The 69,679-nt window shown below is 46.0% G+C and overlaps 1 protein-coding gene across 1 annotated transcript; it reads left to right on the top strand.

Annotated features, from left to right (window-relative positions):
- Positions 1 to 22,866: 22,866 nt before the first annotated feature.
- Positions 22,867 to 49,323, top strand: LOC122564975 (inactive phospholipid phosphatase 7-like). Its single transcript, XM_043720552.1, has 2 exons — positions 22,867 to 23,501; positions 48,072 to 49,323. Exons 1-2 carry the CDS (start codon positions 23,033 to 23,035, stop codon positions 48,440 to 48,442), a joined length of 840 nt encoding a protein of 279 aa, XP_043576487.1. The 5' UTR covers positions 22,867 to 23,032; the 3' UTR covers positions 48,443 to 49,323.
- The last annotated feature ends 20,356 nt before the right edge of the window (positions 49,324 to 69,679 follow it).

Here is a 69,679-nt window from a genome sequence, read left to right as displayed (position 1 = left end):
TAGAGGTCAGTGCACCAAATTACCACTGCACCCCCTTTATCCGCTGGATAAAGGAAGACATAAAGTATGGAAAGCCTGGTTTCTCTAGGAACTGTGCCGTGGCAGCTGGGACCTTGCAAGCAGGTGAACTGACTCCAAACTCACGTGAGCAGCTGAAGACCTCCCAAACTTACTTAGTGAGAGCTGCCAGGGCCTTGCCCGAATCACGAGGAAATCCCTCGAGGGACAAGAGTTTTCCAGACTTACTGTTACAATTCAGCTCCCCGTCCCAATTATATTTGAACCAAATGAAAGATTCTTAAATTAGTTTGAATTCCCTGGGACAAGAGCTAGATATAAAATATATAAACCTGGATCCCAGAGATAATAAGTTGGAAACCTATTGCACTCGGCATGAAAAAGACTCGCCAGGTTTATTTTTATTCCTAGTTCTCACCTTTAAAGAAACAGAGATTTATTAAAATGACAAAGATTCATTCTTAAGTAACAAGCCTGTTAATTATTGAGATGGATAGACACATAGAGAATAGAGACATGAGAAGGTCATTCAGCCCTTCAAGTCTGCCCCACCATTCAATACAATCATTAAGACAGAAGGAGATAGGGAATTATAGAATTGTTATGATGCAGAAGGAAGCCATTCAGCCCATTGTGCCTGTACCAGTTCTATCTCCTCGTGCCAAACTCCTGCCTTATCCCCATCTCCCTTTTCTATCCAAGTAACCATCCAATGTCTCTCTTGAATGCCTCAATTGAACCTGCTCCCCCTACATTTCCAAATAGTGCGGATCCCAACTACATGATGAGTGAGAAGGTTTGTCCTATCTTTACCCTTGACAGATCATTCAAATCTATGCCCTCTCTCATTCTTGTTCTTTTTATGAGTAAAGTTAAAAATCACACAACACCAGGTTTCCAGCAGGTTTATTTGGAAGCACTAGCTTTTTACACACTGCTCCTTCATCAGGTGATTGATGATGATGAACCACCTGATGAAGGAGCAGCGCTTCAAAAACTAGTGCTTCCCAAGAAACCTGTTGGACTATAACCTGGTGTTGTGTGATTTTTAACTTTGTTGTCCCCATGAATAGGAACAGTTTCTCACTATCCCCTCTGTTCAGTCCACTCATGACTTTGAAAAACTCCATCAGATTTCCTCTCAGCCTTCTTCTCTCCAAGGAGAACAGAGCCAACTTCTTCAGTCTGTCCTCATTACTGAAGTGAACAGGTTAATCAGGGAAACTGGGGCAGCAGAAAGGTGGGGCAGAGTGGTGGTGGAGATATAGTGTTGGGAAAAGTTGGAGAACCATTTGAATGGGACAGCAAAGAAATGCAGAGATAATGGTGAAGGAAAGAAGTGAAGAGGAATCCGGTTAGGATAAGCAGAAACACTGTGAATGTGCAATCCTCAATCAGCTCAAAGAGGAACAGGAGCTTTGGAATGCAAGAATGTTTGATTAGATTTGATTAGATTAGATTACTTACAGTGTGGAAACAGGCCCTTCGGCCCAACAAGTNNNNAGGCGGGAATTGAACCCGGGTCTCTGGCGCTGTGAGGCAGCAGTGCTAACCACTGTGCCACTGTGCCGCCCACAATGTTTGTCTGTGCCAGAGAAATCACCCATGAAGACAGTATTCACAGAGTAATAGGGATGTACAACATGGAAGCAGACTCTTCAGCCCAACCCGTCCATGCCGATCAGATATCCTAAATTAATCCAGTCCCATTTGCCAGCATTTGGCCCATATCCCTCTAAGCCCTTCCTATGCATATACTCATTCAGATGCCTTTTAAATGTTGTAATTATACCAGCCTCCATCACTTCCTTTGGCAGCTCATTCCATACATGCACCACCTTCTGCGTGAAAAGTTGCCTCTCAGGTTCCTTTTCAATCTTTCCCCTCTCACCTTCAACCTATGCCCTTTAGTTTTCGACTCCCCCCACCCTGAGGAAAAGACCTTGACTGTTCACTCTATCCACGCTCCTCATGATTTTCTAAACCTCTAAGATCTGGGCACCACACCTGCAGATGTCTCAGTGACAAGTGGAGAAAATAATCATGAAATCTAATGGAATGCTGGCCTTTGTATCTAGAGGACTGGTGTAGAAGGATGCAAGAATTATGCTGCAACTATACAAACCCCTGGTTAGACCCCACTGGGAGAACTGCGTGCAGATCTGGGCACTACACCTCAGGAAGGAGAGATTGGCCTCGGAGGGAATACAGTGTAGGTTTACAAGAATGGTACCTGGATTTCAGGGGTTAAATTATGAGGAGAGATTAAACAAATTAGGCCTGCTTTCTCTAGAATTTATCAGGTTAAGAGGTGATCTGATTGGCGTCTTCAAGATATTAACAGGAAAAGACAGGATAGATAAACTATTTCCATTGGTTGGGCATTCTAGAACTAGGGGCATAGTCTGAGAATTAGGGCCAGACCATTCAAGATAGATGTTAGGAAGTATTTCTACACACAAAGGGTGGGAGAGATTTGGAACTCTCTCCCACAGAGGACAATGGATGCTGGATCAGTTATTAGTTTTAAATCTGAGATAGTTACATTTTTGTTAAATCAATGTGTTAAGGGGTATGGGCCAAAGGCAGGTATATGGCGTAAGGCCACAGATTAGCCATTGAATGATGGAACAGGCTCAAAGGGCTGAATGGCCTACTCCTGTTCCTGTGTCCTTGTGTTCCTATAGCGGGGCGGCATAGAGAAAGCTCAGTATCCACTGCTGCCCTGTGTGTAAGGGAGTCACTCTCTTGACCCAGTAGAGTAAAGAGAGAGAGAGAAAGCTCAGAGACAACCAGACTGATACCGAAAGGCTCAGGACAGAGTAGGGTGACACAGTTAATATCCCTATCCGGCCGCTCACCTGACCTTGCTGTATTCCATTATTCCTTCCTCACTGCCTCATTCCTCATGTAACCTCGTACATTCAGCAAATTGACACTCATTTGAGTCATTAATGGACATTACAAAAACAGCGGTACCCAGCTAGTTACAGTCTGCCAACCTGAAGGGAGTCCACTTATTCCTAACTCTCTGCTTTCTGTCCATGAACCAAGCCTTGATCCATGATAATATGTTAACCCACAGTCTCTGGTCCTAATTGTGTGTAGTTACCTCTTTGTGCAGCACCTCAATGAACACTTGTTGGAAAATCCAAACTGTTTCCCCTTTATCCATCTTACTATTCATGTTCGCAAAACAACCTTTAGGTTTGACAGATCCTGTTTCCCCTTCCCTCGCAGTGAAGGACTTCAGGAAGTTAAAGATGCCACTGGGTCACAGTTGTTATTGTGAAACCTGACTTAGCACGAACGTCCTGTTGTCACCAGTATAATGTCCCTGCAGAGACCAAGTGCTGGCTGACAAGGAATGTAGTTATTAACTTTTCATTTGATGGTGAACATGGAGCAGATCAAATCCGTAAGGAACCAGGCAACTTCACATAGTGCTCTTTAACAGGTTGGCAAAGACAGCAACTGAGAGAGACCAGCTCTGTCAAAGTCCCACAAATAATGTATTTATTCTTTTGTGAGATGTGGACAATATTCATTGCCCAACCTAAATTGCCCGAGAACTGATTGGCTTGCTGAGAGTAGGCCATGGTCTCGTGGTGTGATACCGCCTCAACTCCAAAGGAGTAGCCAAGTTCTGGGGACCTGGGTTCAATACTGACCATGGCCAATGGTGGAATTTGAATTCAATAAAAGTCTGGAGTTAGGAGTCTAATGATGATCAATTATCATAAAACCCAGTTGGTTCATAATTGTGCCTTAGGGAAAGAAATCTTCTCGTCTGGTCTATATAAATAAATATTGCCTGGCCAGTGACAATTGATTTTTAAAAATTTCATTTCAGAAGATGATAAAAAGTTATCCTCTAGTTTTCCCATGCCCATGGCCTCTATCTACCCTCATTTTCCAAAGACACAGCTTCCTGCACATCGGAGTTCTGAGGAACAGGTGTTTTCCCCTCCCAACAGTGCCACCTGCTGCTGGAGGACCTTCTACAAAAGCTTGGCAGTTGACTGTCAGTCTGACTGGTGCATCCTCCATGCCAACACCTCAACCAATCAACATTCTGCTCTCATGCAAAGTACATTTAATATTATTCAAAGACATGTTCCAACGACTGCGATCGCTTCCTGCTCTCTCTGGAATGGTTTAGTGGCTCTGAAAAGAGCCGTTGTGTTTTTCTCTCACATAAAGGTTCTTTTCCAAATATATCTAACGTCCTGACAAATCCAAGACAAAAAAAACTTCAGTGTCTTTGTTCAGTAATATTCAAAATAATTAATGTTTCAGCCTCTTTTCAAGCTAGATCCAACAGATTACTAAGCAGAATAAAAATCGAAAGAACTACGGATGCTGTAAATTGTTGCTGGAGAAGCTCAGCAGGTCTGGCAGCATCTGTGGTGAGAAATCAAAGTTAACGTTTCGGGTATGCTAACCCTTCCTCAGAGCTCATTATTAAGCAGACTAACCTTAAATCCAAACCTTACAAGGTTTTTCCAACAATTGATTCATGGTCACTATTGTGGATCTGGAGTCAGATGTAGGTGTCAGACAGGGTAAAAACAGCAGATTTCCTTCCCTAAAGGCAATGCTTAATGACCAAATGAGGTTTTACAACAGTTAATGGCACTTTCACTGAGAATAAATTTCAATTCCAGATTGGTTTAAAGTTCACCAGTAGGTAAAAACCATGACTGCAGATGCTGGAAACCAGATTCTGGATTAGTGGTGCTGGAAGAGCACAGCAGTTCAGGCAGCATCCGAGGAGCAGTAAAATTTTACTGGATTTTGCTAATCCAGAATTAAAATTCACCAGTAACTACCACAAGATTTGAACCTGTGTTACTCAGAGAATTAGTCTTATCCTCACCAACCTGGTAACATTCTCACTGAGCCACCATCACTACCATCTGAAGAGATTGTCAGGTAGTTGTTTGAAATGAGTGCCTGTTAATAGCCACTAGTCACCATGGTGACTTTCAGGTGATGTTCATGTCTCCAGGGGTGTGTCAGTTGAAGTTCATGTCACGTGTGTAAACATCCTTGAAGCAGGATATTGGATCAAGATTAGCCCCATTTGTAAAGGGGAACAGTATACCAAACTTACTCTGCACATTGTACAATGGAAGAATTCTTTTTCATCCCTGTTTAATTATTTAAACACACAGGCTTGCACTCTGAACGCTGTCTTCTTTGATATGTGATGCACAGACAGATTAGATTCTCAATTGTCTGTAGTTTTAACCCTGAAACCTGGAAAAGAAAGGCAGTCTGTTACATTTTCATATCCTCCGGGCATCTCAATACAGCCTTGTAATCAACGGTTCTGTTTGAAGTCTAGTCGCAGATATAAAGCAGCAACTAATTTATGTGCAGTTAGTTCCCACAAATGGCAATGTGATGATGAATGGATCATCTGTTTGGAGCCATAAACATCATTCTGGCAGAGATGGAAGCTGGTTGGCCCATCCGATCTATGCTAGCTCTCTGGACAGCGATCCATTCAGTCCCCTTCCCCTAAACCTCAGCAAGTTTATTTCCCGACATCTTTTATTATCTCCACTTCCACCACGTTCATGTGCAGTGAGTTCGAGGGAGAGAATCAGGGAGGGAAGGCCAGAGGTTTGGGCCCTGGCAGCTCTAGGCACAGTCATCAGTGACAGTGATTCATTCACAGGCTGTGGGCGTCCCTGGCTAGGCCAACATTTATTGCCATCCATAACTGTTCAGAGGGCAGTTAAGAGTCAACCACATTGCTGTGGGTCTGGAGTCACATATAAGCCAGACCAGATAAGGACAGCAGGACATTAGTGAACCAAATGGAAATTTCCAGCAATGGATTTACGATCACCATTTGACTCCTAATTCGAGATCCTTATTGAATTTAAATTCCAACCATGGTAGGATTTGAACCCAGGTCACAAGGACATTATTTTGGATTTTGCCCGAAACATCGATTTTGCTGCTCCTCGGATGCTGCCTGAACTGCTGTGCTCTTCCAGCATCACTAATCCAAAATCTGGTTTCCACCATCTGCAGTCATTGTTCTTACCTCACAAGGACATTACCTGGGTCTCTGGGCTAACAGATAGTAGCACTAGGTCATCACTTCCCATTGTGTGTTATAAAATCCACAGTATACCAGTGATCTAGAGGAGCTCTAACCTCACAGAGACAGGGAGCGATATGGTCAGGGAGAGATTTGAACACGAGATTTTAAACATAAACATATGAACAAAGAACAAGAGGAGGCCATTCGGCCCTTCGAGCCTGCTCGCTCATTCGTGGCTGATCTGATTGCTACCCTCAACTCTACATTCCTACACATTCCTGACAATCTTCCGTTCCCCTTGGTCATCAAGAGTCTGTCTACCTCTGCCTTAAAAGTATTTAAAGATTCTGCATCCACTTCCTTTTGAGGAAGGGAATTCCAAAATCTCACCACCCTCTGAGAGGAAAAGTGTTCCTCATCTCTGTTTTAAATGGGTGCCAACTTATCTTTAGACAATGGACCCTTTGTTCTAGATCATTCCACAGGAGGAAGCAACCTCTTACATCCACCCAGTCAGGATCCTATCGGTTTCAATAACATCACCTCTGACTCTTCTAAACTCCAGAGGATCCAAACCTGGCCTGTCCAGCCTTCCTTCAAAAAGCAATCCGCTCAAACCAGGGATTAGGCTAATGACCAAATAAGACACTGAGGTATCGTCTCATCCTCAATTCTCCAGCTTGGGAGCTCCAGGGTGGCTCAGTTGCTGTTGGAAATGTTGCTTTTGCATTCCTCGACACTGCTGTGGAGTCAACAAAGACTCACAGGGAAGCTACATCACAAAAACAGGCCCTTCAGCACATTAAGTCTGTGCTGGGGGCTGCTGTGAGGCACAGAGCCCAAAATACTCACCTCAACTCACTTTGATCTTTTTACTTTGAGGCCAGAGGAACTGTTGGAACTGGATCAGTCAGCCCTGACTAGAGTCAATATGTAGGCCGTGGATGGGGATCCCTGCTCAGGCACAGAGCCCAAAATACTCACCTCAACTCACTTTGATCTTTTTTACTTTGAGGCCAGAGGAACTGTTGGAACTGGATCAGTCAGCCCTGACTAGAGGCAATGTGCAGGCCGAGGATGGGGATCCCTGCTCCGGAGGAAGTTTAATCAAAGCCAGGCCCTTTCTAAGGGGCTTGGCAGCTGCTCAGAAAACATTCCATCCCAGCCCCGTCAGGAAAGTCTCTTCAGAGAGACCATCCTGGTCATTCTCTCTGGGATTAGTCTTCTGCTGCTTTACCCTTCATCATTCAAGAGCTAGTCATTAAAATAGGTTTCTGGAATGATCTCTATTTTATATGTACTCTCTCACACTCACATGTTCTCACTGTTACACACACATTCACAAATTTACAATCACCCTCATTCTTACTCTCCCACTCAATCACATACATACACAAACTCTGAAACCCATACTGACACTCACCCACTCATTCACACTCAGTCACACTCACTCACATACATATACACACATACATTCTAACACCCATACTCTGACACACACACTCACACATATTCACAAATTTACAATCTCACTCACTCACACTTGTTCATGCTCTCACACTCACTCATATACACAAAGTCTCACACATAAAGGAGAAAGACATACTTGTATTTCACAACCTCAGGATGAACAAAGTCCTTTATAGCCAATGAACTCCTTCTTGAAAGGTAGTCCTTGTTGGAATGTTGGAAACACAGTGCATACAGCAAGCTCCCACAAACAGCAATGTGACAGTGTTGATTGTGAAACAAACATTGTCCAGGACACCGACGGAAACCCCCTGTTCAGCTTCAAGACAGAACCATGGGATCTTTATCTTCTTCTTGTAGTCCATCAGAATGAGGAGGCAACTGGGCACGTTAGCCGATGTTGTTCTGCAAAGTCCTGCTCTTGCTGCTTGTCAGAGCCCTGACTGAATGAATTACAGACTGGTGACCCACCTCTGACCACATTACAAACGGACCTTCCTTGGCCACAGAGCTGCTGGCTCAGAGCCAGCAATGCAACTGCTGGGCTATCCTGGGAATTCAAATATTCCTGCAGAAATACCTGTCTATCCTGTACATATCCAGCTCCCACCATCTATAATAGCCATGGTTAAAAAGCTCAATCACTCCTATTAGTTAGAATTCACCAACCATTAACCACACAACACAAAAAAATACATCCTAACATTTGAATTAGGAGCAAGGGGAGGGCATTCAACCCCTCAAGCCTTCTCTACTATTCAATATGATCAGGACTGCACTTTGCCACCGTCTCCCAATAACCTTTGACTCACCTGTCAGTCAAAAATCCATCTACCTCCACCTAAAAATGAATGAATGATTCTGCCTCCACTATTCCCTGAGAGAAAAGATTCCAAACAGTCATGATCTTCTGAGTCAAGATATTTCTCTTCAGCTCTGTCCGTATTTTGAAATTCTGTACTCTCCTCCCAGTCTCTCCCACAAAGGGAGGAACATACTTGCAGCATCTCTTCTGTCAAGTCTGATGAAGGGATTATGCCCGAAATGTTGACTCTCCTGCCCCTCGGATGCTGCCTGACTTGCTGTGCTTTTCCAGTGCCACACTCTTTGACTCTGACTATCCACCATCTACAGTCCTCACTTTATCTTGTCAAGTCTCCTCAGGATCTTACATGTCTCGATAATGTCACTTCTCTTTCCTAAATGCAAATGGATACAATGTTCAACCTTACCTCGGAAGGTTACCTCTTCCCAGAAATTTGTTTAGTGCACCTCTGAACTACGTCAAATGCAGTTAGGATCTTGCTTAAATAAGGAGACTGGAACTGTCCACAGCCCTCTACATGTTGTCTCAGCAACCCTCTCTACACATCAGCACACCTTCCCAACATTTCAATTCTACTCCCCCAGCAGTAAGCAGCAACTTTCTATTAACCTTCAACTTGCTGCGTATGCCTACTAACTTGTTGTGATTTATGTGCCAGGAGCCCCAGATCTCCCTGTACCTGAGTTCTACAAACTCTTTTAATTTAAATCAGGTACCATTTTCTGTTCTTTCTGCCAATGTGGAAAAGCATGTGGACTTTATTATAGGAACAGAATAAAGTGGGTAAAGTGTTGGAAAAGGTTATAAGAGATAGGATTTATAATCATCTAGAAAGGAATAGGTTGTTTAGGGATAGTCAACACGGTTTTGTGAAGGGTAGATCGTGCCTCACAAATCTTACTGAGTTCTTTGAAAAAGTGACCAAACAGGTGGATGAGGGTAAAGTGGCTGATATGGTGTATATGTATTTCAGTAAGACACTCAAAAAGGTTCCCACAGTAGGCTATTGCACGAAATATGCAGGCATGGGATTGAGGGTGATTTAGCAGTTTGGATCAGAAATTGATTAGCTGAAAGGTGGTGGTTGATGGGAAATGTTCATCCTGGACTTCAGTTACTAGTGATGTACCGCAAGGATCTGTTTTGGGGCCATTGCTGTTTGTCATTTTCATAAATGACCTGGATGAGGTCATAGAAGGATGAGTTAGTAAATTTGTGGATGACACAAAGGTCAGTGGAGTTGTGGACAGTGCCAAAAAATGTTGCAGGTTACAGAGGGACATAGATAAGCTGTAGAACGGGGCTGAGAGGTGGCAAATGGAGTTTAATGTGAGAAAGTGTGAGGTGATTTACTTTGGAAGGAATAACAGGAGTAAAAAGTGCTGGGCTAATGGTTATATTGTTGGCAGTGTAGATGAGCAGAGAGATCTAAGTGTCAATGGACACCTGAAAGTTGCCACCAATTGATAAGGTTGCTAAGAAGCCATTCGGTGTGTTAGCTTTTATTGGTGGAGGGATTGAGTTTTGGAGCCATGAGGTCATGTAGCAGCTGTACAAAACTCTGATGTGGCCACATTTGGAGTATTGCGTACAGTTCTGGTTACCGCATTATAGGAAGGATGTGGAAGCGTTGAAAGGGTTCAGAGGAGATTTCCTAGAATGTTGCCTGGTATGGAGGGAAGGTCTTATAAGGAAAGACTGAGGGACTTGAGGCTGTTTTCATCAGAAGAAGGTTGAGACATATATGATAATCGGAGGATTAGATAGGGTGGACAGTTAGAGCCTTTTTCCTCAGATGATGAGCACGAGGAGACATAGCTTTAAAATGAGGGTTGATAGATATAGGACAGATGTCAAAGGTAGTTTCTTTACTCAGTAGTAGGTGCTTGGAATGTCCTGCCTGCAACAGTAGTAGACTTGCCAACTTTAAGGGCATTTAAATGGTCATTGGATGAATATATGGATGAAAATGGAATAGTGTACATTTGATGGGCTTCAGATTGGTTCCACAGGTCGGTGCAACAACAAGGGCTGAAAGGCCTGTACTGCGCTGTAATGTTCTATAATACAAAAAGAATTTCTATAATAATACCTGCCCAAACATTGCCAACTCAGATAACCTACCCATATAGAGTCATAGAGATGTACAGCATTGAAACAGACCCTTCAGTCCAACCTGTCCACACCGACCAGATATCCCAACCAAACCTAGTCCCACCTGCCAGCACCTGGCCGATATCCCTCCAAACCTTTCCTATCCATATACCCATCCAAATGCCTTTTAAATGTTGCAATTGTACCAGCCTCCATCACTCCCTCTGGCAGCTCATTCCATACACATTCCACCCTCTGCGTGAAAACGTTGCCCCTTAAGTCTCTTTTATATCTTTCCCATCTCACCGTAAACCTATGCCCTCTAGTTCTGGACTCCCCGTCCCCAGGGAAAAGATTTTGTCTATTTATCCTATTCATGCCCCTCATAATGTTGTAAACCTCTATAAGGTCACACCTCAGCCTCCGACGCTCCAGGGAAAACAGCCCCAGCCTGTCCAGCCTCTCCCTGTAGCTCAAATCCTCCAACCCTGGCAACATCCTTGTAAATCTTTTCTGAACCCTTTCAAGTTTCATAACATCTTTCCGATAGGAAGGAGACCAGAACTGCACGCAATATTCCAACAGTGGCCTAACCAATGTCCTTTACAGCTGCAACATGACCTCCCAACTCCTGTACTCAGTACTCTGACCATTAAAGGAAAGCATACCAAATTCCTCCTTCACTATCCTATTTACCTGCGACTCCACTTTCAAGGAGCTATGAACCTGCACTCCATGGTCTCTTTGTTCAGCAACACTCCCTTGGACCTTAACATTAAGTGTATAAGTCCTGCTAAGATTTGCTTTCCCAAAACGCAGCACCTCGCATTTATCTGAATTAAACTCCATCTGCCACGTCTCAGCCCATTGGCCCATCTGATCAAGGTCCTGTTGTAATCTCAAGTAACCTTCTTTGCTGACCACACCTCCAATTTTAATGTCATCTGTGATCGCATCTGAATCATTTATATAAATGACAAAACTTAGAGGACCCAGCACTGATCCTAGTGGCACTCCACTGGTCACAGACCTCCAGTCTGAAAAACAACCCTCCACCACCACCCTCTGTCATCTACCTTTAAGCCAGTTCTGTATCCAAATGGCTAGTTCTCCCTGTATTCCATGAGATCTAACCTTGCTAATCAGTCTCCCATGGAGAACCTTGTCCATGAAGTCCATGAAGTTACTGAAGTCCATATAGATCACATCTACCGCTCTGCCCTCATCAATCCTCTTTGTTACCTCCTCAAAAAGCTCAATCAAGTTTGTGAGACATGATTTCCCACGTACAAAGCCATGTTGACTATCCCTAATCAGTCCTTGCCTTTCCAAATACATGTACATCCTGCCCCTCAGAATTCTCTCCAACAATTTGCCCACCACCGGCGTCAGGCTCCCTGGTCTATAGTGCCCTGGCTTGTCCTTACCACCCTTCTTAAGAAGTGGCACCACATTAGCCAACCTTCAGTCTTCCGGCACCTCACCTGTGACTATTAATGACACAAATATCTCAGCAAGAGGCCCAGCAATCACTTCTCTAGCTTCCCACAGAGTTCTAGGGTACACCCAATCAGGTCCTGGTGATTCATCCACCTTTATGCATTTCAAAACATCCAGCACTTCTTCCTCTGTAATATGGGCATTTTTCAAGGCGTCACCATCTGTTTCCCTACATTCTATATCTTCCATATCCTTTTCCATAGTAAATACTAATGCAAAATACTCGTTTAGTATCTCCCCCCACTTTCTGCAGCTACACACAAAGGCTGCCTTGCTGATCTTTGAGGGGCCCTATTCTCTCCCTAGTTACCCTTTATCCTTAATGTACTTGTAAAAACCCTTTGGATTCTCCTTAATTCTATTTGCCAAAGCTATCTCATGTCCCCTTTTTGCCCTCCTGATTTCCCTCTCAAGTATACTCCTACTTCCTTTATACTCTTCTAAGGATTCACTCGATCTATCCTGTCTATACCTGACATATGCTTCCTTCTTTTTCTTGGCCAAACTCTCAATTTCTTTAGTCATCCAGCATTCCGTATACCTATCAGCCTTCCCTTTCACCCTGACAGGAATATACTTTCTCTGGATTCTCATTATCTCATTTCTGAAGGCTTCCAATTTTCGAGCCATCCCTTTACCTGCGAACATCTGCTCCCAGTCAGCTTTTGAAAGTTTTTGCCTAAAGCCGTCAAAATGAGCCTTTCTCCAATTTAGAACTTCAACTTTTAGATCTGTTCTATCCTTTTCCATCACTATTTTAAATCTAATAGAATTATAGTTGCTGGCCCCAAAGTGCTCCCCCATTGACATCTCAATCATCTGCCCTGCCTTATTTCCCAAGAGTAGGTCAAGTTTTGCACCTTCTCTAGTAGGTACATCCACATACTGAATCAGAAAATTGTCTTGTACACACTTAAGAAATTCCTCTCCATCTAAACCCTTTAACACTATGGCAGTCCCAGTCTATGTTTGGAAAGTTAAAATCACTCCACAGAGTTGCCAGATCTGCTAAGTTCCTCTATCAATTTCTGTTTATGTTTGGTTCAGATCTCCATCAGTCACAGTTCTTTGTTTTATTACACATTTTATCAGACCTCCAAATGTTTTTATATGCTAAGTGCCAAGCTTGATATTCGTACAAGTGCACAGATCATCATTTTTCCATCTTATGTGAGATATACTTGGAGAAAAGTCATATTGATTCTACATTAATTATTTGCATTTCATTATTGATATTCATCATAAACCATTGGAAGAGTACTGTCGAAAACCTCTCAAACATGCACTGCCATATTTACAACAACAACTTGTGAAAATCTAAGGATATGATTTTGAGAAATATTACAAATTACAACAGGTGACCATCTCTGCTCCTAGCAGATTTCTAAATCCTGTTAAGAACAAATATATCCCTCTAAACTTACAAGTGGATATTATCCAACTTGAGTGTGATGATGGCCTGTACATTGAGCTTATTCGTTTTGGTGTATAGCCAAGCAGACTCAACTCAGCAAGCTTTTGTGACCAGCAGCAAAAGCTCAAGAGGATCATCGTTAGCAGATGGTCTGAGCACATTCTGCTGGTTGCTGACTGAACACCTTTTTTTCTGGTCACACAGAGATAAACCAAGAGTTTCTACAACTGTAACTTTCAATAGCAAAGAAGTGATTATTCTACATTGGAGTTCAAATTTAAACAAGGTTTTCTGTAAATCACACGTCTGGTGACATCTACTTGCTTCATTGTAGACCCTGCTGGGACTGTTTTCTTGTCTGACTTCCATCATTTCTGAAATGAAAACCTGCTGCATTCAGGGTGAAACATGTTTGTTCTTTTGAAAGATTGAATGAAAGAAATTCTGAAGAAAAACCAAATACATTGCGGGTGAGGCCGAAATGGCTGGGCTCTCAAGAGATTTCTCATTTCCCTTTTATAACTTACTTCCCTATTTATCATCAGTAAATTCATTTACCGCACATTCGGCCGCTTCATCCATGTTATTGATACAGTTTGTGAATAGTCCCAGCACTGATCCCCGTGGTGCTCCACTAGTTGCCAACCAAAGGATGACCCATTTTTACACCTACTCTCTGTTTTCTGTTAGCTAGCCAATCCTCTACCCGTGGTAATTTTGTACCTCCTGGACCATGAACTCTTATTTTATGAAGTAACTTTTGATGTGGCACCTTATCCAATGCCTTCTGGAAATCCAAATACACCCCATTGTCAAAGTTAGAAATGTAAGTGCTCTTATGAGTAAAACAGACCAGCCCCAGAGTGAAATAAGAGCATGAGATTTTGTTGTACTTTGTAGTTAAGAGTTGGCCCCTCACCAATACTTTTGAAGCCTTCAGAGAGAGGTGAATTTGTATTTGCTCTTCTCCCTTTAAGTAACCCCCCCACTTCACCTTTGTTGTTGTTTACTCTTTACTTGTTGTCATTTGTTAATTTGCCAGAATGTGTACTAAACAAAGAGTTGGAATGTCGTGGGCTCTTTTGGTACCATGCTCATCTTCCTGGGTTCAAATCCCAGCTGCTTCCTCAACGGGTCAGATTAAAAAAGAAAAAGGCTTGGTTCTTGTCCCACCTTGGAGTTTTCAAAAGCAAAGAAAAAGATTGAGTTCTTCCCCAATGGTTTGTGGGTGGGCGGGGTTGGAGGAGGGTTAACTTCCGGATGGACAAAGGGAGAGGTAGAAACTGGTGTTGGTGCTAAACTGTAGGTATACAATAAAACCCCCTTGTAAATGTCTGAAAGTCTTGCTTCCACATGCAGATATCAACTTGTTAAACATACATCTCCACTTCCTCTTTATCCACCACCAAAAACAGAAAGTGCTGGAGAAACTCAGCAGGCCTGATAGCATCTGTGGACAAAAAAATAGAATTAACTATTAGAGTCCATTCATTTTCATCAGAAATTGCCTTTATCCAGTTTTAAGCAGTCTAATAGTGTTGCTTTCCATTTAAACTCACAGAGTAATACAGCATGGAAATAGGCCCTTCAGCCCAAACTGGTCCATGCTGACCATGGTGCCCATACAGTTATCTTCAATTGCCCACATTTAAACCCTTCCCATCCACATACCTATCCAAATGTTTTTAAATGTTGCGATTGTACCTGCCTCAGCCACTTTCTCATTCCATATACACACCACTCTCTGCATGAAGAAGTTGCCCTTCAGGTCCTTCTTAAATCTTTCTCCTCTCACCTTTAACCAATGCCCTCTTGTTTGCAATTCCCCATCCCTGGGAAAAAGACTATATGCATCCAACCTATCTATGCCCCTCATGATTTTATACACCTCAATAAGATCACCCCTTATTCTCCTAAGTTCCAAGAATAAAGTCCTATCCTGGCCAACCTCTCCCTATAACTCAGGCCTAGTAGTCCTGGCAACATCCTCATTAACCTTGTTTGCAATCTTTCCAGTTTAACTATGTCTTTCCGATAACAGGGTGACCAAAACAATACACAATACTCCAAGTGTGGCCTCACCAACGACTTATACAATGCAACATAACATCCCAACTCCTATACTCAATGCCTTGACCAATGAGGCCAGCATGCTAAATTTGCGATAACATCAATTTCAAAGGTGTCTAAAGAGTGAATTTCAGCATTCAGTTAATTTTCAGCAATTTGGGAAGAATACCCCCCAGCACAGAAGTTGCTTCTTAGCACCGTTAAAGGGACCTAAGGGCCAACTTTTTCACACAGAGGGTGGTGCATGTGTGGAATGAGCTGCTAGAGGAAATGGTGGAGGCTGGTTCAAGTATATCATTTAAAGGTCCTAAGACAGCCCCGCTGTCAGATAGAGAATTGGTCTGTGCGGACCCTGGGACCAACCCGAAGACACCAGAGCGGGGAAATGCTCCCAGCGTGGAGCCGGACAGCTACCTCAGCCCTGGGAGGGTCCTGCAGTTTGCCGTCATCACGGGGATACACACAGCTACCCCAGAGAGGCAAGACCAGCAGCAAATGGACACTGGTAACCTCATAAACTGTTAAAATGGGGATAAGAATTGCCAACATCAAAGTGCATAGCATCAAATCGGCTATGTGATGTGTTTCTACGATGGCCTTCCTGGCCAACGTTAAAGCCGACGTCCTGTTTCTGCAGGAGTGTGGGATACCCCACCTCAGCAGCTACAGGAGATGGTCAAGCTGGTGGGCCCATGGGCCGTCAGTTTGGTCGGGCGGCAATGATAGCCGCGCCTCTGGCCTGGGTATCCTGTTGAGAGGAGGCAACTTCACCATCTCCGAGGTTAAGGAGGTGGTGAGCGGGCGCCTCCTTGTCACCGACGTCATGTACAGGAATCCTTCCCTGAGACTGATTAATGTGTACGTCCCAATGGGTAAGAGTGAATGGTTGGCCATCCTGCAGCAGCTTCCACTGTTGCTGGCTACGTCCAGGCCAGTCATTCTGGCCAGAGAATTCAACTGTATCATTGATGCAGATGGACCATCTGGCGGGGGGGACAGTAAATTGGACGCCACGTACTGAGCCCTGATGGACACGGTAAAAGATGCCAAGCTGCACGACGTCTTCAGCACCCCTGCAGACAGACGCAGTGTAGATACACCTGGTCACGGGCAGACGGGTCTATCCGCTCAAGGATAGATTACCTGTTTGTGTCCCGAACGCTCTCGGTCAGATCCACTGACGTCAAGCCGGTGTTCTTCTCTGACCACTGCCTCCTGCTGGCCGACTGTCACCTACAGGACGCGCAGCGGGCTGGTAGGGGAACGTGGAAGCTGAACACAAAGCTGTTGACCCCGGGAAACATTGAGGAGCTCAAGAGGGATTATGCGGGTTGGAGAATCGTGATACCCCTCTTTGAGTCCCCAGCAGACTGGTGAGAAACAGTAAAAGGGAACATCAAGAGGTTCTTCATCCTCAAAGGTGTTCAGGAGGCAAGAGAGAGGCGGGGGAAACTGTCCCAACTCCAGGAAAGTATGCAGGACCTGCTCCTACTGCAGACGATGGGGGTCGATGTCACGGAGGTCCTCAAGGAGGTGAAGGGCCAACAAGCCTCGCTCTTTGCCTCTGAGGTCTCCAAGATAATCTTCCGGTCCAGAGTCCGCTCGGTGGAGCAGGACGAGACGTGCTCATGTTTCTTCTTCCAGAAGGTGCACAAAGAGAGCTCTGTGCTCAGCAGCCTGAAGGAAGAAGATGGCTCAATAACGTCATCACAGGCTGACGTCATGAGGATCAGCAAGTCCTTCTATGCCAGTCAGTATGACGCGAGGCCGACCGACAGTGTGGCCTCCCAATCGTTCCTGTCCTCTATTACGGAGATCTTAGACGACAGAACACGGGAGAGGCTGGACCAGCCACTATCTCTGGACGAGCTGACCAAGGCCCTCGAGTCCTTCGAAAAGAGTAAAGCGACGGCTTACCAGTCGAGCTCTATTCTGCTCTGTGGGACTTGATTGGCCAGGACCTGCTGGAGGTGTATGTCAGTATGCTTCTGGCAGGTACCATGAGTGAATCCATGAGGAAAGGCATCATTACCCTCATCCACAAGCGGGAGGGGGAGAGGGAGGAACTCAGAAATTGGAGACCAATCTCACTATTGAATGCGGATTACAAAATTCTGTCAAAGGTAATCGCCAACCGGGTCAGGTCTGCTCTGGGGTCGGTGATTCACCCTGACCAAACCTGTGCTGTACCGGGGAGAAAGATCGCTGAGAGTCTTGCACTCCTCAGGGATACAATCGCCTATGTGCAGGACAGAGGGTTGGACACCTGCCTGATCAGCCTGGACCAGAAGAAAGCCTTTGACAGGTTTTCACACACATATATAAGAGATGTTCTCTCCAAAATGGGCTTTGGGGAGGGAATCTGCAATTGGATCAGACTGCTCTATATACCTGGCACCGGGGGCCTGCAGGTTAAGGTCTCCCTGTACATGGATGACGTCGCCGTTTTCTGCTTGGATCCACTGTCTGTGTACAGACTGATGTGCATATGTGACCAGTTTGAACGGGCCTCGGGGGCCAAGATAAACCGAGGCAAAAGCGAGGCCATGCTCTTCGGGAACTGGGCCGACCAATCCTCGATCCCCTTCACTGTCAGGACTGACCACCCGAAGGTGCTGGGTATTTGGTTTGGAGGGGCTGGGGCGTGTGCCAAGTCTTGGGAGGAGCGTATCAGCAAAGTGAGGCAGAAACTGGGCAGATGGAAGCTACGGTCGCTCTCCATCGCGGGGAAAAAACCTGGTCATCAGGTGTGAGGCACTGTCATTGCTGTTATACGTGGCACTGGTCTGGCCTATTCCCAGAATCTGTGCCACTGCAGTCACCTGGGCCATCTTCCAATTTATATGGAGATGAAAGGTGGACCGTGTCCAAAGAGACTCGATGTATAAAGATCTGGGCAATGGGGGAAAAAATACACCCAATGCCACCCTCACCCTGATGGCCACCTTTGTATGTGGCTGCATCAAGCTGTGCGTGGATCCCCGGTATGCAAACACCAAGTGTCACTACATACTGAGGTTCTACCTGTCCCTGGTGTTGCGAAGGATGGGCCTGGCCTCGCTGCCGCGGAACGCTCCGAGTAGTTGGACCGTTCCGTATCACCTGAACTTCGTGGAGAAGTTTGTGAAGAAAAATACCTTTGACCACAAGTCCGTCAGGTAGTGGTCAGCACGTAGTGTCCTTGAGACCCTTCGGGAAAAGGAGAGGGCGGGATCCTATCGAGCGGTTCCCTGAGCAGACTGTCAAAGTCATTTGGCAGAATGCCTCATTGCCAGAACTTTCCAACAAGCACCAAGACATGGCTTGGCTGGTGGTGAGAAGTGCTGTGCCTGTGAGATCCTTTATGCACGCCCGGACTCTCAGCCGCACTGCACTCTGCCCTCGAAGCGACTGCGGGGGGGACGAGACTGTCACACACCTCCTTCTGGAACGTGCCTATGCAGAAGAAGTCTGGAGAGGAATGCAGTGGTGTTTGTCGAGGTTTATCCCGAGCAGCTCCACGACGTGGGACTCCGTGTTCTATGGTCTGTTCCCCAGGATGCACACCGAGATGAACATCAACTGTGCCTGGAGGATCATCAGCTCGGTGAAGGACGCTCTCTGGGCGGTCCGAAACATGTTGATCTTCCAGCTGAAGGAGTTGACCCCGACTGAGTGTTGCAGACTGGTACATTCCAAGGTCCAGGACTATGTGTTGAGGAGCGCGCTGAAGCTTGGGGCATCTGCCGCCAAGGCGCAGTGGGAAAAGACCACTGTGTAACGTCTGCCTGCCTAAGAACAGGGGTCCGACGCAATAAGGGGGCTCCACTGACCCCCCTGCTAAATATGTGGATAGTAATCGTCTAGACCTGTATATATGAATGATTACTCTGTATGCCAAGAAATTGAATGTTTATGTATGTATGGCATGACCAATTGTACAGATCATCAAAATATTTTATGAATAAAGTATATTTTTGAAATCAAAAAAAATTTAAAAGGCATCTGGATGGGTATACGAATGGGAAGGGGTTAGAGGGATATGGGCAAAGTGCTGGCAAATGGGACTAGATTAGGTTAGGATATCTGGTCCCATGCTGTACATCTCTATGACTCTGTGATGGTTTGTACAGATGGAATTTGGAGACACTACAGTGCCAATGCAGGTGGGAGGATGAAATGATAGCGTGACGGCTTTACATAGGAGTGGTGAACACTGGGAATTTTGAAGGGAAGCTTATGCGCATTCATAGGACAAACAGACAAACAGATTGAGAAATGTCAACTCCTTGTGACAGTTTGGACAAATGTTGTGTCAGAAGGAGGTGAATATTTTGTTCATATGTCCAAGATGTGAGCAGTCAATGTTTACTGTCCATTGCCAGTTGCCCCTGGAAAAGGCAGTAATGAGCTATCATCATGAAATGCTGCAGCCTTTATTGGGAAGATATTCCCACAGAGTGCTCTCAGTGAAAGAGCATCAGTGTTTTAAGTCAGACGAGGTATTTCCAAGTGAGGATAATGTGAGACTTGATGACAAATTCAATAGAACATAGGAACAGAAGTAGGCCATTGAGCCCCTCAAGCCTGTTCCACCTTTCAATGAGATCATGGCTGATCTGTAGCTTAACTCCATATACCTACCTTGGCCCACATCCTTTAATACCTTTGCTTAACAAAAACAAATTTATGTCAGACTTAATGTTACAACGAATCCAGCATCCAGTACCATCTGTGGAAGAGAGTTCCAAATATCTTTGTGTGTAGAAGTGCTTCCTAACATCTCTCCTGAATGGTCTGGCCCTAATTCTCAGAGCATGCCCCGAGTTCTAGAATGCCCAACCAAGTTGATCTTTATCTAGCCTGTTTTTTCCTGTTAGTATCTTGAAGATGTTCATCAGATTACCCCTTAACCTTCTAAAGTCTAGGGAAGACAGACCTAATTTATATAATCTGTCCTCATGACTTAACTCCTCGAGTCCAGGTATCATTCTTGCAAACCTATATTGTACTGCCTCTATGGCCAGTATATACCACTGCTTTTATCCTCTATGCATGGAGAACATTGGGAAAAGCTGCTAATATGTATATCTAACACACACTGTATTTTTCTGTTTTAAAAGGCTGTATGCATGTCCTAACCCCTCTACATTTTCACAGCGAGTATTCCATCCAATTACAGCACAGTCTGAAATTCTTTAAAATCAAAACGTTAGCATTTGCTATTTAAAGCAAGTTTCAAAGATGACTCAGTTTATGTATTGGGCAAGTGGATATTGAAGCAGTGACAGTGATTTATTTTTACAGCAGCGTGTTTATCATAGTGAGGTTCCTTAGTGTGTGTGTGAGGGTGTGTCATCCACAGCATTCTCAAACCAGTTCAAAACATCAAGAAGAAACTTACATTTACGTTCCACCTATCACTATCATGAGTTGTTGTAAAGTGCTTTGGAACTGGTGTTGTATTTTCTGCACTGTAGTTGATGTTATAATTTGGAAACGCAGTAGCCAATTCGCACACAGGCAGTTCATTAAAACAGCAATGTGATCATGACCACGCTGGCTGGAGTTGGTTGAGAAATACATACTGAGGGCTCTTGTGGTGCAGTGGTAGTGTCCCGACCTCTGAGTCAGGGGGCTGGCTCTAAGTCCCACCTGATCCAGAGGTGTGTCATAACATCTCCAAACTGGCTGATTACAAAAAAATAAATAAATATTGAGTAGCCCCTCTTCCACGACTATGTTCCTGCCAGAATGGCCTTGGAGTGGGATCACACAGGTCCACCAGTACCTGATGCATTTCAAGGGAGGTGGGCACTGTGAGGGGTTCAGTGTGCTATCACCCCTTCCAACCACATTGAGATTTACTCCATGCAGTTCCCTCATAAACCGTTTCCTCACCACTGGGATGTCATCACATTGCTTTCACTATTGGGATATTAGAAAGACAGAGTGTTATACGGCACAGAAACTTTGCCCCAACTCATATATGCTGACCATGCTCCCAAACTAATCTAGTCCCATTTGCCCACATTTGACCCATGTCCCTTTAAAGCTCTATTCATGTACCTGCCCAAATGTCTTTTTAACGTTGTAATTCTTTTTATTGATTTGGTGATGGAGAAAAAAGTCAGGGGTGTGCAATCGCTTCTCTGGATACAAAACAAAAATAAATAAAATTGAGCAGTCAACACTATTTCCATTTTGAAAATATTAACCACAAGATCGTTCTCAATCAGCTTGAGTGGAAAAAAAGGACCTTGGTCTCATCAGAATAGAATAATGTGCAGTAGGGCATGGCTCCCTCAGCACTGATCCTTTGACAGTGCAGCACTCCCTCAACACTGACCCTCCGACAGTGCAGCACTCCCTCAGCACTCACCCTCCCACAGTGTGGCGCTCCCTCAGCACTGACCTTCCGACAGTGCCCATTCCCTCAGCGCTGACCCTCCGACAATGCCCACTCCCTCAGCACTGACCCTCCGACAATGCGGCACTCCCTCAGCACTGACCCTCTGACAGTGCCCACTCCCTCAGCACTGACCCTCTGACAGTGCGGCACTCCCTTCGCGCTGACCCTCCGACAGTGCGGCACTCCCTCAGCACTGATCCTCCGATAATGCGGCACTCCCTCAGTGCTGACCCTCCGACAGTGCAGCACTTCCTCAGCACTGATCCTCCGATAATGCGGCACTCCTTCAGTGCTGACGTTCCGACAGTGCGGCACTCCCTCAGCGCTGACGTTCCGACAGTGCGGCACTCCCTCAGCGCTGACCCTCCGACAGTGCCCACTCCCTCAGCACTGACCCTCCGACAGTGCGGCACTCCCTTCGCGCTGACCCTCCGACAGTGCCCACTCCCTCAGCGCTGACCCTCCGACAGTGACCACTGCCTCAGCGCTGACCCTCCGACAGTGCAGCACTCCCTCAGCACTGACCCTCCGACAGTGCCCACTCCCTCAGCGCTGACCCTCCGACAGTGCCCACTCTCTCAGCACTGACCCTCCGACAGCGCGATACTCCATCAGCACTGACCCTTTGACAGTGCCCACTCCCTCAGCACTGACCCTCCGACAGTGCGGCACTCCCTCGTTTGTCCCTTTATTCAGCTATTCTTGCGAGCTGTCCTGACCTGAGCCATGTGCACGTTCTGACGATATCTGTGTGTTTTCTGCCATCCCCGGAACGGAGTATCCTCTTGACGCTTTCTCCCACCCACCCCAGAGACCCCTGCCCACCGCTTCGAGGTGGACCTTGTTGCAGCAGCATTGCATTGAGTTGCGCTCCCAGAGCATCCCTGCAGCCGGCCTCGAACTACAGTACCCACAATGCCCTGGGAACACCGCAGCTGGGCCCGGGAGATGCCGCGAGGTCGCCGTCTCGGATTGGCTCCCCGTCCAGGTGCACGGGCGCGGCTGCCGATTGGCTGCCGGCTGCGTCGAGTCCGTTGGAGCACGTGCAGCTGTCGCGTCGCGTGGGGGGGGTCCTTTGGCTCGCGATGCTGGGCCCGTTTGAATGTGTCCAGCAGCTGCAGCCGACGCCTCCATTGTCGGAGCCTGTGCAAAGCGGAGCGCGTGCGCGAGCGCGAGAAGGGAGCAGCCATGCCCGTGCAGCGGGGCCGATCGCGCGCCAGGGAGAGGGACAACGTCCTCAACCGGCCCGAGTTCATGTCCCTGAGCCAGGCCGCGAGGGGCCCTCAGGAGGGGAGGGCTTCGCTGAGGAGGGCCGGCGGGCAGCAGCAGCCGCCGCCGCCGCAGCAGCAGCAGCAGCAGCAGGCCCCGTTGGCGATCGAGGGCAGGGAGTGCCCGCCGCTGCCCGAGGAGGACTGCATGCAGCTCAACCCGTCGCTCCGGGGGATCGCCGTCAACTCGCTGATGGCCATCGACATCTGCCTGTCCAAGAGGATCGGGGTCTGCGCCAGCAGCTCCTCCGCCTGGAGCAGCGCCAGGCCCATCGTCAAACTCATCGGGGTGACCGGCCACGGGGTGCCCTGGATCGGGGGCACCGTCTTCTGTCTGACCAAGAGCAGCACAGCAGCCGGGCAGGAGGTCATCTTCAATCTTCTGTTCGGTGAGGATTAGAGGGTGGAGGGGGCACTGAGGCCTCAGGTCAGGCCCAAGGCTTCCTCATGCCAAGACAACTCAACTGGTCACCACCTATAAACCAATGAAAGACACTGTCCTTGGCTGCAGACCCCCACATAGCCACTGGAGATGTTGTGGGTGGGTCTTGTGATGGTTGAGGGGGGGGAAGGAGGAACATATTTGTTGGCTAAATAGGCAAAGGCATTCCTGATGAACGGTTTTTGCCCGAAACGTTGACTTTCCTGCCCCTCGGATGCTGCCTGACCTGACCTGTGCTTTTCCAGCACCACTCTGATCTAGACTCTGGTTTCCAGCATCTGCGTTCCTCGCGTTTGCCTGAATAGACGTCTTTTCCCTGGGGTGGGGGAGTCCAGAACTGGAGGGCACAGGTTTAGGGCGAGAGGGGAAAGATATAAAAGAGACCTACAGGACAACGTTTTTCACAGAGGGTGGTACGTGTATGGAATGAGCTGCCAGAGGAAGTGGAGGAGACTAGAACAATTACAACATTTTTAAAAGGCATCTGGATGTGTATATGAATAGGAAGGGTTTAGAGGGATATGGGCCGGGTGCTGGCAGGTGGGACTAGATTGGGTTGAGATATCTGGTTGGTGTGGACGAGTTGGACCAAAGTTGGACAGTTAAGAGCCATACAGCACGGAAACAGACCCTTCAGCCCAAGCCGAACATAATCCCAAACTAAATTAGTCACGCCAGCCCGTTCCTGACCCCTGTCCCTCCAAACTTTTCCCACGTCAGCCACATTGCTGACGGCCTGGAATCACCTTTAGGGTCAGGATGGCAGATACTGGTTCGTTATACATTACTGTTACCATAAAGGGCATTCATGAACCAGGTGGGTTTGTCTGGCAATCAACAGCAGTTTCATGGTCATCGGTAGATGCTTATATCCATATTTTTTTAAAACTTAATTCAAATTCTACAATAGGGAGTTGTTGGAGGGGATTCTGAGGGATAGGATTTATATGCATTAATTAGGGATAGTCAGCAAAACAGTCATAGAGATGTACAGCACAGAAACAGACTCTTTGGTCTAACTTGTCCATGCTGACCAGATATCCTAATCTGACCTAGTCCCATTTGGCTCATGTCCCTCTTAAACCCTTTATATTCATGTCCCCATCGAGATGCCTTTTATATGTTGTAGTTGTACCAGCATCCACCACTTCCTTTGGCAGCTGTTTCCATACACACACACACCACCCACAGTGCGATCCCTTAGGTCCCATTTAAATCTTTCTCCTCTCATCTTAAATCTTTTCTCTCTAGTTTTGGACTCTCCCACCCTAGGTAGAAGACCTTGGCCATTCAGCCTAGCCATGTCCCTCATGATTTTATAAATCTCTAAAAGGTTTATAACCTGTATAAACTCCTCAGCCTCTGATGCTCTAGGGAAAACCGCCCCAGCCTATTCAGCCTCTCCCTATAGCTGAAATCCTCCTGGCAACATCCTTGTAAATCTTTTCTGCACCCTCTCAAGTTTAACATCTTTCCTGTAGAATTGTATGTAATGTTCTAAATGTTGCCTCACCAATGACCGATACAAATATAACATGACCTCCCAACTCCTATACTCTATGTTCTGACCAATAAAGGCAAGCGTGCCAATGCCTTCTTCACCACTCTGTCAACCTGTGACTCTACTTTAAAAGAACTATCTACTTGCACCCCTAGGTCTCCATTCAGCAACACTCCCCATTAACTGGGCAAGTCCTGCCCTGGTTTGCCTTACCAAAATGACTAGGTTAGACTGAGATGTCTGGTCACTGTGAATGAGTTGGACTGAAGGGTGTTCTGTGCTGTGTGACTATGACAGGGTTTAAACCTGGGTCCCCTGGGCATTACAAAGATCTTTGAGGTAATAGTCTAGGAATAATGGCCTTAGGTTATCACCCATCATAGGGAACTAGCTCCATGTGAGTGCCTGTTGTTTCTCTGTATCATCAGGGTGTTTAAAAGGCCCGCAGACTTTGCATAGCAATCCTTCACAACGTCCCTCAAGCTCTTCTCCTTTGGTCTATCCTCTACAAAGACTACCTCGCTCAGCAGAGTTGACATCTTGACCACTGGAAGAGATCAAAAACTGGGGAGAGGAAAGAAAAATCGTCTGATCATACCAGACAGAAGTGTGGGACTTGTCTGGTCGTAGGGACTCAATGGACCAAATGGCCCCTTCTGTACTGTCTAATTCTATGAGGCCCTTTATCCTATCAGGTCTGCACTGCCAGAAACAACTCTAAATCTAGAGCGGTTCCACTTTCCAACACTCTGCCTACAGCCTTGGATGTTATGACACTGGTTGCTTATCCACCTACCTTTGAGAGGTTGGGAGGTTTCCCGCCTCAATCCCCTCCTTGGCAGAGGATCTCTGCCATCCTCTGGGTGAGAAATGTTCTCCTCAAATCCCCTCTCAACCTCCTCCATTTCACCTAGAAATGATGGCCCCTTGTTAGCAACTGCTTCATATCCACACTGTCTAACACCCTCATAACCTTATACATCTTACATATCGCAGATGGGAGTGTGCTGTGGAGGACTGTGAGAAATACAAAAGTAGTGTTTTGATGTGGGTGTATAAACATACAAATTCTGGTGAACACAATGAGCCATGTAGCAAGATGATGGTGAATACATGGAGTATCTCAAAGATGGCTTAAGATTGGTGAGATCTGGGCACTTCACCTTTTAAGGATATAAAGACTTCAAAGATAGGAAGGAAAACAGGCAGGTGGGCTTGTTGTGTGAGTTGGGAAGATATTGGGTGGCATGGTGTCTCAGGGGTTAGCACTGCTGCCTTGGCGCCAGGGACCCAGATTCAATTACACCTTCTAGTGACTGTGCAAACTCCACACAGACATCTCCCCGTGTCTGCATGTGTTACCTCCCACAGCCCACAGATGGGCCAGTGGGCTGAGAAGTGGCAGATGGAGTTTAATTCAGATAAATGCGAGGTGCTGCATTTTGGGAAAGCAAATCTTAGCAGGACTTATACACTTAATGGTAAGGTCCTAGGGAGTGTTGCTGAACAAAGAGACCTTGGAGTGCAGGTTCATGGCTCCTTGAAAGTAGAGTCGCAGGTAGATAGGATAGTGAAGAAGGCGTTTGGTATGCTTTCCTTTATTGGTCAAGAGTATTGATTACAGGAATTGGGAGGTCATGTTACGGCTGTACAGGTTAGGCCACTGTTGGAATATTGCGTGCAATTCTGGTCTCCTTTGTATCGGAAAGATGTTGTGAAACTTGAAAGGGTTCAGAAAAGATTTACAAGGATGTTGCCAGGGTTGGAGGATCTGAGCTACAGGGAGAGGCTGAACAGGCTGGGGCTGTTTTCCCTGGAGCGTCGGAGGCTGAGGGGTGACCTTAAAGAGGTTTACAAAATTGAGGGGCATGGATAGGATAAATAGGCAAAGTCTTTTCACTGGGGTCGGGGAGTCCAAAACTAGAGGGCATAGGTTTAGGGTGAGAGGGGAAAGATATAAAAGAGACTTAAGGAGCAACGTTTTCATGCAGAGGATGGTACGTATATGGAATGAGCTGCTAGAGGATGTGGTGGAGGCTGGTACAATTGCAACATTTAAGAGGCATTTAGATGGGTATATGAATAGGAAGGCTTTGGAGGGATATGGGCCGGGTGCTGGCAGGTGGGACTAGATTGGGTTGGGATATCTGGTCAGCATAGATCAAAGGGTCTGTTTACATCTCTATGACTCCATGTGCAGATTAGGGTGGATTGGCCATGCTAAATTGCCCATAGTGTGTAGGCTAGGTGGGTTCATGATGGTAAATGTAGGGTTACAGAGGTCAGGTGAGGAAGGAGTTTCCTGTTGGAGGGTTAGTATGGACTCAGTGAGCCAAATGGCTTGCTTCGGCAGTATTGGGATTCTTTGATTGTAGAGGTGGAAAGACCTAATGGTTTGAGGGGCCAAGGACAGAGTCCATTTGATAAGAATAGAAAAGCACAAAAGAGGGGATCAGGTTCCAGGGTTCCTGGGTCAACATCCCAGAATTCCCTCCCTAAGGATATTGTGGATCTATCTACAGCAGGTGGACTGCAGCAGGTCAAGAAGGCAGCTCACCCCCCACTTTCTCAAGGGATAACTAGGGACGGGCAATAAATACTGGGACCATCCAGTGGCACCCATGTCCCATGAGCAAATAAAAGGGAACTTGGAGACATCCAAGGAGTATAGATGGGTGAGACTGGGGGGATTTTAATTACTCATATCAGTTCGGATGATATTGATGTCAAGGGAATAGAGGGGGAGGAATTTCTGAGATGTCCTCAGCAGGCCCTCCATTGTCACTGAGTTCCTAGTGTAATCGAATGGAGGTATTGCTGGGGTTGGAGTACAAGTGGAACATGTGTCGTAGAGATCTACAGCACAGAAAACAGGACCTTCAGTCCATCATGCCTGTGTCTGCCACCTAACTATTCTACCCTATTTTCCAGTACTTGACCATTGGAAACACAAGGCTAAGAACAATCATCACAAGTATGGATCAGAAATGAAGAAGATCAAGGAATAATCGACAGCCAAACTTCTAAAGGGTACTAATGTTTCAAGGGGGATGAGGAGGGACCAAACCAGGATAAAAATGGGGCCAGAAATTGGCTGGAAAAGAGCTAGGGAAACTGGCAATAGCCTGGTTCCACCAAACCATGAGGCTGTGGACAGTGACCATCTAGGAGAATCTCTTGAAATGAAATATAGAGTGTCCTTACTCAAACTACATCAGACAATGTCTGCACTATACTTTGTGAGGGGAGGTGACCAGGAAGTGACTGGTAAAGGCAGGATGTGTGAATAGATGGCGAATGTCAGAAGGTACCCCAAGAATCTTCTCCGGATTTGTAAATAGTAAGTGAGTGGTCAGAGGTCTTTCGGAGACAATAACAGTGATACATTCTTTGAGGCACAGAGCGCACAATTCAGCAAATACTTTGCATTGATGTTCAACACTGTCTCAGATGGCTGACCAGATCCTTGAGATTGACCAAGGTAGTCCTGGGGTTGAAGGTTTTAGCTGCAAGCTTTAGGTGGAGATGCTGGGACTGCTCTCCTCTGGAGCAAAGGAGAAGGAGTTGCGATTTGATAGAAGGTTCAGGATTCTGATAGACGTTAGACAGAGGAGAACTGGTTCTCTAACTTGCAGGAGCAAGGACCAGAAGATGAAGAGTTAAGGTCTTTGGGCACAGTCACCCATTATAACACTGAAGACACTTGGCCTGGGCACTGGGGAGATCTCACTTACTGTTCTTAACAATAGTGCCCGCAGAGTCTTCATATCCACTGAGGAGCACCGGCTTTGGCATCCAAAAAACACAGTCCCGCAGCGCTGCCCCTCCGACAGTACGGCGCTCCCTCAGTACACAGGGAGTTTGGATACTTGGTGTAGTTGTTCTGCTTTGTATAATTTGGCGGGAGTTGGTTCTGAACTACATAATGCTAATGTTTCAGACAGTTCGACACCATCTGTTATTTGGTGGAGCTGACAAAAAGCATGGCCAGACATTGTCTGTTGGGAATAAGATCCTAAATCCAACATGTGGTTTGATAATTTCCATCTGAGTCCTTTTTGCCGATGAATGAGGAACAAAGATTTCTAAGATCAAAATTTGCAAAACAGCCTGTGTTATTTCTGACTGTTAAACCCATTGAAGCATTGAATCGAGTCAGTGCAGAGGACCTGTCCCCACAGCCAGGAGGCTCAGGAACCACAGTGTGCAATTATAATTGGACAAGGAACTGGTGGAAAAGGAGATGAGAAACTCTTTGAAGCAATGTGTAGTTGTGATTTGGAATGTGTTGCTTGGAAGAGCGGTAAAGTAGGATTCAATAGGAATCATGCAAATAGCATGGCAGTAGGGTGGCTCAGTGATTAGCACTGCTACTTCACTACACCAGGGACCCGCGTTCGATTCCAGCCTTGGGCGACCGTCTGTGTGAAGTATGCACATTCTCCCCGTGTCTGCGTGCGTTTCTTCTGGATGCTCTAGTTTCCTCCCATAGTCTAAAGATGTGCAGACTAGGGTGAATTGGCGATGCTAAATTTCCCCATAGTGTTCCAGGGATGTGCAGGCTAGATGGGTTAGTCATGGGAAAATGCATGGTCATGGGGAAACGTTGAGAGGTAGTTCTGGTTGGGATGCTGTTTGGAGCGTTGGTGTGGACTCAATGATCTCTTTCCATGTTGAATTGATTCTATGACTGGAATTAAACATGCACGATGTGGGGAACGAGCAGCAGACTGGAGATCTTACTAACCGCCAGCACAGGATTGATGGAATGAATGACCTGTGCTGCATTTCACATGTTTAAGTTCTGTTTTTTGGAAGCGCTGATGAATTGAGGCAATGGCCTGTATTTGGACTGTGCTCACTGTCTCATGGCTTATCAACTTCCTCCTGGTCATTGAAACATCCCAGATGCAGTGAAGATTTGACAGGGTGGATGCAGAGAGGTTGCTTTTCCCTGTGGGAGAATATGACTGGGGGCATCAGTTCAGAGTAAGGGGTCGCTTCTTCAAGACAGAGATGAGGAGGAATTTCTTCGAGGGGAGTGAATCGGTGGAATTCTTTGCCATTTAGTATGATCATGGCTGATCATCCAATCCAGTCCCCTGTTCCTGTACCCCCCATACCCTTTGATCTCTTTAGCCCTAAGAACTCTATCTAACTTCTTGAAAACATTCAATGTTTGTCCTCCATCATTTTCTGTGGCGAAGAATTCCACAGACTCTCCCCTCTCTGGGGGAAAGTGAGGACTGCAGATGCTGGAGATCAGAGCTGAAAATGTGTTGCTAGAAAAGCGCAGCAGGTCAGGCAGCATCCAAGGAGCAGGAGAATCGACGTTTCGGGCATGAGCCCTTCTTCCTGAAGAAGGGCTCATGCCCGAAACGTCGATTCTCCTGCTCCTTGGATGCTACCTGACCTGCTGCGCTTTTCCAGCAACACATTTTTCACCTCTCTGGGGGAAGACAATGCTTCTCAAACATTGGATCAATGGACCTGAAATGTTAATGCATTGAATATAACCAGTGAGGGAATATGGGGGAAAAGGCAGGAGCCTGGAGTTGAGAATGATCAAATCAGCCATGATCTCATTGAGTGGCAGAGAGGACTCTGCTGAATGGCCTACTCCGGCACCTGGGTTCTATCGTACTACCTCTCCCAGCTGAGTGATGCTGTGTCTACATAGTGGGGGGTCAAACCTCACAGACTGTAATCTCTACTGATGTTCCTCCTCCTAATTGCCCTCCGTAATACTCCCACGACATTGTGTGCTGAATGCATATAACAATTAGTGCTGAGAGCTGTACCTTCTGGACTCTGCAGTAAACAGGTTCAGTGTAAACTGATAGGTTACGGATTGGGAGCGTCTTTTAATAAACCTGCTGTCACTGCACTAGGCTGAGGGATAGAATGGAGTAGCCCCAGGGCTGAAACCACAGCAAACACAGCAGCCTGATCAAACCTAAAGTTTATAAAGTTGACATTAACTGATTCACATTTTAATTAACTCATGCTTAATTTAACCAGGTTAACATTTAATTTAACCAGTGACATTAACCCAATAAATAAAAGAGAGAATCGTGGACACAGGAGATCTGAAAAGAACAGAAACATAAATTGCTGGCGAAACTCAGCAGGTCTGGCAGCAATCTATGGAAAGAGAGGAAGAGAGAGAGTTAATATTTCAGGTCCAGTGATCCAATGTTTGAGGAGAAATGTCTTCAAGAGAGTGGGGAGCCTGTGGAATTCTCTGCCACAGAAAGTGGTGGAGGATGAAACATTGAATGTTTTCAAGAAGGAGTTAGATTTAGTTCTTAGGGCTAAAGGGATCAAAGATTATGGGGGGAAAGCGGGAACAGGGGCTTGAGTTGGATCATCAGCCATGATCATATTGAATGGCGGAGCAGGCTTGAAGGGCCGAATGACCAACTCCTGCTTCTGTTTTCTGTTTCTACTCATAGATGCAAAGCTTCCTTTTATCAATGTAGCACTTTCTCGCAACATTTTAAGGAAGACCCTTGTATAGTGGTGATACAACTGGACCTAACAACCCAGACCCAGGTTGTTAGTCTGGGTCCTAACAACCCCAGACTAATGTTCCAGGGGCATAGGTTCAAATCCAACCAGGGCAGATTCTAAAATTTGAAATTAATAAAAATCTGTAACCACTATCAATTGTTATTTTACAAAAAACCTATCTGTTTCACTAATGTCCTTTAGGGAAGGGAAATCTGTCATTTGCATCTCCATGTGACTCCAGACCCACAGCAATGTAGGTGACTCTGAGCAATCAGGGAGGGACAATAAATTCTGGCCTAGCCAGTGAACACCCACATACTGTGAATGAATGAAAAAAAACAACCATTTGAGCAGATTTTGGAGTGTGGCATTGTTAGATTGTGTAAGAAATATGGCCAGCTGAGTAAATTTAGAAAGGCAGAGGAGCTTAGGATTAATAATATCATCAAAAAGACAGTGTCTCCTGCAATTCAGCATTGCAGGGGCTGGTCTGAAGGATCTCTGGTCCTAGAGTCATTAAGTCATACAGCACAGAAACAGACCCTTTGGTCCAACTATTCCATATTCCTAAACTAAACTAGTCCTGCCTGCCTGCATTTGGCCCATTTCCCTCCAAACCTTTCCTATTCATGTACTTATCCAAATGTCTTTTAAATGTTGAAACTGTACCCACATCTACCATCGCCTCTGGAAATCATTCCACACACCAATCACCCTCTGTGTAAAAAAACATTGCCCCTCATGTCCCTTTTAAATCTTTCTCCACTCACCTTAAAAATATGCCCCTTAGTTTTGAACTCCCCTAGCCTGGGGAAAAGACCCTTGCTACTCACCTTCTATATGCCCCTCATGATTTTATAACTTCCTATAAGGTCACCCTCAACCCCGTACACTCCAGTGAAAAAAGCCAGATATGCTCAGGTCTGGGATTTGAACTCTCAAGCTTCAGATTGAGTTGTGTATGTAGCACACTAAGCTACACAATATGATTGGAGGAAGGTCAATATCTCAGCCCAAAGTCAGGTGTTAGACCTCAGCTGGAGTATTGTGTCCAGGTGTGGGTGTTAACTTAATAGGAAAGACGTGAACACATTGGAGAGAGTGCAGAAGTAGTTTATATGAATGGTCCCAGGGGATGAGAAATTTCAATGATAAGGATAGATTAGATTATAGTTTAGATTAGATTGAAAAAGCTGGGAGTGTTCTCCCTGGAGAGAAGAAGGAAGACAGGAAATCTGGTGGAGGTTTTCAAAGTCATGAGTGGGCTGGACAGACGAGATAGGGAGAAATGTTTTCCACTTGTAAAAGGATGTAAATTGAAAGTGATCTGCAAACAAAACAAGGGTAATGTGAAGAAAATATTTTTCAGTCAGTGCCTTCTACTGTGATGGAGGCAGGTTCAATTGAAACATTCAAGAGAGGCATTGGATTTGGATAGAAATTGCACAGGGGATATGGGGGAAAAGGTGCGAGGTGATGATGTTCATTTGATGAGCTGGTGCAGGCACGATAGGCTGAATGGACCCCTTCTGCGCTGTGCCACTCTGTGATTCTATGAAGTCTATGTACATGGTGAACTGATGCAGGCCTTCCCTGCTGGTCATTTTGATGGATGGTTCATTGTGTGTCATACCCAGTGATTTTGGTTTGGTGAGCTGCAGTTAGTGCTGTGCTATGCCTGACGGTTAGTGGGAAGTATACCTTTCAGAGTCATGCTGCATGTGACCTGAGGGTACGAAGGTCTCTGATTCCATCTAAGCCCAGGATCACTTGAAGCATGACACTCTGCTGAAAGCACGCTGTTATGTTATTAATATAATTGTTCAATGTTAGCCCAAACATCTATGTGTCTGAGAAATTTAATGCTTGGATGTAATAGTTAACTAGAATAAATGCTTGTTGGATTCTTCATAACCAAAATATCTACTAGTTTCTTATGTAACAAGGGTGGCCCAATGGTTAGCACAGCTGCCTCACAGTGCCAGGGACCAGGTTCAATTCCATCCTCGGGCAACTGTCTGTATGGAGTTTGCACATCCTCCCGCAGTCCAAAGATTGGATTGGTTAGGTAGATTGACCATGCTAAATTATGCTAAATTCACTCTCTACCTATGTTCACCTAGGGGAAAGTGAGGACTGGAGATCAGAGTCCAGAGTGTACTGCTGGAAAAACACAGCAGGTCAGGCAGCATCCGAGGAGCAGGAGAATCGACATTTCGGGCATAAGCCCTTCATCAGGAATGAGGCTTGTGGGTTGGGGTTGAGAGATAAATGGGAGGGGGTGGGGTTTGGAGAAAGGTAGCTAAGAAAACAATAGGTGGATGATGGTGAGGGCGAAGGTGATGGGTCAGAGGGGGGAATGATGGACAGGTCCGGAGAGCGGTACCGAGTTGGAGGCTTGGGACGGGGATAATGTTACGGGGAGGGCAAATTAGGAAGCTGTTGAAATCCACATTTATCTGTGTTCAACTATTCCTACCTCACAAACCTGCATCCTCCCTCCCCTGATTTCCCAACCCCCCCCCCCCATCTTTGCAGCTCCCCTTGCACCCACCCTCCAGCCCTGAAGAAGGGATACACCCGAACCTGACTTCCCCACCTACTGATGCTGCCCTGGCTTGCTGTGTTCTTCCAGCCTCCTGCCTGTCTACCTTGGATTCCAGCATCTGCAGTTTTGTTTTGTCTCTAATCATGCTAAATTCCCCCATAGTATCCAGGGAGGTGGGGGGGGGGGGGGGGGGGGAAGGTGAAGCTGGGTAGCTCTTCAGAGGGTTCGGAGGGAGGTTTACACATTGAGAGCTGGAATGAGTGGGTTGTTTTGAGGAAAGGCTGGATATACTGAGCTTATTGCCACTGGAGTTTAGAGAGTGAGGGATAATTGAAGTGTGTAAGATCCTGAATGGTCTTGATGAGGTCAGAGAATCATGGAGGTCTACACAGAGTTCTTCGGCCCATTGAGGCTGTGCTGGCCTATATATTTTATTCCCAGTTTCCAGCACTTTGGCCCAGAGCCGAGTATGCTGAATGTGTTTCCCCTCAGAATTAGATTTTGGGATTAGATTTTGGAATTGGATTTACATTTTATTGTCACAAGTACTCAGATACAGGGATACAGGAGGACAGTGAAAAGTGTACAATGTCGCCATTCCTGCTGCCATTTTAGGTACAAAGGTACCTAGGTACAAAATCTCAGGTACAAAGGAGAAAAATAAGGAAATACAGTTAAAAGTTCAACATTAAAGTCTTTCTTAGATTACAGCAGAAAAGTAAAGAAATAAAGTTAGAAATTCAACATTACAATGTGAAATAACTGCACAGAGGCTAGTTTCCTGTCATCAAGTCATCCTTTACGCTGGCTGTGACCAGTCAGCTCAGAGCCAGTCCCCAGACTGAGGGGTGACCTTATAGAGGTTTATAAAATCATGAGGGGCCTGGATAGGGTAAATAGACCCGGGGTGGGTAAGTCCAGAACTAAAGGGCATGGATTTAAACTGAGAAGGGAAAGATTTAAAAGGGACCTAAGGGGCATTTTCTTTCACCCAGAGGAAGGTACGTGTATGGAATGAGCTGCCAGGGAAGTGTTGGAGGCTGGTACAGTTACAACATTTAAAAGGCATCTGGATGGGTATATGAATAGGAAGGGTTAAGAGGGATATGGGACAAGTGCTGGCAAATAGGACTAGATTAAGTTAGGATATCTGGTCAGCATGGATGAGTTGGACCAAAGGGTCTGCGTCTGAGTGGTACATCTCCAACAACGGTGAAGCAGGCCTACTTTTGCTGCTGTTTTATTTGTTCATTATCATGTCAAGCGGCCTGCTCACAATGGTTAGGTTTTAAAACATTGATCACCCTTTTCTTTGTTGGGTGTGTGAGCTGATGGAACTGTGAGTGAGTGTATCAATGAATGAGGGACTCCACTCTATCTGAGATTAAATGATTTAGAACGAAACAAGACAAAAACTGAGGAGGAGTATGTATTAACATGGGTGAATTAGAGTGAATTCACAGAAACAACAACAAACATGAGGGAAAGAAAGAAGGGAATGATAAATAGAAGAAAATCTAGAAGGACGTTTAAATATCGATATTTCCAACAACAATTTGCTACAAGGTGGAATGGAACCACACATGTTTAATTATTCACTTTCTAGGTGTGAAAGATTGATCAATGAACTTTAACAGTTATCAATAATAAAAACAGCGATTGTTGAAGAAACTCAGCATCCATGGAGAGAGAAACAGAGTTAACGTTTTGAGTTTACATGACTCTTCTTTGGAACTAATAGGAGCTGGAAAATTCTGGCTTTAATGCTTTTATTAACAAATATCGTGTCATTAATTAGACACTTCCGTTGTTAACTGTGGAAATTAACTTTTTTTCTGGAGGGTTTAATGGCCAATTAATTCACAACAGCTTGCATTTATATAGTGCCTTTAGAGTCATAGAGAGGTACAACACGGAAACAGACCCTTCAGTCAACTCGTCCTTGCCGAGCAGGTATCTCAACCTAAAATTTCCCAAGGCTCTTCACAGGAACATAATAAAACAGGAGCCAAAATGAGGGATTAGAAACATAAAGGAGAGAAGTTTTAACAATTATCTTAAAGGAAGAAAGCAAAGTAGACAGATATCTGGATGGAAATTCAGTGCTTGACCCTAAATGCACCCAATTATAGTTATGAATGGTGGATTGATGAAAACCAAAAATCCTCAAGAGGCTAGAATTGGAGAAATGTGTGTGGGCAGAGGGTTGTGGGGCTGGAGGAGATTACAGAACAGGAAATGACATGGCAGGATGGAGGGATTTGAAAACAAGGTGGTTTTCACATCAAGAGAGGATCAGAGGTGGCGTAGGAGCTCAGTGGATGTCAGCTAGTGGTATTTGGTGACACAGGGAAAAGTGTGTTGTAAAATCTGCACTGTTTCACCTGAGCATCAAGGCTGAGTCTGTTTCTGAGGTTCTCTGGAGCCTCAGTGTCTTATTGAAGGCAGTATCTGCTGACACCAGGCACCGCTACCGACTGGAAGCAAACCACCAGCAATGCCCAAAGACCTCGGATACAGGGTGTGTGTGTGTAGATTTCTGATACAAAAAACACAAAGAACTGTGGTAGCTGGAAATCAGAAATAAAAAGAGAAATTGCTGGAGAAACTCCGCAGATCTGGCAGCATCTGCAGAGAGAGAGAAACAGAGTTAACATTTGAAGTCCAGTGACCCTTCTTTAGAATGATGGTAGATAACAAAAGGTTAGTATATGTGATGAAGATGGGATGGGGGAAGTGGGGAGGGGTAAGTGAAAGGTGGAGACAGAGCCCAGAGAGAGAGAGAAATACACTTGGGCAGACAGAGGCCTGAGTAAAGGTCAGCCTGAGGGAATGGATTGCTGCTAATGGGGATCATTAGTAGCTGACAATGGGTTGGTTAATGGTAGCAGCCCATGTGATGATACACATTCCCTTCCCCTCCCTTGTTCACCTTCCGCAGGGATTAGTGCATCCGAAACACCCTGGTACATTCTTCCTTCACTTCCGCACCTTCTCCTGCAACCACTGAAGGTATTATACTTGTCTATTTACCTCCTCAATATCCAAGGACCCAAACATACCTTCCAGGTGAAGCAGCACTTTACCTGCAGTTCTCACAATCTAGGAGGTAAAAACAATGACTGCAGATGCTCACAATCTAGTCTACTGCACTTGCTTACTACAATGTGGTCTCCTCTACTTTGGGGAAACAAAGCATAGACTGGGTGATCACTTCACTGAACATCTACGTTCTGCCCATAAAAATGACACTGAGCTTCCAGTTGCCTGCCACGTTAACACAACACCCTGTTCCCAGCCAACATCTGTGTGTCTCAGGCTTGCTCCAGTGCTCCCGTGAAGCTCAGCACAAAGTGGAAAAACAGCACATCATTTTCTGCTTGGGAACTCTGCTGTCTCTGGACTCAATATCGAGTTCAACAATTTTAGGGCTTGTGAGATCTTCTACCATGTCCTTACCCCAACCCCACACACCAAGCCTTGTTATCACATGGGCTGCTCCCACAAACAGCTAATGGCCCCCATTAGCAGTGATCCACTTTCCTAGGATGACCTTTTACCCATCTCTTTGTCTGCCCAACTGTTTCTCTTTCTCTGGGCTCCATCACCACCTATCGTTTACCCCTCCCCACTTTCCCCACCACACCTTCAGCATTTATACCAAGCCTTTCCCAGCTACGAGTTCTGAGGAAGGGTCACCGGACCCGAAGCGTTAACTCTGATTTCTCTTCACAGATGCTGCCAGACCTGCTAAGTTTTTCCAGACTTGAATACCACGTGTATATAGAGGTCTGTTGTATATGTGTACACTTATGATATTGTGGTCTCAGAGATATCCGATATTCTTCAAAGACATTTCCAAGAACATATGTGTGTAGACTTCTGATACTGCATGTAGACAGACGTCCACTAATATGTGGTGTGTAGACTTCTGATACCACATATGCTTGGATCTCCGATAACACCTGTGTATAGACCACGCGTGCATGTAGACTCCAGACTGTGTGTGTGTGCTGAGAGTCACAGTGATGTTTATAAGCAATCGATTCAGCTGAAAAAGTTGGGTGTGCCTTGAAATTGTTTGCTTCATTGACCAAGTGGTTCCCTAACTTTTCAGTATTAGAGATGTGGAGGTGCTGGTGTTGGACTAGGGTGGACAAAGTCAAAAATCACATGACACCAGGTTATAGTCCAACAGGTTCGTTTGAAATCACAAGCTTTTGCAGCAACATTCTCCTGACTTCACCTGATGAAGGGGCAGCTGTTGGACTATAACCTGGTGTTGTGTGATTTTTGACTTCAGTATTAATGTGCACCGGAGTGAGACTCTGAGCAAGCAAAGACACAAACCAACAACTTCTCAAAATGCAGTAAGTGAGCGCTGGCCTTTTACTGAAGTCGGTGGTAGAATGATATGAATTGAACAGCAACCTGTGGCAGTTCAAGCTGTAGTAGGGGAGAGCTGGCTAACTGGCTTGTGCGAATTAACAGCAAACAGCACCTACACACTGTCATCTTTAAAACAGAATTGCTGCCCACGTCTTGTTGTACTGTTTGCTTGCTGATAGCAGGAGTTTGTGGAAAGAGTCAAGTTATCAGGTTCCTATTGAGAAGACTATTCAATAGGGGTACAGAGTCACGGCTGTTGTATCTGTAGAAAGCCTTCCTGCAAAACCCTTAAACAAGACAGATACCAACAAACTGAGGAAGAGCAGAGTGCCTGACAAACACAGAAAGGAAACAGGAAATGATTAATAACTGGAAAGATACAACCCCGAGCAAGCTGCAGAGAGATGGAAAACAATATATCTGTGATTCATCGTGGTTGAAGAACATTAAGATCTGCCGCCCCCTCAACTTTCCCTCAAAAAGCATCAGATGTGTCAAAGTTAGCTGTCTAATGGTTTCCATCATGGTCTGTTTGTGAAGATTCTGTGGGGCTGCAACTTGGTCGACATGGCAATCTCTTCCTGTGGTGGCTGCAGCTGCATTGAGTTCAGCCAATGGTAGAATGGTTATGGCCCAGAAAGAGACCATTCAGTCCATCGTACCTGTGCTGGCTTTCTGCAATTCCCACACCCTATCCCTTACCTGACATTTTAATTTTACTTTCCAGATAACAATCCGATTCCCCTTTTGAAAGCATCGATTTAACGTGGCTATGGGAAAGGTTTTTATTTCATTCACAGGATGAGAACATCTATTGCCCAGAGGACAGTTAACCGTCAACTACATTGCTGAGTCACATGTGGGTCAGACCAGGTAAAGTTGGTAGATTCATCCATAAATGGCATCGGTGGACAAGAAGGGCTTTTCCCATCATGGACATCATTAGATTCTTATTTCCAGATGTTTATTGAATTCAGATTCCGTCATCTGCACGACAGGATTCAAACCCATGTCCCCAGAGCATTATCTGGGTCAACAGTCCAGTCATAATACCACTAGGCCATTGACTCTGTGTGTAGGGGATGCCAACATAGGTGGGATGGAGCCCAGAGAGAGAACAATATTTGGGCAGATAAAGGAATGAGTAGAGGTCAGCCTGAGGGAATCAGTAGCTATTAATGTGGACAATGACAGTGGGTTTTGTGTGGTAGCAGCCCATGTGATGACAAGGCCTGGTATGTGGGGTTGAGCTAACAACATGGGAGATTGTGCTCAGGCCTTAAAATTATTGAACTCGATATTGAGTCCTGAAGGTTGCAGGGTCCCCAAGTGGAAAATGAGTCATGGCAATGTGACAATCAGGGACAGTGGGGGAGAGATTAGGAGTGTGGCACTGTTACAGTCTGTTACAGAATACAGATCATCTGAGGTCCCTCACCACCAACCTGTTTGTTACCCTCCCCTGCACATGATCTGGTTTCTGTTCCCTAACATTTGGGGCGGCACGGTGGCTCAGTGGTTAGCACTGCTGCCTTACAGCACTAGGGTCCCAGGTTCGATTCCAGCCTCGGGTGACTGTGTGGAGTTTATACATCCTCCCTGTGTCTGCGTGGATTTCCTCTCACAGTCCAAAGATGTGCAGGTTAGGTGAATTGGCCATGGTAAATTGCCCGTGGTGTTAGGTGCATTAGTCAGGGGTAAATGTAGGGGAATGGTCTGGGTGGGTTGTTCTTCGGAGGGTCGGTGTGGACTTGTTGGGCCGAAGGGCCTGGTTTCCACACTGTAGGGAATCTAATCTAATTTTGGTTAATTGGGTCTTCACTGTTGACCTTTCCATCCTAGCCCTTCCTGTTTGGGGAATTTCCACAGCACGTCATGTAGATGGTACATGCTGTTGCTAGAGAGCCTGAGTGATAGAGGGACTAAGCGATGAACGCGGTACATGGGGTGCCAATTAAAAGGACTGGACTGTCCTGGATGTTGTCTGGAATGTTGTTGGAGCTGCATCCATCCAGATCAGTGGGGGAGTATTCTTGACATGTACCTTGTCAGTGGATGAGACTTGGTTTGGAAAATGATGTCAAAGGAACTGTAGAGTCTTGGATTTTACAGCATAGAAAGAGGACCTTTGGCCCCTAGTGTCTGTGCCAATCATCACCTTCCTATCTACTCCAGGTCCCATTTTATAGCACTTGGGACATAGCCTCAGTGAGTTACTGCAGTACAGCAGTAGGCACTTAGATGGTATTCAGATCACTTATAAAGGGGAACAGCTTTGTTGCTGGGTTGGTAGTTAGGGAGCAGGTATAGGCCGAGCTGCGTTCTGTAGAAGAAGTATTCGGGTCTGGATTCATATATCAGCAACTAGTTTAGCATTAGATTTATATATAACCCTGGATTAGTATGGGGATCAAAGTGTTACAGGGAGAAGGCAGGAGAATGGGGTTGAGAAACATCTGCCAATGTTCAAATGATGGAGCAGACTCAATGGACTGAATGGTCTAATGCTGTTCCTATAGCTTACAGATTGTATGACCTTGATGGGCTGAATGGCCTCTACGTGCTGCTTCGAAGTTTGAATGCTGAAACAGGATGGCTGGTTAATAACTTCTTGTCACTGTGCAAAGACCTTACAGGGAGTCATTATCAGAAACACCGGCTAGTCAATCATTTATCAATAATTTATCAATTCTGAGAAGAAAAATTCTGAAAAGGCAAATGTTTTTAAAAAATATACTCCTGGGATGTGGGCATTGCTGGCTGGGGCGGCGTTGCCAATCTACCTGCATCTTGCTGTTAGTACGATGCTGACACAGTACAACAGTGAGATGGTGTGACCATCAAAACCAATGCCTCATCTGATGACCCATTTAACAACTTGCATTAATATATCTGCTTCCACCACCTGGGGACTACTCCCACTGCTTTACAATTAATGCAGCAGTTTGGAAGTGTGGCAGTCGACTGGACGTGGCATCCAATTTGTGGCAAAGCAATAACCAGCAGGTAACCTGTCACATTAACGTCAACCCAGGGTAAATATTGGCCAGAAGCGCACTCTCCCAATCTCGATAGCAACTGTGACAATTGCTGTTCACCCTCTGTTTCGGAGGGGTTGCCAGAATAATAATTATGTGGGATTTAAATATTCAAACGCCATTCTGATTTTTGAAACAAGTATTTATTAAGATAATAGGCTCAGGCTATGAGACTTGTTCTGTCTTGATACCATTGAATGTTAAAAATGGTCTGGAATGTTCCACCTCTTTATACATCCTGTAAGTGGAGCAGTGTGTGTAACCTTTGTGGGTGTCTGGGCTTTGATCTTCTGATAGTCTCGAACGTTTGCTGTTTTGAGACAGTGCAAAGGGAAATGAGTAAGCTGATCAGAAAAGCAGATTTGTAATTACCATCGGTACATCAAAGAGTTTATTAACATTGGGCTGATGTGAAGTGATTCTGGAGCCTATTGTTATATTTATGTCTGTCTGTACTAAACCTTTCCATCTTTCAGGTGCATTTCAAACCGCATTCATCGTCACCAGTGCTTATTAACACACGGAGGAGTTACACTACAGAAGGAGACCATTCAGCCCCTTGCTAAATACTAGCACCAGCTCAACAAATGAGCACTTCACCTTGAGCCAATCCCTGACCGTAACCTGGCACAGTTTTCCTTTGTAGATAATGACAGTTTTCCTGTTGAAGGACTCAATTAAATGGGCCTCTGTCTCACACACCCTGACAGCACATTCCAGAACCTTGGCCACTTGCTGGGCGAGAAAGGTTTCCATTGTATTGTCATCATTTCCTTCATCAATGATCTTAACTCTGGGCCATCTGTTTCTTGATCTTTCCACCAATGCGAATAGTTTCTCCCTCTTTGCTCTCCAATCCATCCACATCACTAAAACCTCTCGTCCTTAGAGCTATTCTCATCTGCATTCTCTCTGAGCCTTTCTGTCAATGTGTTAGAAATCCAGGTCCCTTTACAGCTGAAAGGGAACAACTCCAATATTGTTTGAGAGCAGGCAATACTCCCTTTGGACTTTACTGCACGCTTCCAGGGGGACCCTTGTGGTGCAGTGGTAGTGTCCCTATCTCTGAGTCAGGAGGCCTGGGTTCAAGTCCCACCTTTTCCAGAGGTATGTTATAACATCTCTGAACTGGTTGATTAGAAAATATCATTGAGTTCTTTTGTAAACTCAACTTATTGAAAAAGCCTCATCCCTGTGATCTTTGGGCACCTGGTGCCGATGGCATGTGGACTTGGCTAAAGTAGCATCTTAACCCTTCTACCACCCCCCACCACCTGCCTCTCTTTTACAGCTACATCCATACCCACTCTTCTTAGAGAAAGAGCACATAATGTCCACTGGTACCTTGAAGCTATATGGGACAGATGGCCAATGTTGGGCCTGTAGTACATTATCTCCCATTCAAGTACCATTCTGATTTTGCAACCCCCTGCCTTTGCTTTCCCGTCTTTAATTGTTTGATCTTTTTTGTTTCCTTTGGATTTTGCCACTTTGGCCCTATTGGCTCAGTGGTTAGCCTGCTGCCTCACAGCGCCAAGGACCCTTGATTCGATTCCACTCTCGGGCAACTGTCTATGTGGAGTTTGCACATTCTCCCTACGTTTGCATGGGTTTCCTCCCACAGTCCCAAAGATGTGCAGGTTAGAGTGGATTTGCCATGCAAAATGTAACTTCATGGGATGGGTCTGGGTGGGATGCTGTTCGGAGTGCTGGTGTGGTCTTAATGGGCCAAACGGCGTGTCTCCATACTATAGGGATTCTATGACAGTGTTTATATTGGGTGATTGTGTTTATTTATTTAAGACGTTGCTTTATTTATTCCCCAACTGCCTGGCCCTCCTTTGTGGGAAAGTTGGGAGCCCGGGCTCCATGAAGAGGGAGTATGCAGCCTCCACTGGCACTTGCACCTTTTCATGAAAAGTGGGCACCACAGGGACATATGGATACGTTATTATCCCCCACCAGTTCCCATATTTAGTTGCCACAGTTTTCTTTGCAATTTTGGTTGAAATTACAATGCCCCGTATTAGTCAGTCTTATAAACATACGCTGAATTCTTGCCCAATGGGGGCTGGTTTCTGGACAGGGAAGGGATCCAGATGGTGGAAACTGATTTTTGTGCTAAACCTCCAATAAAGCCCTCCGTAAAATCTCAGAGGCTTTTCCTGCTTAATTTAACATTTGGAGTTGGGTGAAGTAAAGACCCATTTCAGACTGAAAGAAAACAGATTTAACAACCATTTAATTAAGATTTTAGTGGAGGTTGCAAAATGTGCCCCATGTCTGTGCACCCTCAGGTCAAATGATCTCCACCCCCAGACATCCTGGGACCATTGTGGGACACTAACAGGGTTACAATATAGTAACAGGTCACACGCACCAGGCTTGTATTCAGAATCACAGCATTGTCATGATGCAGAAGGAGGCAGTTCAGTCCATTAAGCCTGTACCAGTTCTATTGGGTTGTGCCAATCTCCTGTCTTTTCTCCATTTCCCCGCATACCATTTCTATCCTAATAACCATCCGATTTCCTCTGGTATGCCTCAGTTGAACCTGCAGGCAGTGCATTCCACACCCTAACTACTCACTGATTGAAAAAACTTCCCAACACAAAACTAAGATTTGTAACTAGATACTCACACCTAAGATGGCACCAGCAAAAGGCAGCCATTGTACTCCTGTACTGGAGTACAAGTGACAATAAAGGATATTCTATCCTATAAAAAACAGAAATTGGTGGAAAAGCTCAGCAGGTCTGGCAGCATCTGTGGAAGGGTCACTGGACCCAAAACGTTCTGAGGAAGGGTGACCGGACCCAAAACTTTAACTCTGATTTCTCTGCATGGATGCTGCCAGAAATTCCACCAATTTCTGTTTTTTGTTTCTTATTTCCAGCACCCAGCAGGTCTTTTGGTTACCTCACATTTCCCTTGCTTAATTTGCTCATAACTTTAAATCCACAACTTCTCGTTCTTGATCCTTATGTAAATGGGAGCAGTTCTCTCTATCTTCGCTGCCCAGCTCATGAGTGACCTCATCAGATTAAAAATTCTGTCAAATATAAGAAGCTTACAGCGTGTTTTAATCGAGGTGCTTTTGGATATTAGATGTTTTAAGAGGAGAGTGAGAGGGAACCCATTTCTCCTAGTGCTGTTCAGACATGGCGTGGGAGGGGGGTCTCAAGCCAAGGGTTAACTTCTTAAAATCTTAGCCAGGCTGTTCAGGGGTGATATCGGGAAACGTTTCCTCACTCAGAATGAATCTGGAACACTTGCTCCACACCCTCCACCCCTAGAGACAAAACATTGTTGAGAATGTGGGGTGATAAGTTTTGAAAATGAGTTGGATATACCTGTTTGGGAATACTCTGAAAGATTACTGTAGGGACGTTTATAAAATAGTGAGAGATGTAGATAGAGTTAATGGTATTTGTCTTTTCCCTAGGCTAGGGGATTTCAAGATGAAGGAGCACATTTTTAAGGTGAGAGGAGAGAGATTTTAAAAAGACATGAGGGGCAAATATTTTACATAGAGAGTGGTTTGTATGTGGAATGAACTTCCTGAGGAAGTGATGGATGTGGGTACAATTACAACATTTAAAAAACGTTTGGATTAATAGGAAAAGGTTTGGAGGGATAGGGGCCAGGAGCAGGTGGATTAGACTAGTTTGGGATAATGTTCAGCATGGACTGATTGGACCAAAGTGTCTGTTTCCATGCTGTATGACTCTAACTATGGTGAGGAAATGGAGGTAGGATGCAGATCAGCACTGATCTAACTCCATGATAGATCAGACTCAAAGGGCCAAATGGACGACTCCTATTCCTAGAATTACTACAATGTATCTATTACTTTCTGTACCTTCAGGCACACACACACTAGCTGCAAAGACAGGAATTCATCAACCGTTCAAGATTTCATGGCTGTTTCCAAGTGTTCGTTAGTCACATGTTTGACTGCATTGAAATATTGATTGGATTGGAGAGGAGTAAGTGAAATTAAGGAATTCTGTAGAATTTCGTTGGTTAGTGTTTGAGGTTTCTGCTTCCCCCTGTACTTACCCACGTTCCATTCACATATGAGGGAGAGAATTTAGTTACTGGTATGTAGGTCAGCCGGACAGATTCAGATTGTGTGATGTGCAGTTTTTTGATTGATAGCAGCGTCAGCTGCTAGTCCTGATTTTTTGGATCAGTTACTGAGCTACAGAGAAAATAGCAGTGAGGGAGACTGTGTAATCACCAACGCTGTCACAGCTGTAGTTCCTCCATAAAACCAGGGAGCTTGGGACTTTGAAAAGGCTAATGCTGGACATCCTCACTCTCTCACACACTCATTGACATAATTTATTTCCTCACACAATGTACCCTCTCTCTCTGACTTCCATGCTCTATCTCACATACACACACTCTCTGCCACAGAAGGTTATAAAGGTAAAGTGCCTCAATATAATGATCTGTCTAATGATCTGTATGTTTTTGAGAGATGATATCACCATTGATTCATAGCATGTCACTGGAGGTCTAAAGGTCTCAATCTTCATCCTAGCTCAGACCACTTGAAACATGACACTCTGATGTAAACTAATAGCTTCATTTTAGCCCAGACACTTAAGTACCTGAGAAATGTAATGTCTGTACATAATAAATAATTGAAAACACTATCAGTTGGATTCTTCAATACCATAATATCCACTCCCAGTTTCCTGTGTCAGGAGAGAACATAAGTATTGCCACAGTTTGAGAACACACCATTGAAGGCAAGTTCACACCATCTCTCACAGATACTTACACAGAAAGAATAAAAGACCATAAGATAAATAAGACCATTGAGGGGTCTGTTTCCACATTCCTGACATGCCCCATCCCACCCAGCTGTTGACAGAACCACCTCCTGCCCCATCAGTTACAATAAACACAAGAGTCTAGCCACACACGTGTGGCTAGACTCTTGTGAAATTAGGAGCAGGAGTAGGCCATTCAGCCCATTGAGCCTGCTGGACTGTTCAATCTGACTGTGGCTGGTTCTCCATCTCAATACCATGTTCCCCTTTCTCCCATGACCCTTAATGCCTGCAAAATGAAAAAAAAAAGTCATCTAGCTTGCTCTTGATTATATTGAGGCACTTTACCTCTATAACCTTCTGTGGCAGAGAATTCTGTAGGTTCATTACCCTCCGAGTGAAGACATATCTCCTCATCTCAGTCCTCTAGGGTCTACCCCTCCATCCTGAGACTGTGACCTCTGGATCTGGACTCCCTACAGGAAGATCAGCCTCCCTGAATCCAGTCTGTCCAGCCTGGTTAGTGTCTTATGTTTCAATCCGATCCCCATCTCATTTCCTGAATATAGGCCCAGTCGAACCAATCTCTCCTCATGCAACAGTCCTGCAATCCTATTCCCATCCACATTCTATTCCTTATAAATGTGTTTCGGTCTAACCCCTCTGCTCACTGATCAATATTGATTTCCGATCAAGAAATGTCTTGGTTTTAGAATTCTTGTCTGTGATTCCCTAACCCTATGTGGCTTTACCCTCCCTATCTCTGTAATCCCTCTAACACCTCAACTCTCTGGGATATTGATCCTCCTCTAATTCTTACCTCGTGTGCTCCCAATTCTGACTCTCTCTCTCTCACTCTCTCTCTCTCACTCACTCTCTCTCTCTCTCTCTCTCTCCACCACCCTTTCCACCTTAAAGGCACCCCTAGGACCAAGCTTTTATTTGTCTGGCTTGTTATCACCTAATATGGCTTAATAGAATGTACTTTGTTTTAAAAAGTTCCTGTCAACCCCTTTGTGGGTATCCAATATATTAAAAAAAATTGATCTCAGGATGAGGGCATCACTGTCTAGGCAGCATTTATTGCCCATCTCCAGTTGCCCAGAGGGCAGTTAAAAGTCAACCACATTGCTATGGATCTGCAGTCACATGTAGGTCAGACCAGGTAAGGACAGTGGATTTCCTTCCCTAAAGGACATAAATGAATCAGATGGGTTTATAACAACAATGAACAGTAGCTGCCATGGGGTAGCTTTTCATTCCAGAATTTGATTCAATTCATTTTCAGTATCTGCTCTGCTGAGATTTGAACCCAAGATCCATCATCCATACCCTGGGATTCTAGAATCATTATACATGGTGGCAGTATGGTGATGTCACTGGACTAATATCTGTTGGGCTGACCAATGGATGGCACCAAATGTGTTGGTCTAACCAATGGGCTTTCACCAGGTGTTTTGAGCTGACAAATAGGCTATTACCATGTTCCTTGGGCTGACCAATGGGCTGGTACTAGGTCTGACCAATGGCCTCTCAACAGATACCAGGAGTAAAGCTGGCTTTGCCTCATTGGATCCGAGTCTGAGAGCTCGATAGTTTTTGGTTTTTGTAATTTGATAGTTATTTATTCGAGATTTATTAGAACTTGTTAAATTGCTTGCTGGTGCATGGCCATTGTTCCCCGTGCTCTGCCAAAATGTTTGAGTCGAATGCTTGTTGACATTCTGACCTTTCACCTTTCCAGCCTTGATCCTTGACCTGCTAGTGGTGGCAGCAGTGCAGAAGATGGTGAAGAGAAAGGCTCCTTCGGAGGTGAGTCCCAGCCTGCTGGATTATGTCGTCATGGATGTCTTCGCGTTCCCAGCTGGACAAGCCAGCAGAGCTGTCATGGTGACTCGATTCTTCTTCAGCCATCTGGTCCTAGCTGTGCCCCTGCGGATCCTCTTAGTGATCTGGGCTGGAGTCATCGGCATCTCCCGTGTCATGATTGGTCGGCATTACCTGACGGACGTCTTCTGTGGATTTTTCATTGGGTACTTGCAGTTCAATTTGGTGGAGCTCCTATGGATACCATCTGGTACCTGTCAGCACCTCATCTCAGTCATCTCAATCTGATAGGGCACCTGGAGAAGCTGGAAAGCTGACAGGGGGCTTGGGTGGGGGGGTGGGGATCAGGGGGAATATCGGGACACCCCTGTTAAAGGTAAGAAGATCTCAAAGCTTGAGACCTTCTGTGGTTGGCAGCCCATTTTTCAGAGAAAGGCAAAGACAGTTCTGCTCTGCCGTGTGGATACTTTAGAAAATTGTGTTTCTTGACAGGGCATTGTGAAAGTTCAGAAGATTTGCTTGCATTTTGTTGGAGAGAAGGTTAGCTGCGGGTGGGTGGGGGTTGGGGTTTTGTGTTGTCTGCCAATGGATGCATTAGTAATTTGTGAAGAACCTTCCGAAAAGGAAACTCATTCGTGGTCATGATTACAACAGAAACATCAACTTGCAGGAATTGTAAAGGGATATGATAGTTTTCCAGTGCCACCAGAATGTAGCAGTGTGTCTTTATCCTCACCGTTCCTTGCTTTATTTTGAAGTTGTCCTATCTACAAGGTGTGTCACTGCCCTGCAACTCTCACAGGCCCATCGACAGAAATCAAAACCATCGAGCTCTCAGACTTTGATCCAATGAGGCAAAGCCAGTTGTACACCTGGTGCCAGTTCATTGGTCAGCCCGGGGGTCTTGAGAACCCATTGGCTAGACCTGGTGTCAGTCCATTGGTCAGCCCATTGATCTGGAACGACTCCACTGGACAGTCCAACAGATCTGGAAAGATTCCATTGGTCAGCCCGACAGATCTGGTCCTAGCTCATTGGCTAGTTGAACACATCTGTTAAAAGCCTATGAACCAGAATAAGACACTGATGGCTTAAAGCTGAAAAGCCATTGAATACAATCTGAAATTTGTATTAATTGCGGTGATCATGATCAACTGGATTCTGAGTTTTTTTTAAACTAGTTTGCTAATGGCCTTTAAGGAATGAAGTCCATTGTACTTAACTGATCTGGCCTACATGTGACTCTAACCCCTACCCCAACAATGCGGTTGAGTCTTAACTACTCTCTGAATGGCCAAGCAAGACACTCACTGATATCAAAAGGGCAGAAGGCTAATTAGGGAGAGAACAGGGCCCCTTAAAGATCAGCAAGGCAGCCTATGTGTGGAGCTGTAGGAGATGGGGGAGATACTGAATGAGTATTTTTCATCAGTATTTACTGTAGAGAATGACATGGAAGATACAGAATGTGGGGCAATAGATGGTGACGTCATGAAGAATGTCCATATTATAGAGGAGGAGATGCTGGATGTCTTGAAACACATAAAAGTGGATAAATCCCCAGGAAAGCTAGGGATGTGATTGCTGGGTCCCTTGTTGAGATATTTGTATCATCGATAGTCACAGGTGAGGTGCTGGAAGACTGAAGGTTGGCTAACGTGGTGCCACTATTTAAAAAAGATGGTAAGGAAAAGCCCGGGAACTATAGACCGGTCAGCCTGACATTGCTGGGGGGCAAGTTGTTGGCGGAAATCATGAGGGATACGACTTACATATATTTAGAAAGGCAAGAACTGATTAGGGATAGTCAGCATAGCTTTGTGCGTGGGAAATCATGTCTTACTAACTTGATTGAGTTTTTTGAAGAAGTAACAAAGAGGATTGATGAGGGCAGAGCAGTAGGTGTGATCTATATGGACTTCAGTAAGGCTTTTGACAAGGTTCCTCATAGGTGACTAGTTAGATCTCATGGCATACAGGGAGAAGTAGCCGTTTGGAGACAAATCTTGCTCGGAGGTAGAAGATAAAGGGTGATGGTGGAGACTGAAGGCCTGTGACCAGTGGAGTTCCAAAAGGATCGTTTCTGGGTTCACTACTTTTTGTCATTTATATAAATGATTTGTGAGCAAAGGAGGTATAGTTAGTAAGTTTGCAGATGACAGCAAAATTGGAGGTGTAGTGGACAGTGAAAAAGATTACCTCAGAGTAGAATGGGATCTTGATCAGATGGACCAGTGGGCTGAGGAGTGGCAGATGGAGTTTAATTTAGATAAATGCATTTTGGGAAAGCACATCTTAGCAGGACTTCTACAGTTAATGGGAGTGTTGCTGAACAAAGACACCTTGGAGTGCAAGTTCATAGCTCCTTGAAAGTAGAGTCGCAGGTAGATAGGATAGTGAAGAAGGCGTTTGCAATGCTTTCCTTTATTGGTCACAGCATTGAGTACAGGAGTTGGAAGATCATGTTGCAGCTATACAGGACTTTGGTTTGGCCACTGTTGGAATGTTGCGTCAATTCTGGTTCTCCTTCCTAACAGAAGGATGTTGTGAAACTTGTAAATCTTTTCTGAATCCTTTCAACGATGTTGCCAGGGTTGGAGGATTTGAGCTATAGGGAGAGGTTGAATAGTCTGGAGCTGTTTTCCGTGAAGCGTTAGAGGCTGAGGAATGATCTTATAGAAGCTTATAAAATCATGAGGGGCGTGGATAGGATAAATAGACAAGGTCTTTTTCCCTGGAGTGGAGGAATCCAGAACTAGAGAGCATAGATTTAGGGTGAGAGGGGAAAGATGTAAATGGGATCTAAGGAGCAACTTTTTCACACAGATGGTGGCGTATGTATGGAATGAGCTGCCAGAGGAAGTGGTGGAGGCTGGTACAGTTACAGCATTTAAAAGGTATGGATGGGTATATGATTAGGAAGGATTTAGAGGGATATGGGCCAGGTGCTGGCAAATGAGATTAGTTTAGTTGAGGATATCTGCTCGGCATGGACAGGTTGGACTGAATGATCTGTTTCTGTGCTGTACATCGTGCTGTGGGCGGCACTGCTGCCTCGCAGCGCCAGAGACCCAGGTTCAATTCCTGCCTCAGGCAACTATGTGGAGTTTGCACGTTCTCCCTGTGTCTGCGTGGGTTTCCTCCGGCTGCTTCGGTTTCCTCCCACATTCCAAAAATGTGCAGATTAGGTGAATTGGCCATGCTAAATTGCCCGTAGTGTTAGCTGAAGGGGAATGGGTCTGGGTGGGTTACTCTTCGGAGGGTCGGTGTGGACTTGTTGGGCCAAAGGGCCTGTTTCCACACTGTAAGTAATCTAATCTAACCTCTATGACTATGAGTCTAAAATGCTACAAACAAAAGATGAAAACTAGATTGACCATAGGCACTGGAAACCCCCCCGCCCCGCCTCTCCCCCAATCTGTCCTGCTTAGTCCTTCTTACTAACATCTAGAGGCTAGCTCCAAACCTGGGGGATTGGGACGGGGGCAGACTGGTCTCCCTCTCAGACTAGTCAATTGACAGCCTGGCATAGCCACACTCACGGAATCAAACCGTACAAATGTTTGCATAACACCCATCAGCTTCCCTGGGAATGTCCAACCCCACCAGCAGGACAGACTCTGCAGAGGTGGGGCATTCAGTCATAAACCAGAGGGACTTACCCTGGGAGTCCTCAATATTGACCCAAGTGAAGGCTATTGGCATTTGTACAAACCTGGGCATGAGTGCCTCCTACTGGGGTTGTCACCGAACTGCAGCTGATAAACAGTGCTGTCCAGTTTGAGCATCAGCTACAAACAGCACTGAGGGTGCAAAGGCTCAGAATGTGTTCTGGATGAGTCTCTAATGTCCAGGAACACCACTAATGGTTAGCACTATTGCCTCACATTCTCCGTGTCTGCATGAGTTTCCTCCAGGTGCTCCGGTTTCCTCCCACAGACCAAAGATGTGAAGGTAACATGGATGAGCCAGTCTAAGTTGTCCCATAGTGTCCAGGGATGAGCAGGGTTAGCCATGGGAAATGCAGGGTTACGAAGAGGATAGAGGGGATGGAATGCTGTTTGAGGGCAATGTGGGCTCGGTGGGCTGAATGGCGAGCTTCCATACTTTACGGATTCTCTCTTGGTCAAGTTGGTTGTGTTCTGAAGGACGTAGCTGCCAGACTAAGCATGTGGCAGATGGGAAAAAACCAGCAAGAGGCAGAAACCACATTATCCTTGTTTTCACCAGTCTGGCTGTGAGGGTGATAGTAAGAATGGTGACAGAGCAGCCTTCACCGTCTTTCCCCAGTCTGACCTACACAGGACACCAGACAACAATGGTCTCACTGGGCCAGTAATCCAGAACCAAAGATTTGTGTGCCAATTTGGATTTAAAAAAAACAACCAGTCTTTTAATTCCTGATTCTAAATGAGTTTATGCTTTACCAGGTGGTACGTGGGATCGAACCCACCTCCTCGGGGACTTTGTCTGGGTCTCTGGATTACTCAGCCAGTGCCCATTCCAACTAAACCACTGACTCCCTGCCAGGAATAACACCACAGGCTCTTCACACAGGCAGATGAGGGCCTCAATGTAATGTCCAGTCTGAACCAACACCTCCAAAAATCTTTATTTCTTTGTTCTCAAGCCTGAGAACAGGATTTGAACTCCAAACCTCACAGGGATCACTTGGACAGACTGAGTCACAGCTCATATTTGTTTATAAGTCAGGAGTGTGATGAAATACTCCCCACTTGCCTGGATGGGTGCAGCTGCAATAACACTCAAGAAGCTCGACACCATCCAGGACAAAGCAACCTGCTTAATCAACAGCCTGTCTGCTACTTCACCCCAGTCACTCCCTCCACCATTACAGCTCAGTCGCATCAGTGTGCATCATCTACCAGACACACTGTAACAACACACCAGAGCTTCTCTGGCAGCACCTTCCAAACATAAGAAGACATAAGGGAGCACCACCTCCTGCAAGTTCCACTCAAAGCCACTCACCATTCTGACTTGGAAATAAATTGAAAGTTTGTGTAAAGATTTGTAGCCCAGGTGCTGGTTGTTGTGATTGTAGGTATGTTCACTGAGCTGGGAAGTTGATTTGCAGATGTTACATCCCCTGTCTGGGTGACATCTTCAGTGCTTTGGGGCCTCCTGTGAAGCGCTATATTTGGAAATATATTGCTGATCTTTCATTGTCACTGGGTCAAACTCCTGGAACCCACGCTCTAACAGCATTTTGGTATCTTGTGCACATGGTCAGCAGGGGTTCAAGAGGGCAACTCACCACCATATTCTCAAAGGCAATTAGGGATCTGTAGTAAATGCTGACCCAGTCAATGACACCCATATCCCAAAGACAATTGCAAACAAACTTGATACTGAAGGGATGTATGAATGCACAGGGTTCCCTTCACGGTGGAAGTGTGTGAGGAACAGAGCCAAAGGAACATTTGTGGAAAGGTTGGAAATGTGTAGAACTTCGCATCAGCATGGGTTTCCTTTGTTTATAACATTTTCATTTAATAAATCCTTTCCTATTCTAACATGATATTGTACAGCTTATTCTATGACCATGCTGCTAAGGAATGCAGCAGGGAATTAAGACAGGAAAAGACTCCTGCATTTGTATTGCACCTTTGAGTGACCCTCCAGAACTGTTGGACACAGAGTTATCTTGTCGACCAGCCATTGGCACAATTCAGGTAATTTGGCAGAATTCCCTGTTCTTGAAGGAAAGTTTGCATTTACATGGCGCCCTTCACAATCTTGGGGTGTGTCCAGTGTGGGCTGTAGATACCCTTTTTTTTTGAAGGGCGTCCATTGCTATAAGGTAGGATGCCATAAATGTCAACAACGAGATAATCCATTTCAAGGAGATGGTTCTGAGATAAATAAATCTTCAGGACAAGAAGAATAACCCTCTCTCTTCAATTCAGCACACTGTTGGAGTCTTTTATCTGGCAGGACGGATTGGGCCGGAACTGATTCTCATCTGTAGCTATGTCTCCAAACTCACAGCCAGAAGGACAGAGCAGCAGATAAACCACCAGCTGCAGGTTACCCTTGCAGCCACATACCATCCTGACTTGGAAGCACATCTTCGTTCCTTTATCATCTCTAATGGCTTGGGGGTGAACTATAACTCAGAGACTGCAGCTCACCACCACCATCCCAAGGGTAATTAAGGAAGAACAGAAAGTAAACGCCTCACCGTTGATGCTGTCATAGACTAGATTAGACCCCCCCAAAGTATTTTCAAAAGGTAGCTAAGACCCTACCTTTTTGTAACTTTAAAGGTCAATGTGAAGTGCTGCATTCCAGATGCTATTCAATTGGTCAAACTACTTGACATTAAGCAAAACAAAGGTGACAGAGTGGCTCAGTGGTTAGCACTGCTACTTCACAGCGCCAGGGACCCAGGTTCGATTCCAGCCTCAGGTGACTGTGTGCAATTTGTACATTCTCCCTGTGTCTGCGTGGGTTTCCTATCACAGTCCAAAGATGTGCAGGTTAGGTGAATTGGCCATACTGAATTTCCCATAGTGTTCAGGGATGTGTAGGTTAGGTGCATTACTTGGGTGAATGTAGAGTTGTAGGGGAATGAGTCTGGGTGGACCTATTGGGCCAAGTGACCTGTTTCCACACTGTAGGGGTTCTATGATTTCTATGAGAACATAACTTATTCAAACACCATAGTTAAAATGCAACAAAAGAAAGAAGAACTTAGAATTTCTTAATTGGAATTGGAAAACTTTACACATTAATAGATACAGTAATTATTTAAGGTTGTGAGTTTGCTGAGCTGGAAGGTTTGTTTTCAGATGTTTCGTCACCATACTAGGTAACGTCATCAGTGAGCCTCTAGTGCAGTACTGGTGTTATGCACCACATTCTATTTATGTGCTTTGGTCTCTTAAGGTGGGTGATATAATTTCCGGTTCTTTTTCTCAGAGGATGGTAGATGGGGGGCCAAATCAATGTTTTTATTGTTGGGAGTTCTGGCTCGAATGCCAGGCCTCGAGGAATTTGCATGCGTGTGTCTGTTTAGCTTGTCCTCGGATGGATGTGTTGTCCCAGTCAAAGTGGTGTCCTGCCTCGGTGTGCATATAAGGATACTAGTAAGAGTGGGTCATGTCTTTTGATGGCTAGTTGGTGTTCGTGTTGCCTGGTGCCTAGTTTTCTGCCTGCTTGTCCAATGTAGTGTTTGTGACAGTCCTTGCACGGTACTTTGTAAATTACCGTGTTTAAGTGTGTTGGTTGTTTTGTGGGCTACCATGATGCCAAGGGTTCGGAGTAGTCTGGAGGTAATTTCAGAGATGTCCTTTTTGGTAACCAGGATACATGAACACCAACTAGACACCAAAAGACATGACCCACCATCACTAGTATCCTTACATTTAGACAAGGAAGGACATCGCTTTGACTGGGACAACACATTCATCCCAGGACAGGCTAAGCAGAATTCGGGAATTCTGCACGGGAATTCCTAGAGGTCTGGCATTCAAACTGGAACTGCATTAATAAATACATTGATTTAGACTTCATTTACCAATCTCTGAGAAAAAGAACTGGAAATATTACCACCCATCTTAAGAAACGTGGACACATAAATAGAATGCAGGACATAACACCAGTGCTGCACTAGAGGCTCACTGATGATGTTATGTAGTATGGTGATGAAACGTCTGAAAATAAACCTTCCAGCTCAATGAGCAAACTTACAACCTAAACCTCAACATGAACTACAAATCTCAAAAATTACAAACAGAAATTTACTTATTAACTGTTCCAATATATTTTACAGTATACAATATCCTTTTATTGTAAAAGCTTTTCTCTGCAATGGAGCACACATGACAATGTGTCTTCTTATGGCAACATCTTAGATACAAAAACTGAAAGACAATTCTTGGCTACCAACATCTAACTAACAGCATTGGCAAAAAGGTAAATTCAGAAAAGAGATTTTGTATCACTTTGCAGGACCCAACAACCCAGGGAGAGAACCCCTGGCATTTGGCTGTTATCAAGGGAGTGGAGAAATAGCTTCCACTTCTTCAAGCCCACAACAGCAACTGCTGAAAGCTAACTAAAGATCCTTGTTCTGTGAGAGTTGGACCACACCCATTAAGGCTGCTTCTATTATTTTAACTCAAAGCTGTTTATCTTCTCATAGACTGTTCGTCACCTGTTTTCCCCTACCTCTCCAGTCTCTCTTTAAAAGAAACTAGGACAAAACACACCTCCTAAAGTCACAGTATCATCACAATGCCCACATTCTGAGAATGAATAAGAATAAAATGAATAAGAATAAACATCCCATTTCAGAAATATTTCTCTTGAATCTTGGAATGTGGGTCTTCATGGTCATGGTGTATAAAAATACTGTACTGACTAATCAAGGGACTAAATCAGATTGGGATGTCTGGTCAGTGTGAATGAGTTTGGTTCTATGAATGATGGACTCACACAGCACAGAAACAGACCCTTCGAACAAAGATTTAAAGGGCACCCAGCACAAGTTCCCACAGAAGAGTCATATCAGACTCAACATTGACACTGTTCCTCAAAAAAAACTGAAAGGACTGCAGATGTTGGAAATCAGAAACAAATAGAAGTTGCTGGAAAAGCTCAGCTGGTCTGGCAGCATCTGTGGAGAGAAATCAGAGTTAATGTTTTGGGTCCATAATGCTTCCTCAGAAACTCTCTTTTGCTGTCCACAGACCGGCTGAGTTTCTCCAGCACTTACTGTTTTTGCCTATTTTTCCAAGCTACCTGTTCCAGGATGTTACTACGCAGCAGATGGTGCTTGAACCTGTACCTCCTGGCTCTGACATAGTTTGTTTTGCGGCACAGTGGTAGTGTCCCTATTTTCAAAGATGTTAATTACCCATCACTAAATTAAAACCTTCATTACATGCGAATGCACTGGACAGAAAATAAAAACAATTTAATCAAACACTGGATTGACTCTTCAACACAGTCTGCTGGCGTCTTATAAAATTGCTTTTGAGCACCTATCAGCCCTCCCTAAATGTACACCCATCTCACACTCTGCTGACCAGATCTTAGCTTATACAGAATTCTATTCGCTCTGGGCAACTGTTCTGTCTGAGCTCAGCAACATCTCGCCTTCTGGTGAAAATGCTGTAAGGGTGTCACTCTCGGAGTTGAGAAGAGATTTGGCTGAAGGTTGGACAGTGTGCTGTGTTCTGTGAGTAACTCTGGGGTCAGTACATTGACCACAAGGCCCTGTTAGCGAGGCTACACCCAGCTTGGGGGGGTGGGAAGTGGAGGGAGCTCAGCAGCTGCCTTTAGGCTTGGCTCATCATCCTCCCAGTCTGTCATCTACAGTCAACAGTAGGCAAAAGGCACTTTAATTATTAAAACCACATCCTGTTTCTGACTGGCAAAGGGCATTACTGAAAGTGAGTTCAGGTGACCACTGGGAAACAGGTACTCTCTAACCGACTAGTTCAGAGATGTTGCTACACACTTCTGGTGCAGGTGGATTTTGAATCCAGGCCTCCTCATCCAGAGGAAGGGATATTGCCACTGTGCCACAAGAGCCCTGAGAATGCAGGTACACACTTGAAATTGTTTTCAGGACATATGGGGCAAGGATGGAGGCAGGGATTGAGATGAAGCAGATGGTCCCACAGAGCTGACACGGGAGGCAGTGGGCTGAGTGACCTTCTGTTGCATTCCATGATTTTTCTCCTTGGCTGCAAACTCCCCATGAATACTCTGTCTCGTACACAAGCATATCAAATAGGAGCGGGAGTAGGCCTTTCGGCCCCTCCAGCCTGCACTACCATTCTGTAAGATCATGGCTGGTCCGATGGAGGAGGGGCGCCTCAAATTCCCATCGACCCCTGAGGAACCTTTCACCTCCATGTTGGTCAGGAGTCTGTCTCCTTGAGCCAGCCACAGCTGCTCCCTAGGGAAGAGAGTCCCACAGACTCAGGGCTGTCTGAGGAAGCCAATCTCCTCATGCCCATCTTCAGGAGGAAGCTCTTCATTATTAAACTATCGCCCTGGTTTTTGGCATGTTCCCTTTCCCCACCCGGAGGTCAAAGTATGGAAACTTTGTTGAACCGGCCAATGACAAGCAGAGCAGTGAGGATCTGCTGGGGCTTGAATGAGATTGGAGATCAAATTCAGAGAGAGTTCAGTGCTTCCCATTTCTGGGGGTACTGGGCACCATGCTATCTCCCCTACAGCAATGTGCTGAGAGACCTGGTACAGGCTGTACCAGTGTTAGGCAAACTCCTGATTGGTTTGAATGGACAGCTCAATCAGCCTACTTGATCCACCCGGGCCTGGGCTGTCACTTTAACATAGTGACCACGTGGCTTCCACAGCTAATCCGTGTCTCGCTTTGGACCCTGTGTGAAGACCTCCAGGAGCAATGAGCCAGCTCCTTCCCTCCCTCCACAGATAGCGGTGTGAGGAGGCCAGGCCAGAGGGGTCTTTGTGGTCCTGCTTTGGAGAGAGGGCTGAGCAGCACACTCATGTCCGTCAGCACCGTTTCAGGGTCAGTACATGTCATCGCCCAGGCTGGTTTCCACTGGCTTTTGGTTCAGCACTGACCTCAAAAGGTCAAAGTTAGCAATGAGTCTGGAAAATAACGCTGTGCTGTGACAATCACCCCCCAATAAATTGGCAGGTTCTGTCTCGTGGTCATTCATGTGGTTATTCCACTTAAGAAGGTGAAGCTGATTGACATGTGAAGAAGGATTAACTTCACTTTGAAATGTTAGCAGCAACATTATGGCTGTGTTAAAGATGTGTCACATCTCGAAGGTGCTGCTAAAGCTGATTGGAACATTGGTGTGGCCACATCCAGAGTACTCCACACATAGGTTTGCTGGGCTGGTTTAAGAAAGGATGTAAACGCTGTTCAGAGGCTAAAATGCCCAAAGGCATTTCACAGAAACAATTAACGAGATTCTCAGCATTACTCGGAAAATCAATCTTTAATTCCTGGAGGTCTAGCAACCCCATCACTTGGGGTTGGAACTTATTATCATCGCAACATGTCAGAAGCCCAGGCACAAACAGAGAGTAGGCCGTTCAGCCCATTGACTAGTGCACCATCCAGTGAGGTTATGGCTGACCTGATAGTGATGTCAAATCCACTTTCCAACAAACTGCACATGCCCCCAGTAACCTTTGACCACCTCCCCATTCCGCTGGGGGTCAAGAATTGATCCAATGTGGAAAGGTTAGACTGGGGCCTGTATTGTTCAGTTTGGAAGAGGGGAAGTGATCTCACTGAGACGTTTAAGGAGTCTCGGGGCGAGATGAGGATAGATGCTGAAAGGATATTGTGGGAATGGCTAGAATGAGGGGACACAGTTAAAAAATAAGGGGTTTAAAACTGAGATGAGGGAGAATTCTATTCCTGCAGAGGGTCATGAGGCTGTGGAACTGTCTTCCCCAGACAGCAATGGAGCAAAGGCTGAGACAGATATATTCTTGACGATCAAAGGTTATTGATGGTGAGGGAGAGTGTGTGGAATTGTTGGAAAGGGCGCTGAGATTTTTTTCTGTATTGTCACACGTTTGTTACGACTGGAGCCATGATCCATGAACCTGCTCCGAGTTGGTGGGGTCTGAGTCCTCCTCAGCCTGGACTGTGGGAGATGCTGAATTGTTGCTGCTGTTACTCAGATGGAGTCTGATCACCTCTTAAGTTGGGGAAATGATGAAACAGTAAGTTCAGCCAAAGGTTTTTATTTCCGTCTCTGTCATCATTATTTTTCCGTGAGGTTATTTTTCCTTCGTGCCCCATGAGGATTGTCGCTGGAATATTCCCTCTGCATTTACTTTGTGGTAAAAACAGGACTGATACATCAGTTGGCAGCCCAGCCTCACTGACCCTCATGTTAACAGGAGGAGAGGTCTCTGACCAGCAAGACTTGGTCTTGTGGTCATGTTACTGGACTGGTAATGGAGAGGCCTAGGTTAATGACATATGAAGGTGGACCCAGTACTGATCCCTGTGGAACACCGCTGGTCACAGGTCTTTAGCCTGAAAAAGAACCCTTCACTGCCTCCCTCTGTATCCACCTGTAAAGCCAATTTTGTATGCAATTAACAAGCTCACCCTGAATCCCAGGTGATCTAATTTTACTAACCAGTCTAACATATGGAACCTTGTCAAAGGCTTTACTGAAGTCGAAGTAAACAGCATCCACCGCTCTGCCCTCATCAATTGTTTTGGTTACTTCCTCAAAAAATTCAATCAAGTTTGTGAGACATCATTTCCCACGCACAAAGTAATGCTGACTATCCCATTTCTTTCCAAATCCACGTAAATCCTATCTTTCAGAATCCCTTCCAACAATGTACCCAGCACCAATGTCAGACTCGTGGGTGTATAGTTCCCAGGCTTCTCCTTACAGCCTTTCTTAGATATAGACACAACATTAGCCACCGTCCAGCCTTCTGGCACCTCACCCATGGTTATAGATGATACAAATATTTCTGCTAGAGTCGCAGTAATTTCTTCCTTAACATCCCAGGACATCCTAGGATACATTGGATCAGGTCCTAGAGATTTATCTACTTTTATGTTTTCTAAGACATCCAGCACTTCCTCTTCTGTAATGTGAACTGTTTTCAAAATATTTTTTTCCCTGAGTTCTCTAGCCTCAAAACTGACGTGAAATAATCATTTAATATCTCTTCCATCTCCTGTAGTTTAACACAAAGATGACATTGTTGATTTTTAAGGGGTCCTATTCTCTCTTTAGTTGCCCTCTTGCTCTTAATGAACTTGTAGAATCTCTGGATTATCCTTAACCTTACCTGCCAATGCTATCTCATATCCCCTCCTGGCCTTCTTGATTTTTCTCTTAAGACTGTCTCAACACTCTTTAAATTGTTTTGATCCTAGTTGTTTGTACCTAATCTATGATTCCTTTTTATTCTTGACTAGAACCTCAATATCTTTATTGATCTATTGTTCCCAACTCTTCCCAACCATACCCTTCACTCTAACAGGAACATAATGCCTCTGAACTCTCGCTATCTCACTTTTGAAAGCCTCCCACTTTCACAGTTTCAACATCATCCAAGTCTTCAACACTATGGCAGTCCCTGCCAATGTTTAGAAAATTAAAATCCTCTGCTATTACAACCCTATTATTCTTACATATATCTGAGATCTCTCTACATATTTGGGGGCCTACAGTCGGTTCATCTGAGCGAGGAGGGAGTCCCGATGACATCATCACCACACCAGGTAGATGTTGGGAGTTGGGGGCACAGGTTACGGAAAGCTGCAGGAATTCAATGGGCTGAGTGGCCTCCTGATGTTCCTGTCCAAGATATGGCCATTTCAGCAACCACTTCTGAATCCATGACCAACACAACAAAGAAATCAGCCCTTTTTCCATTTCAGTCGAGGTTAGGAGATGCTGGATAGGCTGGGCCTGATTTCCCTGGGTCATTGGAGGCTGAAGGGTGACCTTATAGAGGTTTATAAAATCAGGAGAGACATAGATAGGGTGAATAGACAAAGTCTTTTCCCTGGGGTGGGGGAGTTCAAAATTGGGGGGCATATTTTGAAAATGAGAGAAGAAAGATTTAAAAAAGACACACAGATGGTGGTTCATGTCTAGCATGAGCTGCCAGAGGAAGTAGTGGATGCAGATACAATTACAACATTTAAAAACATTTGGATAAGTACATGAATAAAACAACTTTGGAGGGGTACAAGCCAAACACAGGTAATTGGGACCAGTTTAGTTTGGGAAACTTGGTTGACATGGACAGATTGGATTGAAGGATCTGTTTCTGTGATGTATGGCTCTATGATTCTATGTAATCTCCACTTTCAGACCTGAACCTACAGTGGCTGATGAGAGGATCTCAAAATCTTCCATGCTCTTTAGCCCTGTGTGCTGTCCTAGATGTTTTATGCATATGGACCCTCCCATTAAATGAGACAGATCCTCCAAAATCAGGAGCCAATGGGTTAACAATCTGGACATGTAATGAACGCTCTAAGTTACATTACCCAATTCCCCTTGGCTGTGTTGGACACATTTCACCAAGACAATGCATTGACTAAAGTCAGTGAAACAGATCTGAGTCATATGGAATAAGCTAAACAGCAGAATCAACTCCACTGCAAGATGACACACCAATCCCTAAACCTTCCAGGAAATGAACTAGCCTGACCACTCTGTTATTCCCAGAGACAGCACAAACCCATAAGTCATTTTTAAGTTAAAAAAAAGTCTTGAATCACAAGCTTTCAAAAATTTTCAAAGGATATATGTCTATCTAACTGCCGTACTTTCCAAAGACTCAGTATTGTCTTTCTGCGGATGTGGGATGAGCAGTAGGTGCCAAAAATCCCAAGAATTTATTTTTTTTTGGCTTATTTGTAGGATCACTCTCTTGAAAAAGACTTGATTCACAGACACGCCCATTTGACTCATTGCACTCTTTGAAAGAGCAACTATTCCCAAGAATCCCACGGATTCCCACGTCCCGAAACCCTGCATTACCGTTCCTTTTAGAATATTTGTCCAATCCTCTTTTTGCAAGTTGCTATTGAACCCTCTCCACTGTCCTTGCAGACAACACATCTCAGATCACAACATCTCACTGTGTTAAAAAATATTCCCACTTCATCACCATTGGCCATAAATCTGTGTCCCTCTGATTACTGTAAAAGTGTCTTCTTCTTTCTTTATTCAAGTAAACCCCTTATGGTTTTGAAAATCTGTCGAACATCTCCCTGGACCTTCTCTACTGTGAAAAGAATGATGCCAGCTTCTCTGCACTCTCCACGTTCACTGAAGATGGTTATCCTTGCTCTTGCTCCACAGCCACTGCACAGCAATGACGTCCTCCTGAAACGTGTGGAGCTCAGAATTGGATACAATCAAAGTGGTCTATGACTCTTGGTGAGGCCTCTCCTGGGGCACTGTGTCCAGTTCTGGTTGCCCTGGTACAGAAAGAATATTATTAAGATGGAGAAGGTCCAGAGAAGATTTACTAGGCTGTTGCCGGGAATAGGAGGTTTGAGTTATAGGGAGAGGCTGGATAGGCTGGGACTTTCGTCTAGAGCGTAGGAGGTTGTGGGGTGACCTTATAGAGGTTTATAAAATCATGAGGGGCATGAATAGGGTGAAGGGCAGGTGTATTTTCCCTCGGGTTAGGGATTACAATACTAGGGGGCATGTTTTAAGGTGAGAGGAGAGAGATTTAAAAAAGACATGAGGGGCAAATTTTTAACACAGGGAGTGGTTTGCATGGAGAATGATTGTGCTGAGGGAGTGGTGGATGGGTGTACAGTTACAACATTTATAAGACATTTGAAGAAGGACATGAATAGACAAGGTTTGGAGGGGTATAGGTTTGAGTAGTCAGTGAGAGTGCAAGTGAGAAGGCTCTCTGCCTGTAAGTTTTATTTAAGGAAACATTGTAGTATTATTAAGAGATTTATGCTGTAAATAAAGTGTGACAGTGATGTGTATACCCCCGCAATACATTTCTATTGCTCAGTGTATGTTTTTACGTTGATCATTTTTACATTGACCTTTTGAACAACTAGAATATTTGATCAATCCCCAGTTAATAAAAGATTTGCTGTAGTACTATATGTTTGGCAGTACAGACTCAATGGGCCAAAGGGCCTCCTCTGTACTGTGTCATTCTGAACAATGGTCAGAGCCATCAGGACACAAAACATCAGCTTGCGCTCTCTCTCTATTTTCAGAACAGATTCTAGCAACTCAATAATTTGCATTAGACAGATTTTTTTTTATTGAATTCCAATTCTACCACCTGCTGATGTGGGATTTGAACTCTGGCCCCTGGAACATTACCTGACTCTTGGGATTAACAGTACAGCAACAATACCACTAGACCATCACCTCCCACCTGTGTACCACTTGGCTTCCCAATACCTTGGCTGTACCTGCAAGCTCACTCTCTATTTGAGGTCTTTATCAGCACCAACATTTACAAGTTTCACACTTTTACACTTTACATTAGAATGTATCTGCTCACTAACATGTCTCTATTGGTTTGGAGTTACTCTGTTGTCCTTTCCAGAGCTTACTGTAAAAACCTTGCCTTTTTATTTTACTGTATTTCTGATTGCAGACCGAAATGGGAAAAGGATTGATTTGGAGGCAAGGCTTGTGAGGGAAATGCTGCACTCCTGAAAACAAGTTCCTGAAACTCATTGTGTGTGGTGTTTACAGTGCTGCCTTATCCAAGCAGGGGGGAGGTTGTTTGTAGACATGCCAGCTCTGGGGTGGAGAGGGAGGGGGCTTGTTCAAGATGAGATTCAAGTTGCTGATTGGTTTGCGGTTTTGCGACCAGTTGTGCTAAAGGCCATCAGCCTGACAACAATGATCTAACTGGCTTCTTGTGAGCTGAATAGCTTGTGGGTGTGAACAACAGTGACAGAAGCCTTTGGACTGCTCAATGTGGAGTGTGTGCACGCATGTACATGTGTGCATGTCTACAATAAAATACCTAAAGCTGGAAAACAACTAGTTTATTTCTTCTCTCCAGTAGCTGTAAGCTGATGCTTATAACCAGTAAGTCAGAAACATCATGATTTGGGAAGCAGTCACTCTGTGGCTTCTGAGAAGAAGTGAGAGAACCCAAAGGAAAAGATCAGGGGACCGAAGGAACATGACCACAAGTCCTAAGGATGGTGCTATTGGACCTCTCCCCATAGCCCCAGTGCTTTGTGTCTGTCTATCTGTCTATGTGTGTCAGGAGGAGAAAGTGAGGACTGCAGATGCTGGAGATCGGAGCTGAAAATGTGTTGCTGGAAAAGCGTAGGGAGGAGGGACTTGGGGGAGGGGCGTCGGAAATGTGATAGGTGGAAGGAGGTCAAGGTGAGGGTGATAGGCCGGAGTGGGGGTGGGGGCGGAGAGGTCAGGAAGAAGATTGCAGGTTAGGAAGGCGGTGCTGAGTTTGAGGGATTTGACTGAGACAAGGTGGGGGGGAGGCGAGATGAGGAAACTGGGGAAATCTGAGTTCATCCCTTGTGGTTGGAGGGTTCCGAGGCGGAAGATGAGGCGCTCTTCCTCCAACCGTCGTGTTGCTATGGTCTGGTGATGGAGGAGTCCAAGTACAGTGCTCCCTTGGTACAGCCCACTCTCAGTACAGTGCTCCCTCAGTACAGTGCTCCCTCAGTACAGCCCACCCTCAGTACAGCCTTCACTCAGTAGAGTGCTCCCTCAGTACTGTACTCCCTTGTTACAGCCCTCCCTTGGTACAGCCCACTCTCAGTACAGTGCACCCTCAGTACAGCCCACCCTCAGTACAGCCCTCCCTCAGTACAGTGCTCCCTCAGTACAGCCCACCCTCAGTACAGCCCTCCCTCAGTACAGTGCTCCCTCAGTACTGTACTCCCTTGTTACAGCCCTCCCTCTGTCCAGCACACCCTCAGTATAGCCAAACCTCAGTACAGCGCTCCCTCAGGACAGCCCACCCTCTGTAAGCCCTCCCTCAGTACAGCCCTCCCTCAGCACAGCCCTCCCTCAGTACAGCCCACCCTCAGTACAGTGCTCCCTCAGTACTGTGCTCCCTCAGTACAGTCCTCCCTCAGTACAGCTCACCCTCCGTAAAGTGCTCCCTCAGTAAAGCACTCCCTCAGTACAGTGCTCCCTCGGTACAGCGCTCACTCTGCACAGTGCTCCCTTGGTACAGCCCACTCTCAGTACAGTGCTCCCTCAGTACAGTGCTCCCTCAGTACAGCCCACCCTCAGTACAGCCTTCACTCAGTACAGTGCTCCCTCAGTACTGTACTCCCTTGTTACAGCCCTCCCTCTGTACAGCACACCCTCAGTATAGCCAACCCTCAGTACAGTGCTCCCTCAGTACAGCGGACCCTCTGTACAGCCCTCCCTCGGTACAGCCCACTCTCAGTACAGTGCACCCTCAGTACAGCCCACCCTCAGTTCAGCCCTCCCTCAGTACAGTGCTCCCTCAGTACTGTACTCCTTGTTACACCCTCCCTCTGTACAGCACACCCTCAGTATAGCCAAACCTCAGTACAGCGCTCCCTCAGGACAGCGCACCCTCTGTAAGCCCTCCCTCAGTACAGCCCTCCCTCAGTACAGCCCTCCCTCAGTACAGTGCTCCCTTGAAACAGCGCTCCCTCAGTACAGCCCACCCTCAGTACAGTGCTCCCTCAGTATAGCCCACCCTCAGTACAGCCCACCCTCAGTACAGTGCTCCCTTGAAACAGTGCTCCCTCAGTACAGCCCACCCTCAGTAGAGCCCACCCACAGTACAGTTCTCCCTCAGTATCGCCCACCCTCAGTACAGCCCACCCTCAGTAGAGCCCACCCACAGTACAGTACTCCCTCAGTACAGCCCACCCTCAGTACAGTGCTCCCTCAGTATAGTGCTGCCTTAGTACAGCGCTCCTTCAGTACAGCCCACCCTAAGTACAGCCTTTGCTCAGTACAGTGCTCCCGTAGTGCAGCCCACCCTCAGTACAACCCTCCCTCAGTTCAGCCCTCCCTCAGTACAGCCTACCCTCAGTACAGCCCACCCTCAGCACAGCCCTCCCTCAGTACAGTGCTCCCTTAGTACAGCGCTCCCTTATTGTTGCCCTCCCTCAGTACAGCGCTCCCTTGGTATAGCCCTCCCTCAGTACAGCGCTCCCTTGGTATAGCCCTCCCTCAGTACAGCGCTCCCTTGGTATAGCCCTCCCTCAGTACAGCGCTCCCTTGGTATAGCCCTCCCTCAGTACAGCGCTCCCTTGGTATAGCCCTCCCTCAGTACAGCGCTCCCTTGGTATAGCCCTCCCTCAGTACAGCGCTCCCTTGGTATAGCCCTCCCTCAGTACAGCGCTCCCTTGGTATAGCCCTCCCTCAGTACAGCGCTCCCTCAATACAGTTCTCCCTCAGTACAGCCCACCCTCAGTACAGCCCTCCCTCAGTACAGCCCACCCTCAGTACAGCCCACGCTCAGTACAGTGCTCCCTCAGTACTGTCCACCCTCAGTACAGTGCTCCCTCAGTACAGACCACCCTCAGTACAGAGCTCCTTCAGTGCAGCCCACCCTCAGTACAGCACTCCCTCAGTACAGCGCTCCCTCAGTACAGCCCACCCTCAGTACAGCACACCCTCAGTACAGCACACCCTCAGTACTGCCCATCCTCAGTACAGCGCTCCCTCAGTACAGCCCACCCTCAGTACAGCGCTCCCTCAGTACAGCCCTTCCTCAGTACAGTGCTCCCTCAGTACAGCCTACACTCAGTACAGAGCTCCCTCAGTACAGCCCACCCTCAGTACAGCGCTCCCTCAGTACAGCCCACACTCAGTACATTGCTCCCTCAGTACTGCCCACCCTCAGTACAACGCTCCTTCAGTACAGCCCACCCTCAGTACAGCCCACCCTCAGTACAGCCCACCCTCAGCACAGCCCTCCCTCAGTACAGTGCTCCCTTAGTACAGCGCTCCCTTATTGTTGCCCTCCCTCAGTACAGCGCTCCCTTGGTATAGCCCTCCCTCAGTACAGCGCTCCCTCAATACAGTTCTCCCTCAGTACAGCCCACCCTCAGTACAGCCCACCCTCAGTACAGCCCTCCCTCAGTTCAGTGCTCCCTTAGTACAGCGCTCCCTTATTATTGCCGTCCCTCAGTACAGCGCTCCCTTGGTACAGCCCTCCTTCAGTACAGCTCACCCTCCGTATAGTCCACCCTCCGTACAGTGCTCCCTCAGTACAGCCCTTCCTCAGTACAGCGCTCCCTCAATACAGCCCTCCCTCAGTTCAGCGCTCCCTCAATACAGTTCTCCCTCAGTACAGCCCACCCTCAGTACAGTGCTCCCTCAATACAGTTCTCCCTCACTACAGCCCACCCTCAGTACAGTGCTCCCTCAATACAGTTCTCCCTCAGTACAGCCCACCCTCAGTACAGTGCTCCCTCAATACAGTTCTCCCTCAGTACAGCCCACCCTCAGTACAGTGCTCCCTCAATACAGTTCTCCCTCACTACAGCCCACCCTCAGTACAGTGCTCCCTCAATACAGTTCTCCCTCACTACAGCCCACCCTCAGTACAGTGCTCCCTCAATACAGTTCTCCCTCACTACAGCCCACCCTCAGTACAGTGCTCCCTCAATACAGTTCTCCCTCACTACAGCCCACCCTCAGTACAGTGCTCCCTCAATACAGTTCTCCCTCACTACAGCCCACCCTCAGTACAGTGCTCCCTCAATACAGTTCTCCCTCACTACAGCCCACCCTCAGTACAGTGCTCCCTCAATACAGTTCTCCCTCACTACAGCCCACCCTCAGTACAGTGCTCCCTCAATACAGTTCTCCCTCACTACAGCCCACCCTCAGTACAGTGCTCCCTCAATACAGTTCTCCCTCACTACAGCCCACCCTCAGTACAGTGCTCCCTCAATACAGTTCTCCCTCACTACAGCCCACCCTCAGTACAGTGCTCCCTCAATACAGTTCTCCCTCACTACAGCCCACCCTCAGTACAGTGCTCCCTCAATACAGTTCTCCCTCACTACAGCCCACCCTCAGTACAGTGCTCCCTCAATACAGTTCTCCCTCACTACAGCCCACCCTCAGTACAGTGCTCCCTCAATACAGTTCTCCCTCACTACAGCCCACTCAGTACTGCCCACCCTCAGTACAGCGCTCCCTCAGTACAGCCCTCCCTCAGTACAGCGCTCCCTCAGTACAGACCACCCTCTGTACAGCCCACCCTCAGTACAGCGCTCCCTCAGTACAGCGCTCCATCAGTACCGCCCACCCTCAGTACAGCCCACCCTCGGTACAGCGCTCCCTCAGTACAGCCCACCCTCAGTACAGTCCACTCTCAGTACAGTGGTCCCACAGTACATCCCACCCTCAGTACATTCCACCCTCAGCACAGTGCTCCATCAGTACAGCCCACCCTCGGTAGAGTGGTCCCTCAGTACAGTGCTCCCTCAGTACAGCACACCCTCAGTACAGTGCTCCCACAGTACAGCCCACCCTCAGTACAGCGCTCCCTCAGTAAAGCGCTCCATCAGTACAGCCCACCCTCATTACAGCGCTCCCTCAGTACAGCGCTCCAACAGTACAGCCCACCCTCAGTACATGCTCCCTCAGTACAGCGCTCCATCAGTACAGTCCACCCTCAGTACAGCCCACCCTCAGTACAGTGCTCCCACAGTACAGCCCACCCTCAGTACAGCGCTCCCTCAGTACAGCGCTCCATCAGTACAGGCCACCCTTAGTACAGCGCTCCCTCAGTTCAGCGCTCCCTCAGTACAGCGCTCCATCAGTACAGCCCACCCTCAGTACAGTGCTCCCTCAGTGCAGACCACCCTCAGTACAGCCCTCTCCGTTCAGCCCTCCCTGAGTACAGTGCTCCCTCAGTACTGTACTCCCTTGGTACAGCCCTCCCTCTGTACAGCCCTCCCTCAGTACAGCCCAGCCTCAGTACAGTGTTCCCTCTGCACAGCCCTCCCTCAGTACAGCCATCCCTCAGTACAGCCCTCCCTCAGTACAGCCGTCCCTCAGTACAGCC

The sequence above is a fragment of the Chiloscyllium plagiosum genome, chromosome 30, assembly GCF_004010195.1.
Source record: "Chiloscyllium plagiosum isolate BGI_BamShark_2017 chromosome 30, ASM401019v2, whole genome shotgun sequence".
NCBI lineage: Eukaryota > Metazoa > Chordata > Chondrichthyes > Orectolobiformes > Hemiscylliidae > Chiloscyllium > Chiloscyllium plagiosum.
Note: the sequence above shows the minus strand (reverse complement) of the source record. Positions and strands in the feature narration are given on the sequence as shown.

What these genes read in the sequence shown, in the direction of transcription:
- LOC122564975 (XM_043720552.1), top strand. Translation starts at nt 23,033, where the DNA reads ATGCCCGTGCAGCGGGGCCGATCGCGCGCCAGGGAGAGGGACAACGTC. An exon ending in CATCTTCAATCTTCTGTTCG is followed by an intron (nt 23,502 to 48,071) that starts GTGAGGATTAGA and finishes TCACCTTTCCAG; the next exon opens with CCTTGATCCTTGACCTGCTA.